This window comes from Equus caballus, chromosome 8 (assembly GCF_041296265.1).
Source record: "Equus caballus isolate H_3958 breed thoroughbred chromosome 8, TB-T2T, whole genome shotgun sequence".
NCBI classification, from domain to species: domain Eukaryota; kingdom Metazoa; phylum Chordata; class Mammalia; order Perissodactyla; family Equidae; genus Equus; species Equus caballus.
The window spans coordinates 34,233,670-34,302,560 of record NC_091691.1 but is presented as its reverse complement, the minus strand read 5'-3'; positions in this window follow the sequence as shown (position 1 = coordinate 34,302,560).

Here is a 68,891-nt window from a genome sequence, read left to right as displayed (position 1 = left end):
GGTGTGCTACTTTGCCCTAGAGCTGAAAGGCACAACGTGCAGGCTTCTTTCCAAAGGGCGAGTTGGGCCCCACAGCATCTTGCTTCCAGCTCTTTGGGAAGCTAAGAAACAACTCGCTCTGCACAGTGCTCTTACGGCATACCAAGAGCATCTCTTCCAAAGGCCTGTGAAACGCAGTTTCTTTGCAGGCCTGATCTGGCTGAAGTAGGACTTCTGCTCTGGGTGTGCTTCTTTGCCCTAGAGCTGAAAGGCACAACGTGCAGGCTTCTTTCCAAAGGGCGAGCTGGTCCCCACAGCATCTTGCTTCCAGCTCTTTGGGAAGCTAAGAAACAACTCGCTCTGCACAGTGCTCTTACAGCCTACCTGGAGCATCTCTTCCAAAGGCCTGTGAAACGCAGTTTCTTTGCAGGCCTGATCTGGCTGAAGCAGGACTTCTGCTCTGGGTGTGCTACTTTGCCCTAGAGCTGAAAGGCACAACGTGCAGGCTTCTTTCCAAAGGGCGAGTTGGGCCCCACAGCATCTTGCTTCCAGCTCTTTGGGAAGCTAAGAAACAACTCGCTCTGCACAGTGCTCTTACAGCCTACCTGGAGCATCTCTTCCAAAGGCCTGTGAAACGCAGTTTCTTTGCAGGCCTGATCTGGCTGAAGTAGGACTTCTGCTCTGGGTGTGCTACTTTGCCCTAGAGCTGAAAGGCACAACGTGCAGGCTTCTTTCCAAAGGGCGAGTTGGGCCCCACAGCATCTTGCTTCCAGCTCTTTGGGAAGCTAAGAAACAACTCGCTGCACAGTGCTCTTGCAGCCTAGTGGGAACATCTCTTCCAAAGGCCTGTGAAACGCAGTTTCTTTGCAGGCCTGATCTGGCTGAAGTAGGACTTCTGCTCTGGGTGTGCTTCTTTGCCCTAGAGCTGAAAGGCACAACGTGCAGGCTTCTTTCCAAAGGGCGAGCTGGTCCCCACAGCATCTTGCTTCCAGCTCTTTGGGAAGCTAAGAAACAACTCGCTCTGCACAGTGCTCTTACAGCCTACCGGGAACATCTCTTCCAAAGGCCTGTGAAACGCAGTTTCTTTGCAGGCCTGATCTGGCTGAAGTAGGACTTCTGCTCTGGGTGTGCTACTTTGCCCTAGAGCCGAAAGGCACAACGTGCAGGCTTCTTTCCAAAGGGCGAGTTGGGCCCCACAGCATCTTGCTTCCAGCTCTTTGGGAAGCTAAGAAACAACTCGCTCTGCACAGTGCTCTTACAGCCTAGTGGGAACACCTCTTCCAAAGGCCTGTGAAACGCAGTTTCTTTGCAGGCCTGATCTGGCTGAAGTAGGACTTCTGCTCTGGGTGTGCTACTTTGCCCTAGAGCTGAAAGGCACAACGTGCAGGCTTCTTTCCAAAGGGCGAGTTGGGTCCCACAGCATCTTGCTTCCAGCTCTTTGGGAAGCTAAGAAACAACTCGCTCTGCACAGTGCTCTTACAGCCTACCGGGAGCATCTCTTCCAAAAGCCTGTGAAACGCAGTTTCTTTGCAGGCCTGATCTGGCTGAAGTAGGACTTCAGCTCTGGGTGTGCTACTTTGCCCTAGAGCTGAAAGGCACAACGTGCAGGCTTCTTTCCAAAGGGCGAGTTGGGCCCCACAGCATCTTGCTTCCAGCTCTTTGGGAAGCTAAGAAACAACTCGCTCTGCACAGTGCTCTTACAGCCTACCGGGAACATCTCTTCCAAAGGCCTGTGAAACGCAGTTTCTTTGCAGGCCTGATCTGGCTGTAGTAGGACTTCTGCTCTGGGTGTGCTACTTTGCCCTAGAGTTGAAAGGCACAACGTGCAGGCTTCTTTAAAAGGGGCGAGTTGGGTCCCACAGCATCTTGCTTCCAGCTCTTTGGGAAGCTAAGAAACAACTCGCTCTGCACAGTGCTCTTACTGCCTACCGGGAACATCTCTTCCAAAGGAGTGTGAAACGCAGTTTCTTTGCAGGCCTGATCTGGATGAAGTAGGACTTCTGCTCTGGGTGTGCTACTTTGCCCTAGAGCTGAAAGGCACAACGTGCAGGCTTCTTTCCAAAGGGCGAGTTGGGCCCCACAGCATCTTGCTTCCAGCTCTTTGGGAAGCTAAGAAACAACTCGCTCTGCACAGTGCTCTTATAGCCTACCGGGAACATCTCTTCCAAAGGCCTGTGAAACGCAGTTTCTTTGCAGGCCTGATCTGGCTGAAGTAGGACTTCTGCTCTGGGTGTGCTACTTTGCCCTAGAGCTGAAAGGCACAACGTGCAGGCTTCTTTCCAAAGGGCGAGTTGGGCCCCACGGCATCTTGCTTCCAGCTCTTTGGGAAGCTAAGAAACAACTCGCTCTGCACAGTGCTCTTATAGCCTACCGGGAACATCTCTTCCAAAGGCCTGTGAAACGCAGTTTCTTTGCAGGCCTGATCTGGCTGAAGTAGGACTTCTGCTCTGGGTGTGCTACTTTGCCCTAGAGCCGAAAGGCACAACGTGCAGGCTTCTTTCCAAAGGGCGAGTTGGGCCCCACGGCATCTTGCTTCCAGCTCTTTGGGAAGCTAAGAAACAACTCGCTCTGCACAGTGCTCTTACAGCCTTGTGGGAACACCTCTTCCAATGGCCTGTGAAACGCAGTTTCTTTGCAGGCCTGATCTGGCTGAAGTAGGACTTCTGCTCTGGGTGTGCTACTTTGCCCTAGAGCTGAAAGGCACAACGTGCAGGCTTCTTTCCAAAGGGCGAGTTGGGCCCCACAGCATCTTGCTTCCAGCTCTTTGGGAAGCTAAGAAACAACTCGCTCTGCACAGTGCTCTTACAGCCTCCCGGGAGCATCTCTTCCAAAAGCCTGTGAAACGCAGTTTCTTTGCAGGCCTGATCTGGCTGAAGTAGGACTTCAGCTCTGGGTGTGCTACTTTGCCCTAGAGCTGAAAGGCACAACGTGCAGGCTTCTTTCCAAAGGGCGAGTTGGGCCCCACAGCATCTTGCTTCCAGCTCTTTTGGAAGCTAAGAAACAACTCGCTCTGCACAGTGGTCTTACAGCCTACCGGGAACATCTCTTCCAAAGGCCTGTGAAACGCAGTTTCTTTGCAGGCCTGATCTGGCTGAAGTAGGACTTCTGCTCTGGGTGTGCTACTTTGCCCTAGAGCTGAAAGGCACAACGTGCAGGCTTCATTCCAAAGGGCGAGTTGGGCCCCACAGCATCTTGCTTCCAGCTCTTTGGGAAGCTAAGAAACAACTCGCTCTGCACAGTGCTCTTACAGCATACCAAGAGCATCTCTTCCAAAGGCCTGTGAAACGCAGTTTCTTTGCAGGCCTGATCTGGCTGAAGTAGGACTTCTGCTCTGGGTGTGCTACTTTGCCCTAGAGCTGAAAGGCACAACGTGCAGGCTTCTTTCCAAAGGGCGAGTTGGGTCCCACGGCATCTTGCTTCCAGCTCTTTGGGAAGCTAAGAAACAACTCGCTCTGCACAGTGCTCTTACAGCCTAGTGGGAACATCTCTTCCAAAGGCCTGTGAAACGCAGTTTCTTTGCAGGCCTGATCTGGCTGAAGTAGGACTTCTGCTCTGGGTGTGCTTCTTTGCCCTAGAGCTGAAAGGCACAACGTGCAGGCTTCTTTCCAAAGGGCGAGCTGGGCCCCACAGCATCTTGCTTCCAGCTCTTTGGGAAGCTAAGAAACAACTCGCTCTGCACAGTGCTCTTACAGCCTACCGGGAACATCTCTTCCAAAGGCCTGTGAAAGGCAGTTTCTTTGCAGGCCTGATCTGGCTGAAGTAGGACTTCTGCTTTGGGTGTGCTACTTTGCCCTAGAGCTGAAAGGCACAACGTGCAGGCTTCTTTCCAAAGGGCGAGCTGGGCCCCACAGCATCTTGCTTCCAGCTCTTTGGGAAGCTAAGAAACAACTCGCTCTGCACAGTGCTCTTACAGCCTACCTGGAGCATCTCTTCCAAAGGCCTGTGAAACGCAGTTTCTTTGCAGGCCTGATCTGGCTGAAGCAGGACTTCTGCTCTGGGTGTGCTACTTTGCCCTAGAGCTGAAAGGCACAACGTGCAGGCTTCTTTCCAAAGGGCGAGTTGGGCCCCACAGCATCTTGCTTCCAGCTCTTTAGGAAGCTAAGAAACAACTCGCTCTGCACAGTGCTCTTACAGCCTACCTGGAGCATCTCTTCCAAAGGCCTGGGAAACGCAGTTTCTTTGCAGGCCTGATCTGGCTGAAGTAGGACTTCTGCTCTGGGTGTGCTACTTTGCCCTAGAGCTGAAAGGCACAACGTGCAGGCTTCTTTCCAAAGGGCGAGTTGGGCCCCACAGCATCTTGCTTCCAGCTCTTTGGGAAGCTAAGAAACAACTCGCTCTGCACAGTGCTCTTACAGCCTAGTGGTAACATCTCTTCCAAAGGCCTGTGAAACGCAGTTTCTTTGCAGGCCTGATCTGGCTGAAGTAGGACTTCTGCTCTGGGTGTGCTTCTTTGCCCTAGAGCTGAAAGGCACAACGTGCAGGCTTCTTTCCAAAGGGCGAGCTGGTCCCCACAGCATCTTGCTTCCAGCTCTTTGGGAAGCTAAGAAACAACTCGCTCTGCACAGTGCTCTTACAGCCTACCTGGAGCATCTCTTCCAAAGGCCTGTGAAACGCAGTTTCTTTGCAGGCCTGATCTGGCTGAAGCAGGACTTCTGCTCTGGGTGTGCTACTTTGCCCTAGAGCTGAAAGGCACAACGTGCAGGCTTCTTTCCAAAGGGCGAGTTGGGCCCCACAGCATCTTGCTTCCAGCTCTTTGGGAAGCTAAGAAACAACTCGCTCTGCACAGTGCTCTTACAGCCTACCTGGAGCATCTCTTCCAAAGGCCTGTGAAACGCAGTTTCTTTGCAGGCCTGATCTGGCTGAAGTAGGACTTCTGCTCTGGGTGTGCTACTTTGCCCTAGAGCTGAAAGGCACAACGTGCAGGCTTCTTTCCAAAGGGCGAGTTGGGCCCCACAGCATCTTGCTTCCAGCTCTTTGGGAAGCTAAGAAACAACTCGCTCTGCACAGTGCTCTTACAGCCTAGTGGTAACATCTCTTCCAAAGGCCTGTGAAACGCAGTTTCTTTGCAGGCCTGATCTGGCTGAAGTAGGACTTCTGCTCTGGGTGTGCTTCTTTGCCCTAGAGCTGAAAGGCACAACGTGCAGGCTTCTTTCCAAAGGGCGAGCTGGTCCCCACAGCATCTTGCTTCCAGCTCTTTGGGAAGCTAAGAAACAACTCGCTCTGCACAGTGCTCTTACAGCCTACCGGGAACATCTCTTCCAAAGGCCTGTGAAACGCAGTTTCTTTGCAGGCCTGATCTGGCTGAAGTAGGACTTCTGCTCTGGGTGTGCTACTTTGCCCTAGAGCCGAAAGGCACAACGTGCAGGCTTCTTTCCAAAGGGCGAGTTGGGCCCCACAGCATCTTGCTTCCAGCACTTTGGGAAGCTAAGAAACAACTCGCTCTGCACAGTGCTCTTACAGCCTAGTGGGAACACCTCTTCCAAAGGCCTGTGAAACGCAGTTTCTTTGCAGGCCTGATCTGGCTGAAGTAGGACTTCTGCTCTGGGTGTGCTACTTTGCCCTAGAGCTGAAAGGCACAACGTGCAGGCTTCTTTCCAAAGGGCGAGTTGGGTCCCACAGCATCTTGCTTCCAGCTCTTTGTTAAGCTAAGAAACAACTCGCTCTGCACAGTGCTCTTACAGCCTACCGGGAGCATCTCTTCCAAAAGCCTGTGAAACGCAGTTTCTTTGCAGGCCTGATCTGGCTGAAGTAGGACTTCAGCTCTGGGTGTGCTACTTTGCCCTAGAGCTGAAAGGCACAACGTGCAGGCTTCTTTCCAAAGGGCGAGTTGGGCCCCACAGCATCTTGCTTCCAGCTCTTTGGGAAGCTAAGAAACAACTCGCTCTGCACAGTGCTCTTACAGCCTACCGGGAACATCTCTTCCAAAGGCCTGTGAAACGCAGTTTCTTTGCAGGCCTGATCTGGCTGAAGTAGGACTTCTGCTCTGGGTGTGCTACTTTGCCCTAGAGTTGAAAGGCACAACGTGCAGGCTTCTTTAAAAGGGGCGAGTTGGGTCCCACAGCATCTTGCTTCCAGCTCTTTGGGAAGCTAAGAAACAACTCGCTCTGCACAGTGCTCTTACAGCCTACCTGGAGCAGCTCTTCCAAAGGCCTGTGAAACGCAGTTTCTTTGCAGGCCTGATCTGGCTGAAGCAGGACTTCTGCTCTGGGTGTGCTACTTTGCCCTAGAGCTGAAAGGCACAACGTGCAGGCTTCTTTCCAAAGGGCGAGATGGGCCCCACAGCATCTTGCTTCCAGCTCTTTGGGAAGCTAAGAAACAACTCGCTCTGCACAGTGCTCTTACAGCCTACCGGGAACATCTCTTCCAAAGGCCTGTGAAACGCAGTTTCTTTGCAGGCCTGATCTGGCTGAAGTAGGACTTCTGCTCTGGGTGTGCTACTTTGCCCTAGAGCTGAAAGGCACAACGTGCAGGCTTCTTTCCAAAGGGCGAGTTGGGCCCCACAGCATCTTGCTTCCAGCTCTTTGGGAAGCTAAGAAACAACTCGCTCTGCACAGTGCTCTTACAGCCTACCGGGAACATCTCTTCCAAAGGCCTGTGAAATGCAGTTTCTTTGCAGGCCTGATCTGGCTGAAGTAGGACTTCTGCTCTGGGTGTGCTACTTTGCCCTAGAGCTGAAAGGCACAACGTGCAGGCTTCTTTCCAAAGGGCGAGTTGGGCCCCACAGCATCTTGCTTTCAGCTCTTTGGGAAGCTAAGAAACAACTCGCTCTGCACAGTGCTCTTACAGCCTACCTGGAGCATCTCTTCCAAAGGCCTGTGAAACGCAGTTTCTTTGCAGGCCTGATCTGGCTGAAGCAGGACTTCTGCTCTGGGTGTGCTACTTTGCCCTAGAGCTGAAAGGCACAACGTGCAGGCTTCTTTCCAAAGGGCGAGTTGGGCCCCACAGCATCTTGCTTCCAGCTCTTTAGGAAGCTAAGAAACAACTCGCTCTGCACAGTGCTCTTACAGCCTACCTGGAGCATCTCTTCCAAAGGCCTGGGAAACGCAGTTTCTTTGCAGGCCTGATCTGGCTGAAGTAGGACTTCTGCTCTGGGTGTGCTACTTTGCCCTAGAGCTGAAAGGCACAACGTGCAGGCTTCTTTCCAAAGGGCGAGTTGGGCCCCACAGCATCTTGCTTCCAGCTCTTTGGGAAGCTAAGAAACAACTCGCTCTGCACAGTCCTCTTACAGCCTAGTGGTAACATCTCTTCCAAAGGCCTGTGAAACGCAGTTTCTTTGCAGGCCTGATCTGGCTGAAGTAGGACTTCTGCTCTGGGTGTGCTTCTTTGCCCTAGAGCTGAAAGGCACAACGTGCAGGCTTCTTTCCAAAGGGCGAGCTGGTCCCCACAGCATCTTGCTTCCAGCTCTTTGGGAAGCTAAGAAACAACTCGCTCTGCACAGTGCTCTTACAGCCTACCTGGAGCATCTCTTCCAAAGGCCTGTGAAACGCAGTTTCTTTGCAGGCCTGATCTGGCTGAAGCAGGACTTCTGCTCTGGGTGTGCTACTTTGCCCTAGAGCTGAAAGGCACAACGTGCAGGCTTCTTTCCAAAGGGCGAGTTGGGCCCCACAGCATCTTGCTTCCAGCTCTTTGGGAAGCTAAGAAACAACTCGCTCTGCACAGTGCTCTTACAGCCTACCTGGAGCATCTCTTCCAAAGGCCTGTGAAACGCAGTTTCTTTGCAGGCCTGATCTGGCTGAAGTAGGACTTCTGCTCTGGGTGTGCTACTTTGCCCTAGAGCTGAAAGGCACAACGTGCAGGCTTCTTTCCAAAGGGCGAGTTGGGCCCCACAGCATCTTGCTTCCAGCCCTTTGGGAAGCTAAGAAACAACTCGCTCTGCACAGTGCTCTTACAGCCTAGTGGTAACATCTCTTCCAAAGGCCTGTGAAACGCAGTTTCTTTGCAGGCCTGATCTGGCTGAAGTAGGACTTCTGCTCTGGGTGTGCTTCTTTGCCCTAGAGCTGAAAGGCACAACGTGCAGGCTTCTTTCCAAAGGGCGAGCTGGTCCCCACAGCATCTTGCTTCCAGCTCTTTGGGAAGCTAAGAAACAACTCGCTCTGCACAGTGCTCTTACAGCCTACCGGGAACATCTCTTCCAAAGGCCTGTGAAACGCAGTTTCTTTGCAGGCCTGATCTGGCTGAAGTAGGACTTCTGCTCTGGGTGTGCTACTTTGCCCTAGAGCCGAAAGGCACAACGTGCAGGCTTCTTTCCAAAGGGCGAGTTGGGCCCCACAGCATCTTGCTTCCAGCTCTTTGGGAAGCTAAGAAACAACTCGCTCTGCACAGTGCTCTTACAGCCTAGTGGGAACACCTCTTCCAAAGGCCTGTGAAACGCAGTTTCTTTGCAGGCCTGATCTGGCTGAAGTAGGACTTCTGCTCTGGGTGTGCTACTTTGCCCTAGAGCTGAAAGGCACAACGTGCAGGCTTCTTTCCAAAGGGCGAGTTGGGTCCCACAGCATCTTGCTTCCAGCTCTTTGGGAAGCTAAGAAACAACTCGCTCTGCACAGTGCTCTTACAGCCTACCGGGAGCATCTCTTCCAAAAGCCTGTGAAACGCAGTTTCTTTGCAGGCCTGATCTGGCTGAAGTAGGACTTCAGCTCTGGGTGTGCTACTTTGCCCTAGAGCTGAAAGGCACAACGTGCAGGCTTCTTTCCAAAGGGCGAGTTGGGCCCCACAGCATCTTGCTTCCAGCTCTTTGGGAAGCTAAGAAACAACTCGCTCTGCACAGTGCTCTTACAGCCTACCGGGAACATCTCTTCCAAAGGCCTGTGAAACGCAGTTTCTTTGCAGGCCTGATCTGGCTGAAGTAGGACTTCTGCTCTGGGTGTGCTACTTTGCCCTAGAGTTGAAAGGCACAACGTGCAGGCTTCTTTAAAAGGGGCGAGTTGGGTCCCACAGCATCTTGCTTCCAGCTCTTTGGGAAGCTAAGAAACAACTCGCTCTGCACAGTGCTCTTACAGCCTACCGGGAACATCTCTTCCAAAGGCCTGTGAAATGCAGTTTCTTTGCAGGCCTGATCTGGCTGAAGTAGGACTTCTGCTCTGGGTGTGCTACTTTGCCCTAGAGCTGAAAGGCACAACGTGCAGGCTTCTTTCCAAAGGGCGAGTTGGGCCCCACAGCATCTTGCTTTCAGCTCTTTGGGAAGCTAAGAAACAACTCGCTCTGCACAGTGCTCTTACAGCCTAGTGGGAACATCTCTTCCAAAGGCCTGTGAAACGCAGTTTCTTTGCAGGCCTGATCTGGCTGAAGTAGGACTTCTGCTCTGGGTGTGCTTCTTTGCCCTAGAGCTGAAAGGCACAACGTGCAGGGTTCTTTCCAAAGGGCGAGCTGGGCCCCACAGCATCTTGCTTCCAGCTCTTTGGGAAGCTAAGAAACAACTCGCTCTGCACAGTGCTCTTACAGCCTACCGGGAACATCTCTTCAAAAGGCCTGTGAAACGCAGTTTCTTTGCAGGCCTGATCTGGCTGAAGTAGGACTTCTGCTCTGGGTGTGCTACTTTGCCCTAGAGCTGAAAGGCACAACGTGCAGGCTTCTTTCCAAAGGGCGAGTTGGGCCCCACAGCATCTTGCTTCCAGCTCTTTGGGAAGCTAAGAAACAACTCGCTCTGCACAGTGCTCTTACAGCCTACCTGGAGCATCTCTTCCAAAGGCCTGTGAAACGCAGTTTCTTTGCAGGCCTGATCTGGCTGAAGTAGGACTTCTGCTCTGGGTGTGCTTCTTTGCCCTAGAGCTGAAAGGCACAACGTGCAGGCTTCTTTCCAAAGGGCGAGCTGGTCCCCACAGCATCTTGCTTCCAGCTCTTTGGGAAGCTAAGAAACAACTCGCTCTGCACAGTGCTCTTACAGCCTACCGGGAACATCTCTTCCAAAGGCCTGGGAAACGCAGTTTCTTTGCAGGCCTGATCTGGCTGAAGTAGGACTTCTGCTCTGGGTGTGCTACTTTGCCCTAGAGCCGAAAGGCACAACGTGCAGGCTTCTTTCCAAAGGGCGAGTTGGGCCCCACAGCATCTTGCTTCCAGCTCTTTGGGAAGCTAAGAAACAACTCGCTCTGCACAGTGCTCTTACAGCCTAGTGGGAACATCTCTTCAAAAGGCCTGTGAAACGCAGTTTCTTTGCAGGCCTGATCTGGCTGAAGTAGGACTTCTGCTCTGGGTGTGCTACTTTGCCCTAGAGCTGAAAGGCACAACGTGCAGGCTTCTTTCCAAAGGGCGAGTTGGGCCCCACAGCATCTTGCTTCCAGCTCTTTGGGAAGCTAAGAAACAACTCGCTCTGCACAGTCCTCTTACAGCCTAGTGGTAACATCTCTTCCAAAGGCCTGTGAAACGCAGTTTCTTTGCAGGCCTGATCTGGCTGAAGTAGGACTTCTGCTCTGGGTGTGCTTCTTTGCCCTAGAGCTGAAAGGCACAACGTGCAGGCTTCTTTCCAAAGGGCGAGCTGGTCCCCACAGCATCTTGCTTCCAGCTCTTTGGGAAGCTAAGAAACAACTCGCTCTGCACAGTGCTCTTACAGCCTACCTGGAGCATCTCTTCCAAAGGCCTGTGAAACGCAGTTTCTTTGCAGGCCTGATCTGGCTGAAGCAGGACTTCTGCTCTGGGTGTGCTACTTTGCCCTAGAGCTGAAAGGCACAACGTGCAGGCTTCTTTCCAAAGGGCGAGTTGGGCCCCACAGCATCTTGCTTCCAGCTCTTTGGGAAGCTAAGAAACAACTCGCTCTGCACAGTGCTCTTACAGCCTACCTGGAGCATCTCTTCCAAAGGCCTGTGAAACGCAGTTTCTTTGCAGGCCTGATCTGGCTGAAGTAGGACTTCTGCTCTGGGTGTGCTACTTTGCCCTAGAGCTGAAAGGCACAACGTGCAGGCTTCTTTCCAAAGGGCGAGTTGGGCCCCACAGCATCTTGCTTCCAGCCCTTTGGGAAGCTAAGAAACAACTCGCTCTGCACAGTGCTCTTACAGCCTAGTGGTAACATCTCTTCCAAAGGCCTGTGAAACGCAGTTTCTTTGCAGGCCTGATCTGGCTGAAGTAGGACTTCTGCTCTGGGTGTGCTTCTTTGCCCTAGAGCTGAAAGGCACAACGTGCAGGCTTCTTTCCAAAGGGCGAGCTGGTCCCCACAGCATCTTGCTTCCAGCTCTTTGGGAAGCTAAGAAACAACTCGCTCTGCACAGTGCTCTTACAGCCTACCGGGAACATCTCTTCCAAAGGCCTGTGAAACGCAGTTTCTTTGCAGGCCTGATCTGGCTGAAGTAGGACTTCTGCTCTGGGTGTGCTACTTTGCCCTAGAGCCGAAAGGCACAACGTGCAGGCTTCTTTCCAAAGGGCGAGTTGGGCCCCACAGCATCTTGCTTCCAGCTCTTTGGGAAGCTAAGAAACAACTCGCTCTGCACAGTGCTCTTACAGCCTAGTGGGAACACCTCTTCCAAAGGCCTGTGAAACGCAGTTTCTTTGCAGGCCTGATCTGGCTGAAGTAGGACTTCTGCTCTGGGTGTGCTACTTTGCCCTAGAGCTGAAAGGCACAACGTGCAGGCTTCTTTCCAAAGGGCGAGTTGGGTCCCACAGCATCTTGCTTCCAGCTCTTTGGGAAGCTAAGAAACAACTCGCTCTGCACAGTGCTCTTACAGCCTACCGGGAGCATCTCTTCCAAAAGCCTGTGAAACGCAGTTTCTTTGCAGGCCTGATCTGGCTGAAGTAGGACTTCAGCTCTGGGTGTGCTACTTTGCCCTAGAGCTGAAAGGCACAACGTGCAGGCTTCTTTCCAAAGGGCGAGTTGGGCCCCACAGCATCTTGCTTCCAGCTCTTTGGGAAGCTAAGAAACAACTCGCTCTGCACAGTGCTCTTACAGCCTACCGGGAACATCTCTTCCAAAGGCCTGTGAAACGCAGTTTCTTTGCAGGCCTGATCTGGCTGAAGTAGGACTTCTGCTCTGGGTGTGCTACTTTGCCCTAGAGTTGAAAGGCACAACGTGCAGGCTTCTTTAAAAGGGGCGAGTTGGGTCCCACAGCATCTTGCTTCCAGCTCTTTGGGAAGCTAAGAAACAACTCGCTCTGCACAGTGCTCTTACAGCCTACCGGGAACATCTCTTCCAAAGGCCTGTGAAATGCAGTTTCTTTGCAGGCCTGATCTGGCTGAAGTAGGACTTCTGCTCTGGGTGTGCTACTTTGCCCTAGAGCTGAAAGGCACAACGTGCAGGCTTCTTTCCAAAGGGCGAGTTGGGCCCCACAGCATCTTGCTTTCAGCTCTTTGGGAAGCTAAGAAACAACTCGCTCTGCACAGTGCTCTTACAGCCTAGTGGGAACATCTCTTCCAAAGGCCTGTGAAACGCAGTTTCTTTGCAGGCCTGATCTGGCTGAAGTAGGACTTCTGCTCTGGGTGTGCTTCTTTGCCCTAGAGCTGAAAGGCACAACGTGCAGGGTTCTTTCCAAAGGGCGAGCTGGGCCCCACAGCATCTTGCTTCCAGCTCTTTGGGAAGCTAAGAAACAACTCGCTCTGCACAGTGCTCTTACAGCCTACCGGGAACATCTCTTCAAAAGGCCTGTGAAACGCAGTTTCTTTGCAGGCCTGATCTGGCTGAAGTAGGACTTCTGCTCTGGGTGTGCTACTTTGCCCTAGAGCTGAAAGGCACAACGTGCAGGCTTCTTTCCAAAGGGCGAGTTGGGCCCCACAGCATCTTGCTTCCAGCTCTTTGGGAAGCTAAGAAACAACTCGCTCTGCACAGTGCTCTTACAGCCTACCTGGAGCATCTCTTCCAAAGGCCTGTGAAACGCAGTTTCTTTGCAGGCCTGATCTGGCTGAAGTAGGACTTCTGCTCTGGGTGTGCTACTTTGCCCTAGAGCTGAAAGGCACAACGTGCAGGCTTCTTTCCAAAGGGCGAGCTGGTCCCCACAGCATCTTGCTTCCAGCTCTTTGGGAAGCTAAGAAACAACTCGCTCTGCACAGTGCTCTTACAGCCTACCGGGAACATCTCTTCCAAAGGCCTGTGAAACGCAGTTTCTTTGCAGGCCTGATCTGGCTGAAGTAGGACTTCTGCTCTGGGTGTGCTACTTTGCCCTAGAGCCGAAAGGCACAACGTGCAGGCTTCTTTCCAAAGGGCGAGTTGGGCCCCACAGCATCTTGCTTCCAGCTCTTTGGGAAGCTAAGAAACAACTCGCTCTGCACAGTGCTCTTACAGCCTAGTGGGAACACCTCTTCCAAAGGCCTGTGAAACGCAGTTTCTTTGCAGGCCTGATCTGGCTGAAGTAGGACTTCTGCTCTGGGTGTGCTACTTTGCCCTAGAGCTGAAAGGCACAACGTGCAGGCTTCTTTCCAAAGGGCGAGTTGGGTCCCACAGCATCTTGCTTCCAGCTCTTTGGGAAGCTAAGAAACAACTCGCTCTGCACAGTGCTCTTACAGCCTCCCGGGAGCATCTCTTCCAAAAGCCTGTGAAACGCAGTTTCTTTGCAGGCCTGATCTGGCTGAAGTAGGACTTCAGCTCTGGGTGTGCTACTTTGCCCTAGAGCTGAAAGGCACAACGTGCAGGCTTCTTTCCAAAGGGCGAGTTGGGCCCCACAGCATCTTGCTTCCAGCTCTTTGGGAAGCTAAGAAACAACTCGCTCTGCACAGTGCTCTTACAGCCTACCGGGAACATCTCTTCCAAAGGCCTGTGAAACGCAGTTTCTTTGCAGGCCTGATCTGGCTGAAGTAGGACTTCTGCTCTGGGTGTGCTACTTTGCCCTAGAGTTGAAAGGCACAACGTGCAGGCTTCTTTAAAAGGGGCGAGTTGGGTCCCACAGCATCTTGCTTCCAGCTCTTTGGGAAGCTAAGAAACAACTCGCTCTGCACAGTGCTCTTACAGCCTACCGGGAACATCTCTTCCAAAGGCCTGTGAAATGCAGTTTCTTTGCAGGCCTGATCTGGCTGAAGTAGGACTTCTGCTCTGGGCGTGCTACTTTGCCCTAGAGCTGAAAGGCACAACGTGCAGGCTTCTTTCCAAAGGGCGAGTTGGGCCCCACAGCATCTTGCTTCCAGCTCTTTGGGAAGCTAAGAAACAACTCGCTCTGCACAGTGCTCTTACAGCCTACCGGGAACATCTCTTCAAAAGGCCTGTGAAACGCAGTTTCTTTGCAGGCCTGATCTGGCTGAAGTAGGACTTCTGCTCTGGGTGTGCTACTTTGCCCTAGAGCTGAAAGGCACAACGTGCAGGCTTCTTTCCAAAGGGCGAGTTGGGCCCCACAGCATCTTGCTTCCAGCTCTTTGGGAAGCTAAGAAACAACTCGCTCTGCACAGTGCTCTTACAGCCTACCTGGAGCATCTCTTCCAAAGGCCTGTGAAACGCAGTTTCTTTGCAGGCCTGATCTGGCTGAAGTAGGACTTCTGCTCTGGGTGTGCTACTTTGCCCTAGAGCTGAAAGGCACAACGTGCAGGCTTCTTTCCAAAGGGCGAGCTGGTCCCCACAGCATCTTGCTTCCAGCTCTTTGGGAAGCTAAGAAACAACTCGCTCTGCACAGTGCTCTTACAGCCTACCGGGAACATCTCTTCCAAAGGCCTGTGAAACGCAGTTTCTTTGCAGGCCTGATCTGGCTGAAGTAGGACTTCTGCTCTGGGTGTGCTACTTTGCCCTAGAGCCGAAAGGCACAACGTGCAGGCTTCTTTCCAAAGGGCGAGTTGGGCCCCACAGCATCTTGCTTCCAGCTCTTTGGGAAGCTAAGAAACAACTCGCTCTGCACAGTGCTCTTACAGCCTAGTGGGAACACCTCTTCCAAAGGCCTGTGAAACGCAGTTTCTTTGCAGGCCTGATCTGGCTGAAGTAGGACTTCTGCTCTGGGTGTGCTACTTTGCCCTAGAGCTGAAAGGCACAACGTGCAGGCTTCTTTCCAAAGGGCGAGTTGGGTCCCACAGCATCTTGCTTCCAGCTCTTTGGGAAGCTAAGAAACAACTCGCTCTGCACAGTGCTCTTACAGCCTACCGGGAGCATCTCTTCCAAAAGCCTGTGAAACGCAGTTTCTTTGCAGGCCTGATCTGGCTGAAGTAGGACTTCAGCTCTGGGTGTGCTACTTTGCCCTAGAGCTGAAAGGCACAACGTGCAGGCTTCTTTCCAAAGGGCGAGTTGGGCCCCACAGCATCTTGCTTCCAGCTCTTTGGGAAGCTAAGAAACAACTCGCTCTGCACAGTGCTCTTACAGCCTACCGGGAACATCTCTTCCAAAGGCCTGTGAAACGCAGTTTCTTTGCAGGCCTGATCTGGCTGAAGTAGGACTTCTGCTCTGGGTGTGCTACTTTGCCCTAGAGTTGAAAGGCACAACGTGCAGGCTTCTTTAAAAGGGGCGAGTTGGGTCCCACAGCATCTTGCTTCCAGCTCTTTGGGAAGCTAAGAAACAACTCGCTCTGCACAGTGCTCTTACAGCCTACCGGGAACATCTCTTCCAAAGGCCTGTGAAATGCAGTTTCTTTGCAGGCCTGATCTGGCTGAAGTAGGACTTCTGCTCTGGGCGTGCTACTTTGCCCTAGAGCTGAAAGGCACAACGTGCAGGCTTCTTTCCAAAGGGCGAGTTGGGCCCCACAGCATCTTGCTTTCAGCTCTTTGGGAAGCTAAGAAACAACTCGCTCTGCACAGTGCTCTTACAGCCTAGTGGGAACATCTCTTCCAAAGGCCTGTGAAACGCAGTTTCTTTGCAGGCCTGATCTGGCTGAAGTAGGACTTCTGCTCTGGGTGTGCTTCTTTGCCCTAGAGCTGAAAGGCACAACGTGCAGGGTTCTTTCCAAAGGGCGAGCTGGGCCCCACAGCATCTTGCTTCCAGCTCTTTGGGAAGCTAAGAAACAACTCGCTCTGCACAGTGCTCTTACAGCCTACCGGGAACATCTCTTCAAAAGGCCTGTGAAACGCAGTTTCTTTGCAGGCCTGATCTGGCTGAAGTAGGACTTCTGCTCTGGGTGTGCTACTTTGCCCTAGAGCTGAAAGGCACAACGTGCAGGCTTCTTTCCAAAGGGCGAGTTGGGCCCCACAGCATCTTGCTTCCAGCTCTTTGGGAAGCTAAGAAACAACTCGCTCTGCACAGTGCTCTTACAGCCTACCTGGAGCATCTCTTCCAAAGGCCTGTGAAACGCAGTTTCTTTGCAGGCCTGATCTGGCTGAAGTAGGACTTCTGCTCTGGGTGTGCTACTTTGCCCTAGAGCTGAAAGGCACAACGTGCAGGCTTCTTTCCAAAGGGCGAGTTGGGCCCCACAGCATCTTGCTTCCAGCTCTTTGGGAAGCTAAGAAACCACTCGCTCTGCACAGTGCTCTTACAGCCTAGTGGGAACATCTCTTCCAAAGGCCTGTGAAACGCAGTTTCTTTGCAGGCCTGATCTGCCTGAAGTAGGACTTCTGCTCTGGGTGTGCTTCTTTGCCCTAGAGCTGAAAGGCACAACGTGCAGGCTTCTTTCCAAAGGGCGAGTTGGGCCCCACGGCATCTTGCTTCCAGCTCTTTGGGAAGCTAAGAAACAACTCGCTCTGCACAGTGCTCTTACAGCCTTGTGGGAACACCTCTTCCAAAGGCCTGTGAAACGCAGTTTCTTTGCAGGCCTGATCTGGCTGAAGTAGGACTTCTGCTCTGGGTGTGCTACTTTGCCCTAGAGCTGAAAGGCACAACGTGCAGGCTTCTTTCCAAAGGGCGAGTTGGGCCCCACAGCATCTTGCTTCCAGCTCTTTGGGAAGCTAAGAAACAACTCGCTCTGCACAGTGCTCTTACAGCCTCCCGGGAGCATCTCTTCCAAAGGCCTGTGAAACGCAGTTTCTTTGCAGGCCTGATCTGGCTGAAGCAGGACTTCTGCTCTGGGTGTGCTACTTTGCCCTAGAGCTGAAAGGCACAACGTGCAGGCTTCTTTCCAAAGGGCGAGTTGGGCCCCACAGCATCTTGCTTCCAGCTCTTTGGGAAGCTAAGAAACAACTCGCTCTGCACAGTGCTCTTACAGCCTACCTGGAGCATCTCTTCCAAAGGCCTGGGAAACGCAGTTTCTTTGCAGGCCTGATCTGGCTGAAGTAGGACTTCTGCTCTGGGTGTGCTACTTTGCCCTAGAGCTGAAAGGCACAACGTGCAGGCTTCTTTCCAAAGGGCGAGTTGGGCCCCACAGCATCTTGCTTCCAGCTCTTTGGGAAGCTAAGAAACAACTCGCTCTGCACAGTGCTCTTACAGCCTAGTGGTAACATCTCTTCCAAAGGCCTGTGAAACGCAGTTTCTTTGCAGGCCTGATCTGGCTGAAGTAGGACTTCTGCTCTGGGTGTGCTTCTTTGCCCTAGAGCTGAAAGGCACAACGTGCAGGCTTCTTTCCAAAGGGCGAGCTGGTCCCCACAGCATCTTGCTTCCAGCTCTTTGGGAAGCTAAGAAACAACTCGCTCTGCACAGTGCTCTTACAGCCTACCTGGAGCATCTCTTCCAAAGGCCTGTGAAACGCAGTTTCTTTGCAGGCCTGATCTGGCTGAAGCAGGACTTCTGCTCTGGGTGTGCTACTTTGCCCTAGAGCTGAAAGGCACAACGTGCAGGCTTCTTTCCAAAGGGCGAGTTGGGCCCCACAGCATCTTGCTTCCAGCTCTTTGGGAAGCTAAGAAACAACTCGCTCTGCACAGTGCTCTTACAGCCTACCTGGAGCATCTCTTCCAAAGGCCTGTGAAACGCAGTTTCTTTGCAGGCCTGATCTGGCTGAAGTAGGACTTCTGCTCTGGGTGTGCTACTTTGCCCTAGAGCTGAAAGGCACAACGTGCAGGCTTCTTTCCAAAGGGCGAGTTGGGCCCCACAGCATCTTGCTTCCAGCTCTTTGGGAAGCTAAGAAACAACTCGCTCTGCACAGTGCTCTTACAGCCTAGTGGTAACATCTCTTCCAAAGGCCTGTGAAACGCAGTTTCTTTGCAGGCCTGATCTGGCTGAAGTAGGACTTCTGCTCTGGGTGTGCTTCTTTGCCCTAGAGCTGAAAGGCACAACGTGCAGGCTTCTTTCCAAAGGGCGAGCTGGTCCCCACAGCATCTTGCTTCCAGCTCTTTGGGAAGCTAAGAAACAACTCGCTCTGCACAGTGCTCTTACAGCCTACCGGGAACATCTCTTCCAAAGGCCTGTGAAACGCAGTTTCTTTGCAGGCCTGATCTGGCTGAAGTAGGACTTCTGCTCTGGGTGTGCTACTTTGCCCTAGAGCCGAAAGGCACAACGTGCAGGCTTCTTTCCAAAGGGCGAGTTGGGCCCCACAGCATCTTGCTTCCAGCTCTTTGGGAAGCTAAGAAACAACTCGCTCTGCACAGTGCTCTTACAGCCTACCGGGAGCATCTCTTCCAAAAGCCTGTGAAACGCAGTTTCTTTGCAGGCCTGATCTGGCTGAAGTAGGACTTCAGCTCTGGGTGTGCTACTTTGCCCTAGAGCTGAAAGGCACAACGTGCAGGCTTCTTTCCAAAGGGCGAGTTGGGCCCCACAGCATCTTGCTTCCAGCTCTTTGGGAAGCTAAGAAACAACTCGCTCTGCACAGTGCTCTTACAGCCTACCGGGAACATCTCTTCCAAAGGCCTGTGAAACGCAGTTTCTTTGCAGGCCTGATCTGGCTGAAGTAGGACTTCTGCTCTGGGTGTGCTACTTTGCCCTAGAGTTGAAAGGCACAACGTGCAGGCTTCTTTAAAAGGGGCGAGTTGGGTCCCACAGCATCTTGCTTCCAGCTCTTTGGGAAGCTAAGAAACAACTCGCTCTGCACAGTGCTCTTACAGCCTACCTGGAGCAGCTCTTCCAAAGGCCTGTGAAACGCAGTTTCTTTGCAGGCCTGATCTGGCTGAAGCAGGACTTCTGCTCTGGGTGTGCTACTTTGCCCTAGAGCTGAAAGGCACAACGTGCAGGCTTCTTTCCAAAGGGCGAGATGGGCCCCACAGCATCTTGCTTCCAGCTCTTTGGGAAGCTAAGAAACCACTCGCTCTGCACAGTGCTCTTACAGCCTACCGGAAACATCTCTTCCAAAGGCCTGGGAAACGCAGCTTCTTTGCAGGCCTGATCTGGCTGAAGTAGGACTTCTGCTCTGGGTGTGCTACTTTGCCGTAGAGCTGTAAGCCAACACGGGCAGGCTTCATTCCAAAGGGCGAGTTGGGCCCCACAGCATCTTGCTTCCAGCTCTTTGGGAAGCTAAGAAACAACTCGCTCTGCACAGTGCTCTTACAGCCTCCCGGGAACATCTCTTCCAAAGGCCTGTGAAAGGCAGTTTCTTTGCAGGCCTGATCTGGCTGAAGTAGTACTTCTGCTCTGGGTGTGCTACTTTGCCCTAGAGCTGAAAGGCACAACGTGCAGGCTTCTTTCCAAAGGGCGAGTTGGGCCCAACAGCATCTTGCTTCCAGCTCTTTGGGAAGCTAAGAAACAACTCGCTCTGCACAGTGCTCTTACAGCCTACCGGGAACATCTCTTCCAAAGGCCTGTGAAAGGCAGTTTCTTTGCAGGCCTGATCTGGCTGAACTAGGACTTCTGCTCTGGGTTCGCTACTTTGCCCTAGAGCTGAAATGCACAACGTGCAGGCTTCTTTCCAAATGGCGATTTGGGCCCCACAGCATCTTGCTTCCAGCTCTTTGGGAAGCTAAGAAACAACTCGCTCTGCACAGTGCTCTTACAGCCTACCGGGAGCATCTCTTCCAAAGGCCTGTGAAACGCAGTTGTCTTTGCAGGCCTGATCTGGCTGAAGTAGGACTTCTGCTCTGGGCGTGCTACTTTGCCCTAGAGCTGAAAGGCACAACGTGCAGGCTTCTTTCCAAAGGGCGAGTTTGGCCCCACAGAATCTTACTTCCAGCTCTTTGGGAAGCTAAGAAACAACTCGCTCTGCACAGTGCTCTTACAGCCTCCGGGGAGCATGTCTTCCAAAGGCCTGTGAAACGCAGTTTCTTTGCAGGCCTGATCTGGCTGAAGTAGGACTTCTGCTCTGGGTGTTCTACTTTGCCCTAGAGCCGAAAGGCACAACGTGCAGGCTTCTTTCCAAAGGGCGAGTTGGGCCCCACAGCATCTTGCTTCCAGCTCTTTGGGAAGCTAAGAAACAACTCGCTCTGCACAGTGCTCTTACAGCCTACCGGGAACATCTCTTCCAAAGGCCTGTGAAAGGCAGTTTCTTTGCAGTCCTGATCTGGCTGAAGTAGGACTTCTGCTCTGTGTTCGCTACTTTGCCCTAGAGCTGAAAGGCACAACGTGCAGGCTTCTTTCCAAATGGCGATTTGGGCCCCACAGCATCTTGCTTCCAGCTCTTTGGGAAGCTAAGAAACAACTCGCTCTGCAAACTGCTCTTACAGCCTACCGGGAGCATCTCTTCCAAAGGCCTGTGAAACGCACTTTCTTTGCAGGCCTGATCTGGCTGAAGTAGGACTTCAGCTCTGGGTGTGCTACTTTGCCCTAGAGGTGAAAGGCACAACGTGTAGGCTTCTTTCCAAAGGGCGAGTTGGGCTCCACAGCATCTTGCTTCCAGCTCTTTGGGAAGCTAAGAAACAACTCGCTCTGCACAGTGCTCTTACAGCCTAGTGGGAACATCTCTTCCAAAGGCCTGTGAAACGCAGTTTCTTTGCAGGCCTGATCTTGCTGAAGTAGGACTTCTGCTCTTGGTGTGCTACTTTGCCCTAGAGCTGAAAGGCACAACGTGCAGGCTTCTTTCCAAAGGGCGAGTTGGGCCCCTCAGCATCTTGCTTCCAGCTCTTTGGGAAGCTAAGAAACCACTCGCTCTGCACAGTGTACTTACAGCCTACCGGAAACATCTCTTCCAAAGGCCTGTGAAACGCAGTTTCTTTGCAGGCCTGATCTGGCTGAAGTAGGACTTCTGCTCTGGGTGTGCTAATTGGCCCTAGAGCTGAAAGGCACAACGTGCAGGCTTCATTCCAAAGGGCGAGTTGGGCCCCACAGCATCTTGCTTCCAGCTCTTTGGGAAGCTAAGAAACAACTCGCTCTGCACAGTGCTCTTACAGCATACCAAGAGCATCTCTTCCAAAGGCCTGTGAAACGCAGTTTCTTTGCAGGCCTGATCTGGCTGAAGTAGGACTTCTGCTCTGGGTGTGCTTCTTTGCCCTAGAGCTGAAAGGCACAACGTGCAGGCTTCTTTCCAAAGGGCGAGCTGGTCCCCACAGCATCTTGCTTCCAGCTCTTTGGGAAGCTAAGAAACAACTCGCTCTGCACAGTGCTCTTACAGCCTACCGGGAACATCTCTTCCAAAGGCCTGGGAAACGCAGTTTCTTTGCAGGCCTGATCTGGCTGAAGTAGGACTTCTGCTCTGGGTGTGCTACTTTGCCCTAGAGCCGAAAGGCACAACGTGCAGGCTTCTTTCCAAAGGGCGAGTTGGGCCCCACAGCATCTTGCTTCCAGCTCTTTGGGAAGCTAAGAAACAACTCGCTCTGCACAGTGCTCTTACAGCCTAGTGGGAACATCTCTTCAAAAGGCCTGTGAAACGCAGTTTCTTTGCAGGCCTGATCTGGCTGAAGTAGGACTTCTGCTCTGGGTGTGCTACTTTGCCCTAGAGCTGAAAGGCACAACGTGCAGGCTTCTTTCCAAAGGGCGAGTTGGGCCCCACAGCATCTTGCTTCCAGCTCTTTGGGAAGCTAAGAAACAACTCGCTCTGCACAGTGCTCTTACAGCCTACCTGGAGCATCTCTTCCAAAGGCCTGTGAAACGCAGTTTCTTTGCAGGCCTGATCTGGCTGAAGTAGGACTTCTGCTCTGGGTGTGCTACTTTGCCCTAGAGCTGAAAGGCACAACGTGCAGGCTTCTTTCCAAAGGGCGAGTTGGGCCCCACAGCATCTTGCTTCCAGCTCTTTGGGAAGCTAAGAAACCACTCGCTCTGCACAGTGCTCTTACAGCCTAGTGGGAACATCTCTTCCAAAGGCCTGTGAAACGCAGTTTCTTTGCAGGCCTGATCTGCCTGAAGTAGGACTTCTGCTCTGGGTGTGCTTCTTTGCCCTAGAGCTGAAAGGCACAACGTGCAGGCTTCTTTCCAAAGGGCGAGTTGGGCCCCACGGCATCTTGCTTCCAGCTCTTTGGGAAGCTAAGAAACAACTCGCTCTGCACAGTGCTCTTACAGCCTTGTGGGAACACCTCTTCCAAAGGCCTGTGAAACGCAGTTTCTTTGCAGGCCTGATCTGGCTGAAGTAGGACTTCTGCTCTGGGTGTGCTACTTTGCCCTAGAGCTGAAAGGCACAACGTGCAGGCTTCTTTCCAAAGGGCGAGTTGGGCCCCACAGCATCTTGCTTCCAGCTCTTTGGGAAGCTAAGAAACAACTCGCTCTGCACAGTGCTCTTACAGCCTACCGGGAGCATCTCTTCCAAAAGCCTGTGAAACGCAGTTTCTTTGCAGGCCTGATCTGGCTGAAGTAGGACTTCAGCTCTGGGTGTGCTACTTTGCCCTAGAGCTGAAAGGCACAACGTGCAGGCTTCTTTCCAAAGGGCGAGTTGGGCCCCACAGCATCTTGCTTCCAGCTCTTTGGGAAGCTAAGAAACAACTCGCTCTGCACAGTGCTCTTACAGCCTACCGGGAACATCTCTTCCAAAGGCCTGTGAAACGCAGTTTCTTTGCAGGCCTGATCTGGCTGAAGTAGGACTTCTGCTCTGGGTGTGCTACTTTGCCCTAGAGTTGAAAGGCACAACGTGCAGGCTTCTTTAAAAGGGGCGAGTTGGGTCCCACAGCATCTTGCTTCCAGCTCTTTGGGAAGCTAAGAAACAACTCGCTCTGCACAGTGCTCTTACAGCCTACCGGGAACATCTCTTCCAAAGGCCTGTGAAATGCAGTTTCTTTGCAGGCCTGATCTGGCTGAAGTAGGACTTCTGCTCTGGGTGTGCTACTTTGCCCTAGAGCTGAAAGGCACAACGTGCAGGCTTCTTTCCAAAGGGCGAGTTGGGCCCCACAGCATCTTGCTTTCAGCTCTTTGGGAAGCTAAGAAACAACTCGCTCTGCACAGTGCTCTTACAGCCTAGTGGGAACATCTCTTCCAAAGGCCTGTGAAACGCAGTTTCTTTGCAGGCCTGATCTGGCTGAAGTAGGACTTCTGCTCTGGGTGTGCTTCTTTGCCCTAGAGCTGAAAGGCACAACGTGCAGGGTTCTTTCCAAAGGGCGAGCTGGGCCCCACAGCATCTTGCTTCCAGCTCTTTGGGAAGCTAAGAAACAACTCGCTCTGCACAGTGCTCTTACAGCCTACCGGGAACATCTCTTCAAAAGGCCTGTGAAACGCAGTTTCTTTGCAGGCCTGATCTGGCTGAAGTAGGACTTCTGCTCTGGGTGTGCTACTTTGCCCTAGAGCTGAAAGGCACAACGTGCAGGCTTCTTTCCAAAGGGCGAGTTGGGCCCCACAGCATCTTGCTTCCAGCTCTTTGGGAAGCTAAGAAACAACTCGCTCTGCACAGTGCTCTTACAGCCTACCTGGAGCATCTCTTCCAAAGGCCTGTGAAACGCAGTTTCTTTGCAGGCCTGATCTGGCTGAAGTAGGACTTCTGCTCTGGGTGTGCTACTTTGCCCTAGAGCTGAAAGGCACAACGTGCAGGCTTCTTTCCAAAGGGCGAGTTGGGCCCCACAGCATCTTGCTTCCAGCTCTTTGGGAAGCTAAGAAACCACTCGCTCTGCACAGTGCTCTTACAGCCTAGTGGGAACATCTCTTCCAAAGGCCTGTGAAACGCAGTTTCTTTGCAGGCCTGATCTGCCTGAAGTAGGACTTCTGCTCTGGGTGTGCTTCTTTGCCCTAGAGCTGAAAGGCACAACGTGCAGGCTTCTTTCCAAAGGGCGAGTTGGGCCCCACGGCATCTTGCTTCCAGCTCTTTGGGAAGCTAAGAAACAACTCGCTCTGCACAGTGCTCTTACAGCCTTGTGGGAACACCTCTTCCAAAGGCCTGTGAAACGCAGTTTCTTTGCAGGCCTGATCTGGCTGAAGTAGGACTTCTGCTCTGGGTGTGCTACTTTGCCCTAGAGCTGAAAGGCACAACGTGCAGGCTTCTTTCCAAAGGGCGAGTTGGGCCCCACAGCATCTTGCTTCCAGCTCTTTGGGAAGCTAAGAAACAACTCGCTCTGCACAGTGCTCTTACAGCCTCCCGGGAGCATCTCTTCCAAAGGCCTGTGAAACGCAGTTTCTTTGCAGGCCTGATCTGGCTGAAGCAGGACTTCTGCTCTGGGTGTGCTACTTTGCCCTAGAGCTGAAAGGCACAACGTGCAGGCTTCTTTCCAAAGGGCGAGTTGGGCCCCACAGCATCTTGCTTCCAGCTCTTTGGGAAGCTAAGAAACAACTCGCTCTGCACAGTGCTCTTACAGCCTACCTGGAGCATCTCTTCCAAAGGCCTGGGAAACGCAGTTTCTTTGCAGGCCTGATCTGGCTGAAGTAGGACTTCTGCTCTGGGTGTGCTACTTTGCCCTAGAGCTGAAAGGCACAACGTGCAGGCTTCTTTCCAAAGGGCGAGTTGGGCCCCACAGCATCTTGCTTCCAGCTCTTTGGGAAGCTAAGAAACAACTCGCTCTGCACAGTGCTCTTACAGCCTAGTGGTAACATCTCTTCCAAAGGCCTGTGAAACGCAGTTTCTTTGCAGGCCTGATCTGGCTGAAGTAGGACTTCTGCTCTGGGTGTGCTTCTTTGCCCTAGAGCTGAAAGGCACAACGTGCAGGCTTCTTTCCAAAGGGCGAGCTGGTCCCCACAGCATCTTGCTTCCAGCTCTTTGGGAAGCTAAGAAACAACTCGCTCTGCACAGTGCTCTTACAGCCTACCTGGAGCATCTCTTCCAAAGGCCTGTGAAACGCAGTTTCTTTGCAGGCCTGATCTGGCTGAAGCAGGACTTCTGCTCTGGGTGTGCTACTTTGCCCTAGAGCTGAAAGGCACAACGTGCAGGCTTCTTTCCAAAGGGCGAGTTGGGCCCCACAGCATCTTGCTTCCAGCTCTTTGGGAAGCTAAGAAACAACTCGCTCTGCACAGTGCTCTTACAGCCTACCTGGAGCATCTCTTCCAAAGGCCTGTGAAACGCAGTTTCTTTGCAGGCCTGATCTGGCTGAAGTAGGACTTCTGCTCTGGGTGTGCTACTTTGCCCTAGAGCTGAAAGGCACAACGTGCAGGCTTCTTTCCAAAGGGCGAGTTGGGCCCCACAGCATCTTGCTTCCAGCTCTTTGGGAAGCTAAGAAACAACTCGCTCTGCACAGTGCTCTTACAGCCTAGTGGTAACATCTCTTCCAAAGGCCTGTGAAACGCAGTTTCTTTGCAGGCCTGATCTGGCTGAAGTAGGACTTCTGCTCTGGGTGTGCTTCTTTGCCCTAGAGCTGAAAGGCACAACGTGCAGGCTTCTTTCCAAAGGGCGAGCTGGTCCCCACAGCATCTTGCTTCCAGCTCTTTGGGAAGCTAAGAAACAACTCGCTCTGCACAGTGCTCTTACAGCCTACCGGGAACATCTCTTCCAAAGGCCTGTGAAACGCAGTTTCTTTGCAGGCCTGATCTGGCTGAAGTAGGACTTCTGCTCTGGGTGTGCTACTTTGCCCTAGAGCCGAAAGGCACAACGTGCAGGCTTCTTTCCAAAGGGCGAGTTGGGCCCCACAGCATCTTGCTTCCAGCTCTTTGGGAAGCTAAGAAACAACTCGCTCTGCACAGTGCTCTTACAGCCTACCGGGAGCATCTCTTCCAAAAGCCTGTGAAACGCAGTTTCTTTGCAGGCCTGATCTGGCTGAAGTAGGACTTCAGCTCTGGGTGTGCTACTTTGCCCTAGAGCTGAAAGGCACAACGTGCAGGCTTCTTTCCAAAGGGCGAGTTGGGCCCCACAGCATCTTGCTTCCAGCTCTTTGGGAAGCTAAGAAACAACTCGCTCTGCACAGTGCTCTTACAGCCTACCGGGAACATCTCTTCCAAAGGCCTGTGAAACGCAGTTTCTTTGCAGGCCTGATCTGGCTGAAGTAGGACTTCTGCTCTGGGTGTGCTACTTTGCCCTAGAGTTGAAAGGCACAACGTGCAGGCTTCTTTAAAAGGGGCGAGTTGGGTCCCACAGCATCTTGCTTCCAGCTCTTTGGGAAGCTAAGAAACAACTCGCTCTGCACAGTGCTCTTACAGCCTACCTGGAGCAGCTCTTCCAAAGGCCTGTGAAACGCAGTTTCTTTGCAGGCCTGATCTGGCTGAAGCAGGACTTCTGCTCTGGGTGTGCTACTTTGCCCTAGAGCTGAAAGGCACAACGTGCAGGCTTCTTTCCAAAGGGCGAGATGGGCCCCACAGCATCTTGCTTCCAGCTCTTTGGGAAGCTAAGAAACCACTCGCTCTGCACAGTGCTCTTACAGCCTACCGGAAACATCTCTTCCAAAGGCCTGGGAAACGCAGCATCTTTGCAGGCCTGATCTGGCTGAAGTAGGACTTCTGCTCTGGGTGTGCTACTTTGCCGTAGAGCTGTAAGCCAACACGGGCAGGCTTCATTCCAAAGGGCGAGTTGGGCCCCACAGCATCTTGCTTCCAGCTCTTTGGGAAGCTAAGAAACAACTCGCTCTGCACAGTGCTCTTACAGCCTCCCGGGAACATCTCTTCCAAAGGCCTGTGAAAGGCAGTTTCTTTGCAGGCCTGATCTGGCTGAAGTAGTACTTCTGCTCTGGGTGTGCTACTTTGCCCTAGAGCTGAAAGGCACAACGTGCAGGCTTCTTTCCAAAGGGCGAGTTGGGCCCAACAGCATCTTGCTTCCAGCTCTTTGGGAAGCTAAGAAACAACTCGCTCTGCACAGTGCTCTTACAGCCTACCGGGAACATCTCTTCCAAAGGCCTGTGAAAGGCAGTTTCTTTGCAGGCCTGATCTGGCTGAACTAGGACTTCTGCTCTGGGTTCGCTACTTTGCCCTAGAGCTGAAATGCACAACGTGCAGGCTTCTTTCCAAATGGCGATTTGGGCCCCACAGCATCTTGCTTCCAGCTCTTTGGGAAGCTAAGAAACAACTCGCTCTGCACAGTGCTCTTACAGCCTACCGGGAGCATCTCTTCCAAAGGCCTGTGAAACGCAGTTGTCTTTGAAGGCCTGATATGGCTGAAGTAGGACTTCTGCTCTGGGCGTGCTACTTTGCCCTAGAGCTGAAAGGCACAACGTGCAGGCTTCTTTCCAAAGGGCGAGTTTGGCCCCACAGAATCTTACTTCCAGCTCTTTGGGAAGCTAAGAAACAACTCGCTCTGCACAGTGCTCTTACAGCCTCCGGGGAGCATGTCTTCCAAAGGCCTGTGAAACGCAGTTTCTTTGCAGGCCTGATCTGGCTGAAGTAGGACTTCTGCTCTGGGTGTGCTACTTTGCCCTAGAGCCGAAAGGCACAACGTGCAGGCTTCTTTCCAAAGGGCGAGTTGGGCCCCACAGCATCTTGCTTCCAGCTCTTTGGGAAGCTAAGAAACAACTCGCTCTGCACAGTGCTCTTACAGCCTACCGGGAACATCTCTTCCAAAGGCCTGTGAAAGGCAGTTTCTTTGCAGTCCTGATCTGGCTGAAGTAGGACTTCTGCTCTGGGTTCGCTACTTTGCCCTAGAGCTGAAAGGCACAACGTGCAGGCTTCTTTCCAAATGGCGATTTGGGCCCCACAGCATCTTGCTTCCAGCTCTTTGGGAAGCTAAGAAACAACTCGCTCTGCAAACTGCTCTTACAGCCTACCGGGAGCATCTCTTCCAAAGGCCTGTGAAACGCACTTTCTTTGCAGGCCTGATCTGGCTGAAGTAGGACTTCAGCTCTGGGTGTGCTACTTTGCCCTAGAGGTGAAAGGCACAACGTGTAGGCTTCTTTCCAAAGGGCGAGTTGGGCTCCACAGCATCTTGCTTCCAGCTCTTTGGGAAGCTAAGAAACAACTCGCTCTGCACAGTGCTCTTACAGCCTAGTGGGAACATCTCTTCCAAAGGCCTGTGAAACGCAGTTTCTTTGCAGGCCTGATCTTGCTGAAGTAGGACTTCTGCTCTGGGTGTGCTACTTTGCCCTAGAGCTGAAAGGCACAACGTGCAGGCTTCTTTCCAAAGGGCGAGTTGGGCCCCTCAGCATCTTGCTTCCAGCTCTTTGGGAAGCTAAGAAACCACTCGCTCTGCACAGTGTACTTACAGCCTACCGGAAACATCTCTTCCAAAGGCCTGTGAAACGCAGTTTCTTTGCAGGCCTGATCTGGCTGAAGTAGGACTTCTGCTCTGGGTGTGCTAATTGGCCCTAGAGCTGAAAGGCACAACGTGCAGGCTTCATTCCAAAGGGCGAGTTGGGCCCCACAGCATCTTGCTTCCAGCTCTTTGGGAAGCTAAGAAACAACTCGCTCTGCACAGTGCTCTTACAGCATACCAAGAGCATCTCTTCCAAAGGCCTGTGAAACGCAGTTTCTTTGCAGGCCTGATCTGGCTGAAGTAGGACTTCTGCTCTGGGTGTGCTTCTTTGCCCTAGAGCTGAAAGGCACAACGTGCAGGCTTCTTTCCAAAGGGCGAGCTGGTCCCCACAGCATCTTGCTTCCAGCTCTTTGGGAAGCTAAGAAACAACTCGCTCTGCACAGTGCTCTTACAGCCTACCGGGAACATCTCTTCCAAAGGCCTGGGAAACGCAGTTTCTTTGCAGGCCTGATCTGGCTGAAGTAGGACTTCTGCTCTGGGTGTGCTACTTTGCCCTAGAGCCGAAAGGCACAACGTGCAGGCTTCTTTCCAAAGGGCGAGTTGGGCCCCACAGCATCTTGCTTCCAGCTCTTTGGGAAGCTAAGAAACAACTCGCTCTGCACAGTGCTCTTACAGCCTAGTGGGAACATCTCTTCAAAAGGCCTGTGAAACGCAGTTTCTTTGCAGGCCTGATCTGGCTGAAGTAGGACTTCTGCTCTGGGTGTGCTACTTTGCCCTAGAGCTGAAAGGCACAACGTGCAGGCTTCTTTCCAAAGGGCGAGTTGGGCCCCACAGCATCTTGCTTCCAGCTCTTTGGGAAGCTAAGAAACAACTCGCTCTGCACAGTGCTCTTACAGCCTACCTGGAGCATCTCTTCCAAAGGCCTGTGAAACGCAGTTTCTTTGCAGGCCTGATCTGGCTGAAGTAGGACTTCTGCTCTGGGTGTGCTACTTTGCCCTAGAGCTGAAAGGCACAACGTGCAGGCTTCTTTCCAAAGGGCGAGTTGGGCCCCACAGCATCTTGCTTCCAGCTCTTTGGGAAGCTAAGAAACCACTCGCTCTGCACAGTGCTCTTACAGCCTAGTGGGAACATCTCTTCCAAAGGCCTGTGAAACGCAGTTTCTTTGCAGGCCTGATCTGCCTGAAGTAGGACTTCTGCTCTGGGTGTGCTTCTTTGCCCTAGAGCTGAAAGGCACAACGTGCAGGCTTCTTTCCAAAGGGCGAGTTGGGCCCCACGGCATCTTGCTTCCAGCTCTTTGGGAAGCTAAGAAACAACTCGCTCTGCACAGTGCTCTTACAGCCTTGTGGGAACACCTCTTCCAAAGGCCTGTGAAACGCAGTTTCTTTGCAGGCCTGATCTGGCTGAAGTAGGACTTCTGCTCTGGGTGTGCTACTTTGCCCTAGAGCTGAAAGGCACAACGTGCAGGCTTCTTTCCAAAGGGCGAGTTGGGCCCCACAGCATCTTGCTTCCAGCTCTTTGGGAAGCTAAGAAACAACTCGCTCTGCACAGTGCTCTTACAGCCTCCCGGGAGCATCTCTTCCAAAAGCCTGTGAAACGCAGTTTCTTTGCAGGCCTGATCTGGCTGAAGTAGGACTTCAGCTCTGGGTGTGATACTTTCCCCTACAGCTGAAAGGCACAACGTGCAGGCTTCTTTCCAAAGGGCGAGTTGGGCCCCACAGCATCTTGCTTCCAGCTCTTTGGGAAGCTAAGAAACAACTCGCTCTGCACAGTGGTCTTACAGCCTACCGGGAACATCTCTTCCAAAGGCCTGTGAAACGCAGTTTCTTTGCAGGCCTGATCTGGCTGAAGTAGGACTTCTGCTCTGGGTGTGCTACTTTGCCCTAGAGCTGAAAGGCACAACGTGCAGGCTTCTTTAAAAGGGGCGAGTTGGGCCCCACAGCATCTTGCTTCCAGCTCTTTGGGAAGCTAAGAAACAACTCGCTCTGCACAGTGCTCTTACAGCCTACCTGGAGCAGCTCTTCCAAAGGCCTGTGAAACGCAGTTTCTTTGCAGGCCTGATCTGGCTGAAGCAGGACTTCTGCTCTGGGTGTGCTACTTTGCCCTAGAGCTGAAAGGCACAACGTGCAGGCTTCTTTCCAAAGGGCGAGTTGGGTCCCACAGCATCTTGCATCCAGCTCTTTGGGAAGCTAAGAAACAACTCGCTCTGCACAGTGCTCTTACAGCCTACCGGGAGCATCTCTTCCAAAAGCCTGTGAAACGCAGTTTCTTTGCAGGCCTGATCTGGCTGAAGTAGGACTTCAGCTCTGGGTGTGCTACTTTGCCCTAGAGCTGAAAGGCACAACGTGCAGGCTTCTTTCCAAAGGGCGAGATGGGCCCCACAGCATCTTGCTTCCAGCTCTTTGGGAAGCTAAGAAACAACTCGCTCTGCACAGCGCTCTTACAGCCTACCTGGAGCAGCTCTTCCAAAGGCCTGTGAAACGCAGTTTCTTTGCAGGCCTGATCTGGCTGAAGCAGGACTTCTGCTCTGGGTGTGCTACTTTGCCCTAGAGCTGAAAGGCACAACGTGCAGGCTTCTTTCCAAAGGGCGAGATGGGCCCCACAGCATCTTGCTTCCAGCTCTTTGGGAAGCTAAGAAACAACTCGCTCTGCACAGTGCTCTTACAGCCTACCGGGAACATCTCTTCCAAAGGCCTGTGAAACGCAGTTTCTTTGCAGGCCTGATCTGGCTGAAGTAGGACTTCTGCTCTGGGTGTGCTACTTTGCCCTAGAGCTGAAAGGCACAATGTGCAGGCTTCTTTCCAAAGGGCGAGTTGGGCCCCACAGCATCTTGCTTCCAGCTCTTTGGGAAGCTAAGAAACAACTCGCTCTGCACAGTGCTCTTACAGCCTACCTGGAGCATCTCTTCCAAAGGCCTGTGAAACGCAGTTTCTTTGCAGGCCTGATCTGGCTGAAGTAGGACTTCTGCTCTGGGTGTGCTACTTTGCCCTAGAGCTGAAAGGCACAACGTGCAGGCTTCTTTCCAAAGGGCGAGTTGGGCCCCACAGCATCTTGCTTCCAGCTCTTTGGGAAGCTAAGAAACCACTCGCTCTGCACAGTGCTCTTACAGCCTAGTGGGAACATCTCTTCCAAAGGCCTGTGAAACGCAGTTTCTTTGCAGGCCTGATCTGCCTGAAGTAGGACTTCTGCTCTGGGTGTGCTTCTTTGCCATAGAGCTGAAAGGCACAACGTGCAGGCTTCTTTCCAAAGGGCGAGTTGGGCCCCACGGCATCTTGCTTCCAGCTCTTTGGGAAGCTAAGAAACAACTCGCTCTGCACAGTGCTCTTACAGCCTTGTGGGAACACCTCTTCCAAAGGCCTGTGAAACGCAGTTTCTTTGCAGGCCTGATCTGGCTGAAGTAGGACTTCTGCTCTGGGTGTGCTACTTTGCCCTAGAGCTGAAAGGCACAACGTGCAGGCTTCTTTCCAAAGGGCGAGTTGGGCCCCACAGCATCTTGCTTCCAGCTCTTTGGGAAGCTAAGAAACAACTCGCTCTGCACAGTGCTCTTACAGCCTCCCGGGAGCATCTCTTCCAAAGGCCTGTGAAACGCAGTTTCTTTGCAGGCCTGATCTGGCTGAAGCAGGACTTCTGCTCTGGGTGTGCTACTTTGCCCTAGAGCTGAAAGGCACAACGTGCAGGCTTCTTTCCAAAGGGCGAGATGGGCCCCACAGCATCTTGCTTCCAGCTCTTTGGGAAGCTAAGAATCCACTCGCTCTGCACAGTGCTCTTACAGCCTACCGGAAACATCTCTTCCAAAGGCCTGGGAAACGCAGCATCTTTGCAGGCCTGATCTGGCTGAAGTAGGACTTCTGCTCTGGGTGTGCTACTTTGCCGTAGAGCTGTAAGCCAACACGGGCAGGCTTCATTCCAAAGGGCGAGTTGGGCCCCACAGCATCTTGCTTCCAGCTCTTTGGGAAGCTAAGAAACAACTCGCTCTGCACAGTGCTCTTACAGCCTCCCGGGAACATCTCTTCCAAAGGCCTGTGAAAGGCAGTTTCTTTGCAGGCCTGATCTGGCTGAAGTAGTACTTCTGCTCTGGGTGTGCTACTTTGCCCTAGAGCTGAAAGGCACAACGTGCAGGCTTCTTTCCAAAGGGCGAGTTGGGCCCCACAGCATCTTGCTTCCAGCTCTTTGGGAAGCTAAGAAACAACTCGCTCTGCACAGTGCTCTTACAGCCTACCGGAAACATCTCTTCCAAAGGCCTGTGAAAGGCAGTTTCTTTGCAGGCCTGATCTGGCTGAACTAGGACTTCTGCTCTGGGTTCGCTACTTTGCCATGGAGCTGAAATGCACAACGTGCAGGCTTCTTTCCAAATGGCGATTTGGGCCCCACAGCATCTTGCTTCCAGCTCTTTGGGAAGCTAAGAAACAACTCGCTCTGCACAGTGCTCTTACAGCCTAGTGGGAACATCTCTTCCAAAGGCCTGTGAAACGCAGTTTCTTTGCAGGCCTGATCTGGCTGAAGTAGGACTTTGCTCTGGGTGTGCTTCTTTGCCCTAGAGCTGAAAGGCACAACGTGCAGGCTTCTTTCCAAAGGGCGAGCTGGGCCCCTCAGCATCTTGCTTCCAGCTCTTTGGGAAGCTAAGAAACAACTCGCTCTGCACACTGCTCTTACAGCCTACCGGGAACATCTCTTCCAAAGGCCTGTGAAACGCAGTTTCTTTGCAGGCCTGATCTGGCTGAAGTAGGACTTCAGCTCTGGGTGTGCTACTTTGCCCTAGAGCTGAAAGGCACAACGTGCAGGCTTCTTTAAAAGGGGCGAGTTGGGTCCCACAGCATCTTGCTTCCAGCTCTTTGGGAAGCTAAGAAACAACTCGCTCTGCACAGTGCTCTTACAGCCTACCTGGAGCATCTCTTCCAAAGGCCTGTGAAACGCAGTTTCTTTGCAGGCCTGATCTGGCTGAAGCAGGACTTCTGCTCTGGGTGTGCTACTTTGCCCTAGAGCTGAAAGGAACAACGTGCAGGCTTCTTTCCAAAGGGCGAGATGGGCCCCACAGCATCTTGCTTCCAGCTCTTTGGGAAGCTAAGAAACAACTCGCTCTGCACAGTGCTCTTACAGCCTACCGGGAACATCTCTTCCAAAGGCCTGTGAAACGCAGTTTCTTTGCAGGCCTGATCTGGCTGAAGTAGGACTTCTGCTCTGGGTGTGCTACTTTGCCCTAGAGCTGAAAGGCACAACGTGCAGGCTTCTTTCCAAAGGGCGAGTTGGGCCCCACAGCATCTTGCTTCCAGCTCTTTGGGAAGCTAAGAAACAACTCGCTCTGCACAGTGGTCTTACAGCCTACCGGGAACATCTCTTCCAAAGGCCTGTGAAATGCAGTTTCTTTGCAGGCCTGATCTGGCTGAAGCAGGACTTCTGCTCTGGGTGTGCTACTTTGCCCTAGAGCTGAAAGGCACAACGTGCAGGCTTCTTTCCAAAGGGCGAGATGGGCCCCACAGCATCTTGCTTCCAGCTCTTTGGGAAGCTAAGAAACAACTCGCTCTGCACAGTGCTCTTACAGCCTCCGGGGAGCATGTCTTCCAAAGGCCTGTGAAACGCAGTTTCTTTGCAGGCCTGATCTGGCTGAAGTAGGACTTCTGCTCTGGGTGTGCTACTTTGCCCTAGAGCCGAAAGGCACAACGTGCAGGCTTCTTTCCAAAGGGCGAGTTGGGCCCCACAGCATCTTGCTTCCAGCTCTTTGGGAAGCTAAGAAACAACTCGCTCTGCACAGTGCTCTTACAGCCTACCGGGAACATCTCTTCCAAAGGCCTGTGAAAGGCAGTTTCTTTGCAGGCCTGATCTGGCTGAAGTAGGACTTCTGCTCTGGGTTCGCTACTTTGCCCTAGAGCTGAAAGGCACAACGTGCAGGCTTCTTTCCAAATGGCGATTTGGGCCCCACAGCATCTTGCTTCCAGCTCTTTGGGAAGCTAAGAAACAACTCGCTCTGCAAACTCCTCTTACAGCCTACCGGGAGCATCTCTTCCAAAGGCCTGTGAAACGCACTTTCTTTGCAGGCCTGATCTGGCTGAAGTAGGACTTCAGCTCTGGGTGTGCTACTTTGCCCTAGAGGTGAAAGGCACAACGTGTAGGCTTCTTTCCAAAGGGCGAGTTGGGCTCCACAGCATCTTGCTTCCAGCTCTTTGGGAAGCTAAGAAACAACTCGCTCTGCACAGTGCTCTTACAGCCTAGTGGGAACATCTCTTCCAAAGGCCTGTGAAACGCAGTTTCTTTGCAGGCCTGATCTTGCTGAAGTAGGACTTCTGCTCTGGGTGTGCTACTTTGCCCTAGAGCTGAAAGGCACAACGTGCAGGCTTCTTTCCAAAGGGCGAGTTGGGCCCCTCAGCATCTTGCTTCCAGCTCTTTGGGAAGCTAAGAAACCACTCGCTCTGCACAGTGTACTTACAGCCTACCGGAAACATCTCTTCCAAAGGCCTGTGAAACGCAGTTTCTTTGCAGGCCTGATCTGGCTGAAGTAGGACTTCTGCTCTGGGTGTGCTAATTGGCCCTAGAGCTGAAAGGCACAACGTGCAGGCTTCATTCCAAAGGGCGAGTTGGGCCCCACAGCATCTTGCTTCCAGCTCTTTGGGAAGCTAAGAAACAACTCGCTCTGCACAGTGCTCTTACAGCATACCAAGAGCATCTCTTCCAAAGGCCTGTGAAACGCAGTTTCTTTGCAGGCCTGATCTGGCTGAAGTAGGACTTCTGCTCTGGGTGTGCTTCTTTGCCCTAGAGCTGAAAGGCACAACGTGCAGGCTTCTTTCCAAAGGGCGAGCTGGTCCCCACAGCATCTTGCTTCCAGCTCTTTGGGAAGCTAAGAAACAACTCGCTCTGCACAGTGCTCTTACAGCCTACCGGGAACATCTCTTCCAAAGGCCTGGGAAACGCAGTTTCTTTGCAGGCCTGATCTGGCTGAAGTAGGACTTCTGCTCTGGGTGTGCTACTTTGCCCTAGAGCCGAAAGGCACAACGTGCAGGCTTCTTTCCAAAGGGCGAGTTGGGCCCCACAGCATCTTGCTTCCAGCTCTTTGGGAAGCTAAGAAACAACTCGCTCTGCACAGTGCTCTTACAGCCTAGTGGGAACATCTCTTCCAAAGGGCTGTGAAACGCAGTTTCTTTGCAGGCCTGATCTGGCTGAAGTAGGACTTCTGCTCTGGGTGTGCTTCTTTGCCCTAGAGCTGAAAGGCACAACGTGCAGGCTTCTTTCCAAAGGGCGAGCTGGGCCCCACAGCATCTTGCTTCCAGCTCTTTGGGAAGCTAAGAAACAACTCGCTCTGCACAGTGCTCTTACAGCCTACCTGGAGCATCTCTTCCAAAGGCCTGTGAAACGCAGTTTCTTTGCAGGCCTGATCTGGCTGAAGCAGGACTTCTGCTCTGGGTGTGCTACTTTGCCCTAGAGCTGAAAGGCACAACGTGCACGCTTCTTTCCAAAGGGCGAGTTGGGCCCCACAGCATCTTGCTTCCAGCTCTTTGGGAAGCTAAGAAACAACTCGCTCTGCACAGTGCTCTTACAGCCTACCTGGAGCATCTCTTCCAAAGGCCTGGGAAACGCAGTTTCTTTGCAGGCCTGATCTGGCTGAAGTAGGACTTCTGCTCTGGGTGTGCTACTTTGCCCTAGAGCTGAAAGGCACAACGTGCAGGCTTCTTTCCAAAGGGCGAGTTGGGCCCCACAGCATCTTGCTTCCAGCTCTTTGGGAAGCTAAGAAACAACTCGCTCTGCACAGTGCTCTTACAGCCTAGTGGTAACATCTCTTCCAAAGGCCTGTGAAACGCAGTTTCTTTGCAGGCCTGATCTGGCTGAAGTAGGACTTCTGCTCTGGGTGTGCTTCTTTGCCCTAGAGCTGAAAGGCACAACGTGCAGGCTTCTTTCCAAAGGGCGAGCTGGTCCCCACAGCATCTTGCTTCCAGCTCTTTGGGAAGCTAAGAAACAACTCGCTCTGCACAGTGCTCTTACAGCCTACCTGGAGCATCTCTTCCAAAGGCCTGTGAAACGCAGTTTCTTTGCAGGCCTGATCTGGCTGAAGCAGGACTTCTGCTCTGGGTGTGCTACTTTGCCCTAGAGCTGAAAGGCACAACGTGCAGGCTTCTTTCCAAAGGGCGAGTTGGGCCCCACAGCATCTTGCTTCCAGCTCTTTGGGAAGCTAAGAAACAACTCGCTCTGCACAGTGCTCTTACAGCCTACCTGGAGCATCTCTTCCAAAGGCCTGTGAAAGGCAGTTTCTTTGCAGGCCTGATCTGGCTGAAGTAGGACTTCTGCTCTGGGTGTGCTACTTTGCCCTAGAGCTGAAAGGCACAACGTGCAGGCTTCTTTCCAAAGGGCGAGTTGGGCCCCACAGCATCTTGCTTCCAGCTCTTTGGGAAGCTAAGAAACAACTCGCTCTGCACAGTGCTCTTACAGCCTAGTGGTAACATCTCTTCCAAAGGCCTGTGAAACGCAGTTTCTTTGCAGGCCTGATCTGGCTGAAGTAGGACTTCTGCTCTGGGTGTGCTTCTTTGCCCTAGAGCTGAAAGGCACAACGTGCAGGCTTCTTTCCAAAGGGCGAGCTGGTCCCCACAGCATCTTGCTTCCAGCTCTTTGGGAAGCTAAGAAACAACTCGCTCTGCACAGTGCTCTTACAGCCTACCGGGAACATCTCTTCCAAAGGCCTGTGAAACGCAGTTTCTTTGCAGGCCTGATCTGGCTGAAGTAGGACTTCTGCTCTGGGTGTGCTACTTTGCCCTAGAGCCGAAAGGCACAACGTGCAGGCTTCTTTCCAAAGGGCGAGTTGGGCCCCACAGCATCTTGCTTCCAGCTCTTTGGGAAGCTAAGAAACAACTCGCTCTGCACAGTGCTCTTACAGCCTACCGGGAGCATCTCTTCCAAAAGCCTGTGAAACGCAGTTTCTTTGCAGGCCTGATCTGGCTGAAGTAGGACTTCAGCTCTGGGTGTGCTACTTTGCCCTAGAGCTGAAAGGCACAACGTGCAGGCTTCTTTCCAAAGGGCGAGTTGGGCCCCACAGCATCTTGCTTCCAGCTCTTTGGGAAGCTAAGAAACAACTCGCTCTGCACAGTGCTCTTACAGCCTACCGGGAACATCTCTTCCAAAGGCCTGTGAAACGCAGTTTCTTTGCAGGCCTGATCTGGCTGAAGTAGGACTTCTGCTCTGGGTGTGCTACTTTGCCCTAGAGTTGAAAGGCACAACGTGCAGGCTTCTTTAAAAGGGGCGAGTTGGGTCCCACAGCATCTTGCTTCCAGCTCTTTGGGAAGCTAAGAAACAACTCGCTCTGCACAGTGCTCTTACAGCCTACCTGGAGCATCTCTTCCAAAGGCCTGTGAAACGCAGTTTCTTTGCAGGCCTGATCTGGCTGAAGCAGGACTTCTGCTCTGAGTGTGCTACTTTGCCCTAGAGCTGAAAGGCACAACGTGCAGGCTTCTTTCCAAAGGGCGAGATGGGCCCCACAGCATCTTGCTTCCAGCTCTTTGGGAAGCTAAGAATCCACTCGCTCTGCACAGTGCTCTTACAGCCTACCGGAAACATCTCTTCCAAAGGCCTGGGAAACGCAGCATCTTTGCAGGCCTGATCTGGCTGAAGTAGGACTTCTGCTCTGGGTGTGCTACTTTGCCGTAGAGCTGTAAGCCAACACGGGCAGGCTTCATTCCAAAGGGCGAGTTGGGCCCCACAGCATCTTGCTTCCAGCTCTTTGGGAAGCTAAGAAACAACTCGCTCTGCACAGTGCTCTTACAGCCTCCCGGGAACATCTCTTCCAAAGGCCTGTGAAAGGCAGTTTCTTTGCAGGCCTGATCTGGCTGAAGTAGTACTTCTGCTCTGGGTGTGCTACTTTGCCCTAGAGCTGAAAGGCACAACGTGCAGGCTTCTTTCCAAAGGGCGAGTTGGGCCCCACAGCATCTTGCTTCCAGCTCTTTGGGAAGCTAAGAAACAACTCGCTCTGCACAGTTCTCTTACAGCCTACCGGGAACATCTCTTCCAAAGGCCTGTGAAAGGCAGTTTCTTTGCAGGCCTGATCTGGCTGAACTAGGACTTCTGCTCTGGGTTCGCTACTTTGCCCTAGAGCTGAAATGCACAACGTGCAGGCTTCTTTCCAAATGGCGATTTGGGCCCCACAGCATCTTGCTTCCAGCTCTTTGGGAAGCTAAGAAACAACTCGCTCTGCACAGTGCTCTTACAGCCTACCGGGAGCATCTCTTCCAAAGGCCTGTGAAACGCAGTTGTCTTTGCAGGCCTGATCTGGCTGAAGTAGGACTTCTGCTCTGGGCGTGCTACTTTGCCCTAGAGCTGAAAGGCACAACGTGCAGGCTTCTTTCCAAAGGGCGAGTTTGGCCCCACAGAATCTTGCTTCCAGCTCTTTGGGAAGCTAAGAAACAACTCGCTCTGCACAGTGCTCTTACAGCCTCCGGGGAGCATGTCTTCCAAAGGCCTGTGAAACGCAGTTTCTTTGCAGGCCTGATCTGGCTGAAGTAGGACTTCTGCTCTGGGTGTGCTACTTTGCCCTAGAGCCGAAAGGCACAACGTGCAGGCTTCTTTCCAAAGGGCGAGTTGGGCCCCACAGCATCTTGCTTCCAGCTCTTTGGGAAGCTAAGAAACAACTCGCTCTGCACAGTGCTCTTACAGCCTACCGGGAACATCTCTTCCAAAGGCCTGTGAAAGGCAGTTTCTTTGCAGTCCTGATCTGGCTGAAGTAGGACTTCTGCTCTGGGTTCGCTACTTTGCCCTAGAGCTGAAAGGCACAACGTGCAGGCTTCTTTCCAAATGGCGATTTGGGCCCCACAGCATCTTGCTTCCAGCTCTTTGGGAAGCTAAGAAACAACTCGCTCTGCAAACTGCTCTTACAGCCTACCGGGAGCATCTCTTCCAAAGGCCTGTGAAACGCACTTTCTTTGCAGGCCTGATCTGGCTGAAGTAGGACTTCAGCTCTGGGTGTGCTACTTTGCCCTAGAGGTGAAAGGCACAACGTGTAGGCTTCTTTCCAAAGGGCGAGTTGGGCTCCACAGCATCTTGCTTCCAGCTCTTTGGGAAGCTAAGAAACAACTCGCTCTGCACAGTGCTCTTACAGCCTAGTGGGAACATCTCTTCCAAAGGCCTGTGAAACGCAGTTTCTTTGCAGGCCTGATCTGGCTGAAGTAGGACTTCTGCTCTGGGTGTGCTACTTTGCCCTAGAGCTGAAAGGCACAACGTGCAGGCTTCTTTCCAAAGGGCGAGTTGGGCCCCTCAGCATCTTGCTTCCAGCTCTTTGGGAAGCTAAGAAACCACTCGCTCTGCACAGTGTACTTACAGCCTACCGGAAACATCTCTTCCAAAGGCCTGTGAAACGCAGTTTCTTTGCAGGCCTGATCTGGCTGAAGTAGGACTTCTGCTCTGGGTGTGCTAATTGGCCCTAGAGCTGAAAGGCACAACGTGCAGGCTTCATTCCAAAGGGCGAGTTGGGCCCCACAGCATCTTGCTTCCAGCTCTTTGGGAAGCTAAGAAACAACTCGCTCTGCACAGTGCTCTTACAGCATACCAAGAGCATCTCTTCCAAAGGCCTGTGAAACGCAGTTTCTTTGCAGGCCTGATCTGGCTGAAGTAGGACTTCTGCTCTGGGTGTGCTTCTTTGCCCTAGAGCTGAAAGGCACAACGTGCAGGCTTCTTTCCAAAGGGCGAGCTGGTCCCCACAGCATCTTGCTTCCAGCTCTTTGGGAAGCTAAGAAACAACTCGCTCTGCACAGTGCTCTTACAGCCTACCGGGAACATCTCTTCCAAAGGCCTGGGAAACGCAGTTTCTTTGCAGGCCTGATCTGGCTGAAGTAGGACTTCTGCTCTGGGTGTGCTACTTTGCCCTAGAGCCGAAAGGCACAACGTGCAGGCTTCTTTCCAAAGGGCGAGTTGGGCCCCACAGCATCTTGCTTCCAGCTCTTTGGGAAGCTAAGAAACAACTCGCTCTGCACAGTGCTCTTACAGCCTAGTGGGAACATCTCTTCAAAAGGCCTGTGAAACGCAGTTTCTTTGCAGGCCTGATCTGGCTGAAGTAGGACTTCTGCTCTGGGTGTGCTACTTTGCCCTAGAGCTGAAAGGCACAACGTGCAGGCTTCTTTCCAAAGGGCGAGTTGGGCCCCACAGCATCTTGCTTCCAGCTCTTTGGGAAGCTAAGAAACAACTCGCTCTGCACAGTGCTCTTACAGCCTACCTGGAGCATCTCTTCCAAAGGCCTGTGAAACGCAGTTTCTTTGCAGGCCTGATCTGGCTGAAGTAGGACTTCTGCTCTGGGTGTGCTACTTTGCCCTAGAGCTGAAAGGCACAACGTGCAGGCTTCTTTCCAAAGGGCGAGTTGGGCCCCACAGCATCTTGCTTCCAGCTCTTTGGGAAGCTAAGAAACCACTCGCTCTGCACAGTGCTCTTACAGCCTAGTGGGAACATCTCTTCCAAAGGCCTGTGAAACGCAGTTTCTTTGCAGGCCTGATCTGCCTGAAGTAGGACTTCTGCTCTGGGTGTGCTTCTTTGCCCTAGAGCTGAAAGGCACAACGTGCAGGCTTCTTTCCAAAGGGCGAGTTGGGCCCCACGGCATCTTGCTTCCAGCTCTTTGGGAAGCTAAGAAACAACTCGCTCTGCACAGTGCTCTTACAGCCTTGTGGGAACACCTCTTCCAAAGGCCTGTGAAACGCAGTTTCTTTGCAGGCCTGATCTGGCTGAAGTAGGACTTCTGCTCTGGGTGTGCTACTTTGCCCTAGAGCTGAAAGGCACAACGTGCAGGCTTCTTTCCAAAGGGCGAGTTGGGCCCCACAGCATCTTGCTTCCAGCTCTTTGGGAAGCTAAGAAACAACTCGCTCTGCACAGTGCTCTTACAGCCTCCCGGGAGCATCTCTTCCAAAAGCCTGTGAAACGCAGTTTCTTTGCAGGCCTGATCTGGCTGAAGTAGGACTTCAGCTCTGGGTGTGCTACTTTGCCCTACAGCTGAAAGGCACAACGTGCAGGCTTCTTTCCAAAGGGCGAGTTGGGCCCCACAGCATCTTGCTTCCAGCTCTTTGGGAAGCTAAGAAACAACTCGCTCTGCACAGTGGTCTTACAGCCTACCGGGAACATCTCTTCCAAAGGCCTGTGAAACGCAGTTTCTTTGCAGGCCTGATCTGGCTGAAGTAGGACTTCTGCTCTGGGTGTGCTACTTTGCCCTAGAGCTGAAAGGCACAACGTGCAGGCTTCTTTAAAAGGGGCGAGTTGGGTCCCACAGCATCTTGCTTCCAGCTCTTTGGGAAGCTAAGAAACAACTCGCTCTGCACAGTGCTCTTACAGCCTACCTGGAGCAGCTCTTCCAAAGGCCTGTGAAACGCAGTTTCTTTGCAGGCCTGATCTGGCTGAAGCAGGACTTCTGCTCTGGGTGTGCTACTTTGCCCTAGAGCTGAAAGGCACAACGTGCAGGCTTCTTTCCAAAGGGCGAGTTGGGTCCCACAGCATCTTGCATCCAGCTCTTTGGGAAGCTAAGAAACAACTCGCTCTGCACAGTGCTCTTACAGCCTACCGGGAGCATCTCTTCCAAAAGCCTGTGAAACGCAGTTTCTTTGCAGGCCTGATCTGGCTGAAGTAGGACTTCAGCTCTGGGTGTGCTACTTTGCCCTAGAGCTGAAAGGCACAACGTGCAGGCTTCTTTCCAAAGGGCGAGTTGGGCCCCACAGCATCTTGCTTCCAGCTCTTTGGGAAGCTAAGAAACAACTCGCTCTGCACAGTGCTCTTACAGCCTACCGGGAACATCTCTTCCAAAGGCCTGTGAAACGCAGTTTCTTTGCAGGCCTGATCTGGCTGAAGTAGGACTTCTGCTCTGGGTGTGCTACTTTGCCCTAGAGTTGAAAGGCACAACGTGCAGGCTTCTTTAAAAGGGGCGAGTGGGTCCCACAGCATCTTGCTTCCAGCTCTTTGGGAAGCTAAGAAACAACTCGCTCTGCACAGTGCTCTTACAGCCTACCTGGAGCATCTCTTCCAAAGGCCTGTGAAACGCAGTTTCTTTGCAGGCCTGATCTGGCTGAAGCAGGACTTCTGCTCTGGGTGTGCTACTTTGCCCTAGAGCTGAAAGGCACAACGTGCAGGCTTCTTTCCAAAGGGCGAGATGGGCCCCACAGCATCTTGCTTCCAGCTCTTTGGGAAGCTAAGAAACAACTCGCTCTGCACAGTGCTCTTACAGCCTACCGGGAACATCTCTTCCAAAGGCCTGTGAAACGCAGTTTCTTTGCAGGCCTGATCTGGCTGAAGTAGGACTTCTGCTCTGGGTGTGCTACTTTGCCCTAGAGCTGAAAGGCACAACGTGCAGGCTTCTTTCCAAAGGGCGAGTTGGGCCCCACAGCATCTTGCTTCCAGCTCTTTGGGAAGCTAAGAAACAACTCGCTCTGCACAGTGCTCTTACAGCCTACCTGGAGCATCTCTTCCAAAGGCCTGTGAAACGCAGTTTCTTTGCAGGCCTGATCTGGCTGAAGTAGGACTTCTGCTCTGGGTGTGCTACTTTGCCCTAGAGCTGAAAGGCACAACGTGCAGGCTTCTTTCCAAAGGGCGAGTTGGGCCCCACAGCATCTTGCTTCCAGCTCTTTGGGAAGCTAAGAAACCACTCGCTCTGCACAGTGCTCTTACAGCCTAGTGGGAACATCTCTTCCAAAGGCCTGTGAAACGCAGTTTCTTTGCAGGCCTGATCTGCCTGAAGTAGGACTTCTGCTCTGGGTGTGCTTCTTTGCCATAGAGCTGAAAGGCACAACGTGCAGGCTTCTTTCCAAAGGGCGAGTTGGGCCCCACGGCATCTTGCTTCCAGCTCTTTGGGAAGCTAAGAAACAACTCGCTCTGCACAGTGCTCTTACAGCCTTGTGGGAACACCTCTTCCAAAGGCCTGTGAAACGCAGTTTCTTTGCAGGCCTGATCTGGCTGAAGTAGGACTTCTGCTCTGGGTGTGCTACTTTGCCCTAGAGCTGAAAGGCACAACGTGCAGGCTTCTTTCCAAAGGGCGAGTTGGGCCCCACAGCATCTTGCTTCCAGCTCTTTGGGAAGCTAAGAAACAACTCGCTCTGCACAGTGCTCTTACAGCCTCCCGGGAGCATCTCTTCCAAAGGCCTGTGAAACGCAGTTTCTTTGCAGGCCTGATCTGGCTGAAGTAGGACTTCTGCTCTGGGTGTGCTACTTTGCCCTAGAGCTGAAAGGCACAACGTGCAGGCTTCTTTAAAAGGGGCGAGTTGGGTCCCACAGCATCTTGCTTCCAGCTCTTTGGGAAGCTAAGAAACAACTCGCTCTGCACAGTGCTCTTACAGCCTACCTGGAGCATCTCTTCCAAAGGCCTGTGAAACGCAGTTTCTTTGCAGGCCTGATCTGGCTGAAGCAGGACTTCTGCTCTGGGTGTGCTACTTTGCCCTAGAGCTGAAAGGCACAACGTGCAGGCTTCTTTCCAAAGGGCGAGATGGGCCCCACAGCATCTTGCTTCCAGCTCTTTGGGAAGCTAAGAAACCACTCGCTCTGCACAGTGCTCTTACAGCCTACCGGAAACATCTCTTCCAAAGGCCTGGGAAACGCAGCTTCTTTGCAGGCCTGATCTGGCTGAAGTAGGACTTCTGCTCTGGGTGTGCTACTTTGCCGTAGAGCTGTAAGCCAACACGGGCAGGCTTCATTCCAAAGGGCGAGTTGGGCCCCACAGCATCTTGCTTCCAGCTCTTTGGGAAGCTAAGAAACAACTCGCTCTGCACAGTGCTCTTACAGCCTCCCGGGAACATCTCTTCCAAAGGCCTGTGAAAGGCAGTTTCTTTGCAGGCCTGATCTGGCTGAAGTAGTACTTCTGCTCTGGGTGTGCTACTTTGCCCTAGAGCTGAAAGGCACAACGTGCAGGCTTCTTTCCAAAGGGCGAGTTGGGCCCCACAGCATCTTGCTTCCAGCTCTTTGGGAAGCTAAGAAACAACTCGCTCTGCACAGTGCTCTTACAGCCTACCGGAAACATCTCTTCCAAAGGCCTGTGAAAGGCAGTTTCTTTGCAGGCCTGATCTGGCTGAACTAGGACTTCTGCTCTGGGTTCGCTACTTTGCCATGGAGCTGAAATGCACAACGTGCAGGCTTCTTTCCAAATGGCGATTTGGGCCCCACAGCATCTTGCTTCCAGCTCTTTGGGAAGCTAAGAAACAACTCGCTCTGCACAGTGCTCTTACAGCCTAGTGGGAACATCTCTTCCAAAGGCCTGTGAAACGCAGTTTCTTTGCAGGCCTGATCTGGCTGAAGTAGGACTTTGCTCTGGGTGAGCTTCTTTGCCCTAGAGCTGAAAGGCACAACGTGCAGGCTTCTTTCCAAAGGGCGAGCTGGGCCCCTCAGCATCTTGCTTCCAGCTCTTTGGGAAGCTAAGAAACAACTCGCTCTGCACACTGCTCTTACAGCCTACCGGGAACATCTCTTCCAAAGGCCTGTGAAACGCAGTTTCTTTGCAGGCCTGATCTGGCTGAAGTAGGACTTCAGCTCTGGGTGTGCTACTTTGCCCTAGAGCTGAAAGGCACAACGTGCAGGCTTCTTTCCAAAGGGCGAGTTGGGCCCCACAGCATCTTGCTTCCAGCTCTTTGGGAAGCTAAGAAACAACTCGCTCTGCACAGTGCTCTTACAGCCTAGTGGGAACATCTCTTCCAAAGGCCTGTGAAACGCAGTTTCTTTGCAGGCCTGATCTGGCTGAAGTAGGACTTCTGCTCTGGGTGTGCTACTTTGCCCTAGAGCTGAAAGGCACAACGTGCAGGCTTCTTTAAAAGGGGCGAGTTGGGCCCCACAGCATCTTGCTTCCAGCTCTTTGGGAAGCTAAGAAACAACTCGCTCTGCACAGTGCTCTTACAGCCTACCTGGAGCAGCTCTTCCAAAGGCCTGTGAAACGCAGTTTCTTTGCAGGCCTGATCTGGCTGAAGCAGGACTTCTGCTCTGGGTGTGCTACTTTGCCCTAGAGCTGAAAGGAACAACGTGCAGGCTTCTTTCCAAAGGGCGAGATGGGCCCCACAGCATCTTGCTTCCAGCTCTTTGGGAAGCTAAGAAACAACTCGCTCTGCACAGTGCTCTTACAGCCTACCGGGAACATCTCTTCCAAAGGCCTGTGAAACGCAGTTTCTTTGCAGGCCTGATCTGGCTGAAGTAGGACTTCTGCTCTGGGTGTGCTACTTTGCCCTAGAGCTGAAAGGCACAACGTGCAGGCTTCTTTCCAAAGGGCGAGTTGGGCCCCACAGCATCTTGCTTCCAGCTCTTTGGGAAGCTAAGAAACAACTCGCTCTGCACAGTGCTCTTACAGCCTACCGGGAACATCTCTTCCAAAGGCCTGTGAAATGCAGTTTCTTTGCAGGCCTGATCTGGCTGAAGTAGGACTTCTGCTCTGGGTGTGCTACTTTGCCCTAGAGCTGAAAGGCACAACGTGCAGGCTTCTTTCCAAAGGGCGAGTTGGGCCCCACAGCATCTTGCTTTCAGCTCTTTGGGAAGCTAAGAAACAACTCGCTCTGCACAGTGCTCTTACAGCCTAGTGGGAACATCTCTTCCAAAGGCCTGTGAAACGCAGTTTCTTTGCAGGCCTGATCTGGCTGAAGTAGGACTTCTGCTCTGGGTGTGCTTCTTTGCCCTAGAGCTGAAAGGCACAACGTGCAGGGTTCTTTCTAAAGGGCGATCTGGGCCCCACAGCATCTTGCTTCCAGCTCTTTGGGAAGCTAAGAAACAACTCGCTCTGCACAGTGCTCTTACAGCCTACCGGGAACATCTCTTCCAAAGGCCTGTGAAACGCAGTTTCTTTGCAGGCCTGATCTGGCTGAAGTAGGACTTCTGCTCTGGGTGTGCTACTTTGCCCTAGAGCTGAAAGGCACAACGTGCAGGCTTCTTTCCAAAGGGCGAGTTGGGCCCCACAGCATCTTGCTTCCAGCTCTTTGGGAAGCTAAGAAACAACTCGCTCTGCACAGTGCTCTTACAGCCTAGTGGGAACACCTCTTCCAAAGGCCTGTGAAACGCAGTTTCTTTGCAGGCCTGATCTGGCTGAAGTAGGACTTCTGCTCTGGGTGTGCTACTTTGCCCTAGAGCTGAAAGGCACAACGTGCAGGCTTCTTTCCAAAGGGCGAGTTGGGCCCCACAGCATCTTGCTTCCAGCTCTTTGGGAAGCTAAGAAACAACTCGCTCTGCACAGTGCTCTTACAGCCTACCGGGAACATCTCTTCCAAAGGCCTGTGAAACGCAGTTTCTTTGCAGGCCTGATCTGGCTGAAGTAGTACTTCTGCTCTGGGTGTGCTACTTTGCCCTAGAGCTGAAAGGCACAACGTGCAGGCTTCTTTCCAAAGGGCGAGTTGGGCCCCACAGCATCTTGCTTCCAGCTCTTTGGGAAGCTAAGAAACCACTCGCTCTGCACAGTGTACTTACAGCCTACCGGAAACATCTCTTCCAAAGGCCTGGGAAGCGCAGCTTCTTTGCAGGCCTGATCTGGCTGAAGTAGGACTTCTGCTCTGGGTGTGCTAATTGGCCCTAGAGCTGAAAGGCACAACGTGCAGGCTTCATTCCAAAGGGCGAGTTGGGCCCCACAGCATCTTGCTTCCAGCTCTTTGGGAAGCTAAGAAACAACTCGCTCTGCACAGTGCTCTTACAGCCTACCTGGAGCATCTCTTCCAAAGGCCTGTGAAACGCAGTTTCTTTGCAGGCCTGATCTGGCTGAAGCAGGACTTCTGCTCTGGGTGTGCTACTTTGCCCTAGAGCTGAAAGGCACAACGTGCAGGCTTCTTTCCAAAGGGCGAGATGGGCCCCACAGCATCTTGCTTCCAGCTCTTTGGGAAGCTAAGAAACAACTCGCTCTGCACAGTGCTCTTACAGCCTCCCGGGAGCATCTCTTCCAAAAGCCTGTGAAACGCAGTTTCTTTGCAGGCCTGATCTGGCTGAAGTAGGACTTCAGCTCTGGGTGTGCTACTTTGCCCTAGAGCTGAAAGGCACAACGTGCAGGCTTCTTTCCAAAGGGCGAGTTGGGCCCCACAGCATCTTGCTTCCAGCTCTTTGGGAAGCTAAGAAACAACTCGCTCTGCACAGTGGTCTTACAGCCTACCGGGAACATCTCTTCCAAAGGCCTGTGAAACGCAGTTTCTTTGCAGGCCTGATCTGGCTGAAGTAGGACTTCTGCTCTGGGTGTGCTACTTTGCCCTAGAGCTGAAAGGCACAACGTGCAGGCTTCATTCCAAAGGGCGAGTTGGGCCCCACAGCATCTTGCTTCCAGCTCTTTGGGAAGCTAAGAAACAACTCGCTCTGCACAGTGCTCTTACAGCATACCAAGAGCATCTCTTCCAAAGGCCTGTGAAACGCAGTTTCTTTGCAGGCCTGATCTGGCTGAAGCAGGACTTCTGCTCTGGGTGTGCTACTTTGCCCTAGAGCTGAAAGGCACAACGTGCAGGCTTCTTTCCAAAGGGCGAGATGGGCCCCACAGCATCTTGCTTCCAGCTCTTTGGGAAGCTAAGAAACAACTCGCTCTGCACAGTGCTCTTACAGCCTACCGGGAACATCTCTTCCAAAGGCCTGTGAAACGCAGTTTCTTTGCAGGCCTGATCTGGCTGAAGTAGGACTTCTGCTCTGGGTGTGCTACTTTGCCCTAGAGCTGAAAGGCACAACGTGCAGGCTTCTTTCCAAAGGGCGAGTTGGGCCCCACAGCATCTTGCTTCCAGCTCTTTGGGAAGCTAAGAAACAACTCGCTCTGCACAGTGCTCTTACAGCCTACCGGGAACATCTCTTCCAAAGGCCTGTGAAATGCAGTTTCTTTGCAGGCCTGATCTGGCTGAAGTAGGACTTCTGCTCTGGGTGTGCTACTTTGCCCTAGAGCTGAAAGGCACAACGTGCAGGCTTCTTTCCAAAGGGCGAGTTGGGCCCCACAGCATCTTGCTTTCAGCTCTTTGGGAAGCTAAGAAACAACTCGCTCTGCACAGTGCTCTTACAGCCTAGTGGGAACATCTCTTCCAAGGGCCTGTGAAACGCAGTTTCTTTGCAGGCCTGATCTGGCTGAAGTAGGACTTCTGCTCTGGGTGTGCTTCTTTGCCCTAGAGCTGAAAGGCACAACGTGCAGGGTTCTTTCCAAAGGGCGAGCTGGGCCCCACAGCATCTTGCTTCCAGCTCTTTGGGAAGCTAAGAAACAACTCGCTCTGCACAGTGCTCTTACAGCCTACCTGGAGCATCTCTTCCAAAGGCCTGTGAAACGCAGTTTCTTTGCAGGCCTGATCTGGCTGAAGCAGGACTTCTGCTCTGGGTGTGCTACTTTGCCCTAGAGCTGAAAGGCACAACGTGCAGGCTTCTTTCCAAAGGGCGAGATGGGCCCCACAGCATCTTGCTTCCAGCTCTTTGGGAAGCTAAGAATCCACTCGCTCTGCACAGTGCTCTTACAGCCTACCGGAAACATCTCTTCCAAAGGCCTGGGAAACGCAGCATCTTTGCAGGCCTGATCTGGCTGAAGTAGGACTTCTTCTCTGGGTGTGCTACTTTGCTGTAGAGCTGTAAGCCAACACGGGCAGGCTTCATTCCAAAGGGCGAGTTGGGCCCCACAGCATCTTGCTTCCAGCTCTTTGGGAAGCTAAGAAACAACTCGCTCTGCACAGTGCTCTTACAGCCTTGTGGGAACACCTCTTCCAAAGGCCTGTGAAACGCAGTTTCTTTGCAGGCCTGATCTGGCTGAAGTAGGACTTCTGCTCTGGGTGTGCTACTTTGCCCTAGAGCTGAAAGGCACAACGTGCAGGCTTCTTTCCAAAGGGCGAGTTGGGCCCCACAGCATCTTGCTTCCAGCTCTTTGGGAAGCTAAGAAACAACTCGCTCTGCACAGTGCTCTTACAGCCTCCCGGGAGCATCTCTTCCAAAAGCCTGTGAAACGCAGTTTCTTTGCAGGCCTGATCTGGCTGAAGTAGGACTTCTGCTCTGGGTGTGCTACTTTGCCCTAGAGCTGAAAGGCACAACGTGCAGGCTTCTTTCCAAAGGGCGAGTTGGGCCCCACAGCATCTTGCTTCCAGCTCTTTGGGAAGCTAAGAAACAACTCGCTCTGCACAGTGGTCTTACAGCCTACCGGGAACATCTCTTCCAAAGGCCTGTGAAACGCAGTTTCTTTGCAGGCCTGATCTGGCTGAAGTAGGACTTCTGCTCTGGGTGTGCTACTTTGCCCTAGAGCTGAAAGGCACAACGTGCAGGCTTCTTTAAAAGGGGCGAGTTGGGCCCCACAGCATCTTGCTTCCAGCTCTTTGGGAAGCTAAGAAACAACTCGCTCTGCACAGTGCTCTTACAGCCTACCTGGAGCAGCTCTTCCAAAGGCCTGTGAAACGCAGTTTCTTTGCAGGCCTGATCTGGCTGAAGCAGGACTTCTGCTCTGGGTGTGCTACTTTGCCCTAGAGCTGAAAGGCACAACGTGCAGGCTTCTTTCCAAAGGGCGAGTTGGGCCCCACAGCATCTTGCTTCCAGCTCTTTGGGAAGCTAAGAATCCACTCGCTCTGCACAGTGCTCTTACAGCCTACCGGAAACATCTCTTCCAAAGGCCTGGGAAACGCAGCATCTTTGCAGGTCTGATCTGGCTGAAGTAGGACTTCTGCTCTGGGTGTGCTACTTTGCTGTAGAGCTGTAAGCCAACACGGGCAGGCTTCATTCCAAAGGGCGAGTTGGGCCCCTCAGCATCTTGCTTCCAGCTCTTTGGGAAGCTAAGAAACAACTCGCTCTGCACAGTGCTCTTACAGCCTCCCGGGAACATCTCTTCCAAAGGCCTGTGAAAGGCAGTTTCTTTGCAGGCCTGATCTGGCTGAAGTAGGACTTTTGCTCTGGGTTCGCTACTTTGCCCTAGAGCTGAAAGGCACAACGTGCAGGCTTCTTTCCAAAGGGCGATTTGGGCCCCACAGCATCTTGCTTCCAGCTCTTTGGGAAGCTAAGAAACAACTCGCTCTGCACACTGCTCTTACAGCCTACCGGGAGCATCTCTTCCAAAGGCCTGTGAAACGCACTTTCTTTGCAGGCCTGATCTGGCTGAAGTAGGACTTCAGCTCTGGGTGTGCTACTTTGCCCTAGAGCTGAAAGGCACAACGTGCAGGCTTCTTTAAAAGGGGCGAGTTGGGTCCCGCAGCATCTTGCTTCCAGCTCTTTGGGAAGCTAAGAAACAGCTCGCTCTGCACAGTGCTCTTACAGCCTAGTGGGAACATCTCTTCCAAAGGCCTGTGAAACGCAGTTTCTTTGCAGGCCTGATCTGGCTGGAGTAGGACTTCTGCTCTGGGTGTGCTACTTTGCCCTAGAGCTGAAAGGCACAACGTGCAGGCTTCTTTCCAAAGGGCGAGTTGGGCCCCACAGCATCTTGCTTCCAGCTCTTTGGGAAGCTAAGAAACAACTCGCTCTGCACAGTGCTCTTACAGCCTCCGGTGAGCATGTCTTCCAAAGGCCTGTGAAACGCAGTTTCTTTGCAGGCCTGATCTGGCTGAAGTAGGACTTCTGCTCTGGGTGTGCTACTTTGCCGTAGATCTGTAAGCCACAACGTGCAGGCTTCATTCCAAAGGGCGAGTTGGGCCCCACAGCATCTTGCTTCCAGCTCTTTGGGAAGCTAAGAAACAACTCGCTCTGCACAGTGGTCTTACAGCCTACCGGGAACATCTCTTCCAAAGGCCTGTGAAACGCAGTTTCTTTGCAGGCCTGATCTGGCTGAAGTAGGACTTCTGCTCTGGGTGTGCTACTTTGCCCTAGAGCTGAAAGGCACAACGTGCAGGCTTCTTTCCAAAGGGCGAGTTGGGCCCCACAGCATCTTGCTTCCAGCTCTTTGGGAAGCTAAGAAACCACTCGCTCTGCACAGTGTACTTACAGCCTACCGGAAACATCTCTTCCAAAGGCCTGGGAAGCGCAGCTTCTTTGCAGGCCTGATCTGGCTGAAGTAGGACTTCTGCTCTGGGTGTGCTAATTGGCCCTAGAGCTGAAAGGCACAACGTGCAGGCTTCATTCCAAAGGGCGAGTTGGGCCCCACAGCATCTTGCTTCCAGCTCTTTGGGAAGCTAAGAAACAACTCGCTCTGCACAGTGCTCTTACAGCATACCAAGAGCATCTCTTCCAAAGGCCTGTGAAACGCAGTTTCTTTGCAGGCCTGATCTGGCTGAAGTAGGACTTCTGCTCTGGGTGTGCTACTTTGCCCTAGAGCTGAAAGGCACAACGTGCAGGCTTCTTTCCAAAGGGCGAGTTGGGTCCCACAGCATCTTGCTTCCAGCTCTTTGGGAAGCTAAGAAACAACTCGCTCTGCACAGTGCTCTTACAGCCTAGTGGGAACATCTCTTCCAAAGGCCTGTGAAACGCAGTTTCTTTGCAGGCCTGATCTGGCTGAAGTAGGACTTCTGCTCTGGGTGTGCTTCTTTGCCCTAGAGCTGAAAGGCACAACGTGCAGGCTTCTTTCCAAAGGGCGAGCTGGGCCCCTCAGCATCTTGCTTCCAGCTCTTTGGGAAGCTAAGAAACAACTCGCTCTGCACACTGCTCTTACAGCCTACCGGGAACATCTCTTCCAAAGGCCTGTGAAACGCAGTTTCTTTGCAGGCCTGATCTGGCTGAAGTAGGACTTCAGCTCTGGGTGTGCTACTTTGCCCTAGAGCTGAAAGGCACAACGTGCAGGCTTCTTTCCAAAGGGCGAGTTGGGCCCCACAGCATCTTGCTTCCAGCTCTTTGGGAAGCTAAGAAACAACTCGCTCTGCACAGTGCTCTTACAGCCTACCGGGAACATCTCTTCCAAAGGCCTGTGAAACGCAGTTTCTTTGCAGGCCTGATCTGGCTGAAGTAGGACTTCTGCTCTGGGTGTGCTACTTTGCCCTAGAGCTGAAAGGCACAACGTGCAGGCTTCTTTAAAAGGGGCGAGTTGGGCCCCACAGCATCTTGCTTCCAGCTCTTTGGGAAGCTAAGAAACAACTCGCTCTGCACAGTGCTCTTACAGCCTACCTGGAGCAGCTCTTCCAAAGGCCTGTGAAACGCAGTTTCTTTGCAGGCCTGATCTGGCTGAAGCAGGACTTCTGCTCTGGGTGTGCTACTTTGCCCTAGAGCTGAAAGGCACAACGTGCAGGCTTCTTTCCAAAGGGCGAGATGGGCCCCACAGCATCTTGCTTCCAGCTCTTTGGGAAGCTAAGAAACAACTCGCTCTGCACAGTGCTCTTACAGCCTACCGGGAACATCTCTTCCAAAGGCCTGTGAAACGCAGTTTCTTTGCAGGCCTGATCTGGCTGAAGTAGGACTTCTGCTCTGGGTGTGCTACTTTGCCCTAGAGCTGAAAGGCACAACGTGCAGGCTTCTTTCCAAAGGGCGAGTTGGGCCCCACAGCATCTTGCTTCCAGCTCTTTGGGAAGCTAAGAAACAACTCGCTCTGCACAGTGGTCTTACAGCCTACCGGGAACATCTCTTCCAAAGGCCTGTGAAATGCAGTTTCTTTGCAGGCCTGATCTGGCTGAAGTAGGACTTCTGCTCTGGGTGTGCTACTTTGCCCTAGAGCTGAAAGGCACAACGTGCAGGCTTCTTTCCAAAGGGCGAGTTGGGCCCCTCAGCATCTTGCTTTCAGCTCTTTGGGAAGCTAAGAAACAACTCGCTCTGCACAGTGCTCTTACAGCCTAGTGGGAACATCTCTTCCAAAGGGCTGTGAAACGCAGTTTCTTTGCAGGCCTGATCTGGCTGAAGTAGGACTTCTGCTCTGGGTGTGCTTCTTTGCCCTAGAGCTGAAAGGCACAACGTGCAGGGTTCTTTCCAAAGGGCGATCTGGGCCCCACAGCATCTTGCTTCCAGCTCTTTGGGAAGCTAAGAAACAACTCGCTCTGCACAGTGCTCTTACAGCCTACCGGGAACATCTCTTCCAAAGGCCTGTGAAACGCAGTTTCTTTGCAGGCCTGATCTGGCTGAAGTAGGACTTCTGCTCTGGGTGTGCTACTTTGCCCTAGAGCTGAAAGGCACAACGTGCAGGCTTCTTTCCAAAGGGCGAGTTGGGCCCCACAGCATCTTGCTTCCAGCTCTTTGGGAAGCTAAGAAACAACTCGCTCTGCACAGTGCTCTTACAGCCTAGTGGGAACACCTCTTCCAAAGGCCTGTGAAACGCAGTTTCTTTGCAGGCCTGATCTGGCTGAAGTAGGACTTCTGCTCTGGGTGTGCTACTTTGCCCTAGAGCTGAAAGGCACAACGTGCAGGCTTCTTTCCAAAGGGCGAGTTGGGTCCCACAGCATCTTGCTTCCAGCTCTTTGGGAAGCTAAGAAACAACTCGCTCTGCACAGTGCTCTTACAGCCTACCGGGAGCATCTCTTCCAAAAGCCTGTGAAACGCAGTTTCTTTGCAGGCCTGATCTGGCTGAAGTAGGACTTCAGCTCTGGGTGTGCTACTTTGCCCTAGAGCTGAAAGGCACAACGTGCAGGCTTCTTTCCAAAGGGCGAGTTGGGCCCCACAGCATCTTGCTTCCAGCTCTTTGGGAAGCTAAGAAACAACTCGCTCTTCACAGTGCTCTTACAGCCTACCGGGAACATCTCTTCCAAAGGCCTGTGAAACGCAGTTTCTTTGCAGGCCTGATCTGGCTGAAGTAGTACTTCTGCTCTGGGTGTGCTACTTTGCCCTAGAGCTGAAAGGCACAACGTGCAGGCTTCTTTCCAAAGGGCGAGTTGGGCCCCACAGCATCTTGCTTCCAGCTCTTTGGGAAGTTAAGAAACCACTCGCTCTGCACAGTGTACTTACAGCCTACCGGAAACATCTCTTCCAAAGGCCTGGGAAGCGCAGCTTCTTTGCAGGCCTGATCTGGCTGAAGTAGGACTTCTGCTCTGGGTGTGCTAATTGGCCCTAGAGCTGAAAGGCACAACGTGCAGGCTTCATTCCAAAGGGCGAGTTGGGCCCCACAGCATCTTGCTTCCAGCTCTTTGGGAAGCTAAGAAACAACTCGCTCTGCACAGTGCTCTTACAGCCTACCTGGAGCATCTCTTCCAAAGGCCTGTGAAACGCAGTTTCTTTGCAGGCCTGATCTGGCTGAAGCAGGACTTCTGCTCTGGGTGTGCTACTTTGCCCTAGAGCTGAAAGGCACAACGTGCAGGCTTCTTTCCAAAGGGCGAGATGGGCCCCACAGCATCTTGCTTCCAGCTCTTTGGGAAGCTAAGAAACAACTCGCTCTGCACAGTGCTCTTACAGCCTACCGGGAACATCTCTTCCAAAGGCCTGTGAAACGCAGTTTCTTTGCAGGCCTGATCTGGCTGAAGTAGGACTTCTGCTCTGGGTGTGCTACTTTGCCCTAGAGCTGAAAGGCACAACGTGCAGGCTTCCTTCCAAAGGGCGAGTTGGGCCCCACAGCATCTTGCTTCCAGCTCTTTGGGAAGCTAAGAAACAACTCGCTCTGCACAGTGGTCTTACAGCCTACCGGGAACATCTCTTCCAAAGGCCTGTGAAACGCAGTTTCTTTGCAGGCCTGATCTGGCTGAAGTAGGACTTCTGCTCTGGGTGTGCTACTTTGCCCTAGAGCTGAAAGGCACAACGTGCAGTCTTCTTTCCAAAGGGCGAGTTGGGCCCCACAGCATCTTGCTTCCAGCTCTTTGGGAAGCTAAGAAACAACTCGCTCTGCACAGTGCTCTTACAGCCTACCTGGAGTATCTCTTCCAAAGGCCTGTAAAACGCAGTTTCTTTGCAGGCCTGATCTGGCTGAAGTAGGACTTCTGCTCTGGGTGTGATACTTTGCCCTAGAGCTGAAAGGCACTACGTGCAGGCTTCTTTCCAAAGGGCGAGTTGGGCCCCACAGCATCTTGCTTCCAGCTCTTTGGGAAGCTAAGAAACAACTCGCTCTGCACAGTGCTCTTACAGCCTACCTGGAGCATCTCTTCCAAAGGCCTGTGAAACGCACTTTCTTTGCAGGCCTGATCTGGCTGAAGTAGGACTTCTGCTCTGGGTGTGCTACTTTGCCCTAGAGCTGAAAGGCACAACGTGCAGGCTTCTTTCCAAAGGGCGAGTTGGGCCCCACAGCATCTTGCTTCCAGCTCTTTGGGAAGCTAAGAAACAACTCGCTCTGCACAGTGCTCTTACAGCCTACCTGGAGCATCTCTTCCAAAGGCCTGTGAAACGCAGTTTCTTTGCAGGCCTGATCTGGCTGAAGCAGGACTTCTGCTCTGGGTGTGCTACTTTGCCCTAGAGCTGAAAGGCACAACGTGCAGGCTTCTTTCCAAAGGGCGAGATGGGCCCCACAGCATCTTGCTTCCAGCTCTTTGGGAAGCTAAGAAACAACTCGCTCTGCACAGTGCTCTTACAGCCTACCGGAAACATCTCTTCCAAAGGCCTGTGAAACGCAGTTTCTTTGCAGGCCTGATCTGGCTGGAGTAGGACTTCTGCTCTGGGTGTGCTACTTTGCCCTAGAGCTGAAAGGCACAACGTGCAGGCTTCTTTCCAAAGGGCGAGTTGGGCCCCACAGCATCTTGCTTCCAGCTCTTTGGGAAGCTAAGAAAAAACTCGCTCTGCACAGTGCTCTTACAGCCTAGTGGGAACATCTCTTCCAAAGGCCTGTGAAACGCAGTTTCTTTGCAGGCCTGATCTGGCTGAAGTAGGACTTCTGCTCTGGGTGTGCTTCTTTGCCCTAGAGCTGAAAGGCACAACGTGCAGGCTTCTTTCCAAAGGGCGAGCTGGTCCCCACAGCATCTTGCTTCCAGCTCTTTGGGAAGCTAAGAAACAACTCGCTCTGCACAGTGCTCTTACAGCCTACCGGGAACATCTCTTCCAAAGGCCTGTGAAACGCAGTTTCTTTGCAGGCCTGATCTGGCTGAAGTAGGACTTCTGCTCTGGGTGTGCTACTTTGCCCTAGAGCCGAAAGGCACAACGTGCAGGCTTCTTTCCAAAGGGCGAGTTGGACCCACAGCATCTTGCTTCCAGCTCTTTGGGAAGCTAAGAAACAACTCGCTCTGCACAGTGCTCTTACAGCCTACCGGGAACATCTCTTCCAAAGGCCTGTGAAACGCAGTTTCTTTGCAGGCCTGATCTGGCTGAAGTAGGACTTCTGCTCTGGGTGTGCTACTTTGCCCTAGAGCTGAAAGGCACAACGTGCAGGCTTCTTTAAAAGGGGCGAGTTGGGTCCCACAGCATCTTGCTTCCAGCTCTTTGGGAAGCTAAGAAACAACTCGCTCTGCACAGTGCTCTTACAGCCTACCTGGAGCATCTCTTCCAAAGGCCTGTGAAACGCAGTTTCTTTGCAGGCCTGATCTGGCTGAAGCAGGACTTCTGCTCTGGGTGTGCTACTTTGCCCTAGAGCTGAAAGGCACAACGTGCAGGCTTCTTTCCAAAGGGCGAGATGGGCCCCACAGCATCTTGCTTCCAGCTCTTTGGGAAGCTAAGAAACAACTCGCTCTGCACAGTGCTCTTACAGCCTACCGGAAACATCTCTTCCAAAGGCCTGTGAAACGCAGTTTCTTTGCAGGCCTGATCTGGCTGGAGTAGGACTTCTGCTCTGGGTGTGCTACTTTGCCCTAGAGCTGAAAGGCACAACGTGCAGGCTTCTTTCCAAAGGGCGAGTTGGGCCCCACAGCATCTTGCTTCCAGCTCTTTGGGAAGCTAAGAAACAACTCGCTCTGCACAGTGCTCTTACAGCCTAGTGGGAACATCTCTTCCAAAGGCCTGTGAAACGCACTTTCTTTGCAGGCCTGATCTGGCTGAAGTAGGACTTCTGCTCTGGGTGTGCTTCTTTGCCCTAGAGCTGAAAGGCACAACGTGCAGGCTTCTTTCCAAAGGGCGAGTTGGGCCCCACAGCATCTTGCTTCCAGCTCTTTGGGAAGCTAAGAAACAACTCGCTCTGCACAGTGCTCTTACAGCCTACCGGGAACATCTCTTCCAAAGGCCTGTGAAATGCAGTTTCTTTGCAGGCCTGATCTGGCTGAAGTAGGACTTCTGCTCTGGGTGTGCTACTTTGCCCTAGAGCTGAAAGGCACAACGTGCAGGCTTCTTTCCAAAGGGCGAGTTGGGCCCCACAGCATCTTGCTTTCAGCTCTTTGGGAAGCTAAGAAACAACTCGCTCTGCACAGTGCTCTTACAGCCTAGTGGGAACATCTCTTCCAAAGGGCTGTGAAACGCAGTTTCTTTGCAGGCCTGATCTGGCTGAAGTAGGACTTCTGCTCTGGGTGTGCTTCTTTGCCCTAGAGCTGAAAGGCACAACGTGCAGGGTTCTTTCCAAAGGGCGATCTGGGCCCCACAGCATCTTGCTTCCAGCTCTTTGGGAAGCTAAGAAACAACTCGCTCTGCACAGTGCTCTTACAGCCTACCGGGAACATCTCTTCCAAAGGCCTGTGAAACGCAGTTTCTTTGCAGGCCTGATCTGGCTGAAGTAGGACTTCTGCTCTGGGTGTGCTACTTTGCCCTAGAGCTGAAAGGCACAACGTGCAGGCTTCTTTCCAAAGGGCGAGTTGGGCCCCACAGCATCTTGCTTCCAGCTCTTTGGGAAGCTAAGAAACAACTCGCTCTGCACAGTGCTCTTACAGCCTAGTGGGAACACCTCTTCCAAAGGCCTGTGAAACGCAGTTTCTTTGCAGGCCTGATCTGGCTGAAGTAGGACTTCTGCTCTGGGTGTGCTACTTTGCCCTAGAGCTGAAAGGCACAACGTGCAGGCTTCTTTCCAAAGGGCGAGTTGGGTCCCACAGCATCTTGCTTCCAGCTCTTTGGGAAGCTAAGAAACAACTCGCTCTGCACAGTGCTCTTACAGCCTACCGGGAGCATCTCTTCCAAAAGCCTGTGAAACGCAGTTTCTTTGCAGGCCTGATCTGGCTGAAGTAGGACTTCAGCTCTGGGTGTGCTACTTTGCCCTAGAGCTGAAAGGCACAACGTGCAGGCTTCTTTCCAAAGGGCGAGTTGGGCCCCACAGCATCTTGCTTCCAGCTCTTTGGGAAGCTAAGAAACAACTCGCTCTGCACAGTGCTCTTACAGCCTACCGGGAACATCTCTTCCAAAGGCCTGTGAAACGCAGTTTCTTTGCAGGCCTGATCTGGCTGAAGTAGTACTTCTGCTCTGGGTGTGCTACTTTGCCCTAGAGCTGAAAGGCACAACGTGCAGGCTTCTTTCCAAAGGGCGAGTTGGGCCCCACAGCATCTTGCTTCCAGCTCTTTGGGAAGCTAAGAAACCACTCGCTCTGCACAGTGTACTTACAGCCTACCGGAAACATCTCTTCCAAAGGCCTGGGAAACGCAGCTTCTTTGCAGGCCTGATCTGGCTGAAGTAGGACTTCTGCTCTGGGTGTGCTAATTGGCCCTAGAGCTGAAAGGCACAACGTGCAGGCTTCATTCCAAAGGGCGAGTTGGGCCCCACAGCATCTTGCTTCCAGCTCTTTGGGAAGCTAAGAAACAACTCGCTCTGCACAGTGCTCTTACAGCCTACCTGGAGCAGCTCTTCCAAAGGCCTGTGAAACGCAGTTTCTTTGCAGGCCTGATCTGGCTGAAGCAGGACTTCTGCTCTGGGTGTGCTACTTTGCCCTAGAGCTGAAAGGCACAACGTGCAGGCTTCTTTCCAAAGGGCGAGATGGGCCCCACAGCATCTTGCTTCCAGCTCTTTGGGAAGCTAAGAAACAACTCGCTCTGCACAGTGCTCTTACAGCCTACCGGGAACATCTCTTCCAAAGGCCTGTGAAACGCAGTTTCTTTGCAGGCCTGATCTGGCTGAAGTAGGACTTCTGCTCTGGGTGTGCTACTTTGCCCTAGAGCTGAAAGGCACAACGTGCAGGCTTCCTTCCAAAGGGCGAGTTGGGCCCCACAGCATCTTGCTTCCAGCTCTTTGGGAAGCTAAGAAACAACTCGCTCTGCACAGTGGTCTTACAGCCTACCGGGAACATCTCTTCCAAAGGCCTGTGAAACGCAGTTTCTTTGCAGGCCTGATCTGGCTGAAGTAGGACTTCTGCTCTGGGTGTGCTACTTTGCCCTAGAGCTGAAAGGCACAACGTGCAGTCTTCTTTCCAAAGGGCGAGTTGGGCCCCACAGCATCTTGCTTCCAGCTCTTTGGGAAGCTAAGAAACAACTCGCTCTGCACAGTGCTCTTACAGCCTACCTGGAGTATCTCTTCCAAAGGCCTGTAAAACGCAGTTTCTTTGCAGGCCTGATCTGGCTGAAGTAGGACTTCTGCTCTGGGTGTGCTACTTTGCCCTAGAGCTGAAAGGCACTACGTGCAGGCTTCTTTCCAAAGGGCGAGTTGGGCCCCACAGCATCTTGCTTCCAGCTCTTTGGGAAGCTAAGAAACAACTCGCTCTGCACAGTGCTCTTACAGCCTACCTGGAGCATCTCTTCCAAAGGCCTGTGAAACGCACTTTCTTTGCAGGCCTGATCTGGCTGAAGTAGGACTTCTGCTCTGGGTGTGCTACTTTGCCCTAGAGCTGAAAGGCACAACGTGCAGGCTTCTTTCCAAAGGGCGAGTTGGGCCCCACAGCATCTTGCTTCCAGCTCTTTGGGAAGCTAAGAAACAACTCGCTCTGCACAGTGCTCTTACAGCCTACCTGGAGCATCTCTTCCAAAGGCCTGTGAAACGCAGTTTCTTTGCAGGCCTGATCTGGCTGAAGTAGGACTTCTGCTCTGGGTGTGCTACTTTGCCCTAGAGCTGAAAGGCACAACGTGCAGGCTTCTTTCCAAAGGGCGAGTTGGGCCCCACAGCATCTTGCTTCCAGCTCTTTGGGAAGCTAAGAAACCACTCGCTCTGCACAGTGCTCTTACAGCCTAGTGGGAACATCTCTTCCAAAGGCCTGTGAAACGCAGTTTCTTTGCAGGCCTGATCTGGCTGAAGTAGGACTTCTGCTCTGGGTGTGCTACTTTGCCCTAGAGCCGAAAGGCACAACGTGCAGGCTTCTTTCCAAAGGGCGAGTTGGGCCCCACGGCATCTTGCTTCCAGCTCTTTGGGAATCTAAGAAACAACTCGCTCTGCACAGTGCTCTTACAGCCTTGTGGGAACACCTCTTCCAAAGGCCTGTGAAACGCAGTTTCTTTGCAGGCCTGATCTGGCTGAAGTAGGACTTCTGCTCTGGGTGTGCTACTTTGCCCTAGAGCTGAAAGGCACAACGTGCAGGCCTCTTTAAAAGGGGCGAGTTGGGTCCCACAGCATCTTGCTTCCAGCTCTTTGGGAAGCTAAGAAACAACTCGCTCTGCACAGTGCTCTTACAGCCTACCGGGAACATCTCTTCCAAAGGCCTGTGAAACGCAGTTTCTTTGCAGGCCTGATCTGGCTGAAGTAGGACTTCTGCTCTGGGTGTGCTTCTTTGCCCTAGAGCTGAAAGGCACAACGTGCAGGCTTCTTTCCAAAGGGCGAGCTGGTCCCCACAGCATCTTGCTTCCAGCTCTTTGGGAAGCTAAGAAACAACTCGCTCTGCACAGTGCTCTTACAGCCTACCGGGAACATCTCTTCCAAAGGCCTGTGAAACGCAGTTTCTTTGCAGGCCTGATCTGGCTGAAGTAGGACTTCTGCTCTGGGTGTGCTACTTTGCCCTAGAGCCGAAAGGCACAACGTGCAGGCTTCTTTCCAAATGGCGAGTTGGGCCCCACAGCATCTTGCTTCCAGCTCTTTGGGAAGCTAAGAAACAACTCGCTCTGCACAGTGCTCTTACAGCCTAGTGGGAACACCTCTTCCAAAGGCCTGTGAAACGCAGTTTCTTTGCAGGCCTGATCTGGCTGAAGTAGGACTTCTGCTTTGGGTGTGCTACTTTGCCCTAGAGCTGAAGGGACAACGTGCAGGCTTCTTTAAAAGGGCGAGTTGGGTCCCACAGCATCTTGCTTCCAGCTCTTTGGGAAGCTAAGAAACAACTCGCTCTGCACAGTGCTCTTACAGCCTACCTGGAGCATCTCTTCCAAAGGCCTGTGAAACGCAGTTTCTTTGCAGGCCTGATCTGGCTGAAGCAGGACTTCTGCTCTGGGTGTGCTACTTTGCCCTAGAGCTGAAAGGCACAACGTGCAGGCTTCTTTCCAAAGGGCGAGATGGGCCCCACAGCATCTTGCTTCCAGCTCTTTGGGAAGCTAAGAAACAACTCGCTCTGCACAGTGCTCTTACAGCCTACCGGGAACATCTCTTCCAAAGGCCTGTGAAACGCAGTTTCTTTGCAGGCCTGATCTGGCTGAAGTAGGACTTCTGCTCTGGGTGTGCTACTTTGCCCTAGAGCTGAAAGGCACAACGTGCAGGCTTCTTTCCAAAGGGCGAGTTGGGCCCCACAGCATCTTGCTTCCAGCTCTTTGGGAAGCTAAGAAACAACTCGCTCTGCACAGTGCTCTTATAGCCTACCGGGAACATCTCTTCCAAAGGCCTGTGAAACGCAGTTTCTTTGCAGGCCTGATCTGGCTGAAGTAGGACTTCTGCTCTGGGTGTGCTACTTTGCCCTAGAGCTGAAAGGCACAACGTGCAGGCTTCTTTCCAAAGGGCGAGTTGGGCCCCACAGCATCTTGCTTCCAGCTCTTTGGGAAGCTAAGAAACAACTCGCTCTGCACAGTGCTCTTACAGCCTACCTGGAGCATCTCTTCCAAAGGCCTGTGAAACACAGTTTCTTTGCAGGCCTGATCTGGCTGAAGTAGGACTTCTGCTCTGGGTGTGCTACTTTGCCCTAGAGCTGAAAGGCACAACGTGCAGGCTTCTTTCCAAAGGGCGAGTTGGGCCCCACAGCATCTTGCTTCCAGCTCTTTGGGAAGCTAAGAAACCACTCGCTCTGCACAGTGCTCTTACAGCCTAGTGGGAACATCTCTTCCAAAGGCCTGTGAAACGCAGTTTCTTTGCAGGCCTGATCTGGCTGAAGTAGGACTTCTGCTCTGGGTGTGCTACTTTGCCCTAGAGCCGAAAGGCACAACGTGCAGGCTTCTTTCCAAAGGGCGAGTTGGGCCCCACGGCATCTTGCTTCCAGCTCTTTGGGAATCTAAGAAACAACTCGCTCTGCACAGTGCTCTTACAGCCTTGTGGGAACACCTCTTCCAAAGGCCTGTGAAACGCAGTTTCTTTGCAGGCCTGATCTGGCTGAAGTAGGACTTCTGCTCTGGGTGTGCTACTTTGCCCTAGAGCTGAAAGGCACAACGTGCAGGCCTCTTTAAAAGGGGCGAGTTGGGTCCCACAGCATCTTGCTTCCAGCTCTTTGGGAAGCTAAGAAACAACTCGCTCTGCACAGTGCTCTTACAGCCTACCGGGAACATCTCTTCCAAAGGCCTGTGAAACGCAGTTTCTTTGCAGGCCTGATCTGGCTGAAGTAGGACTTCTGCTCTGGGTGTGCTACTTTGCCCTAGAGCTGAAAGGCACAACGTGCAGGCTTCTTTCCAAAGGGCGAGTTGGGCCCCACAGCATCTTGCTTCCAGCTCTTTGGGAAGCTAAGAAACAACTCGCTCTGCACAGTGCTCTTATAGCCTACCGGGAACATCTCTTCCAAAGGCCTGTGAAACGCAGTTTCTTTGCAGGCCTGATCTGGCTGAAGTAGGACTTCTGCTCTGGGTGTGCTACTTTGCCCTAGAGCTGAAAGGCACAACGTGCAGGCTTCTTTCCAAAGGGCGAGTTGGGCCCCACAGCATCTTGCTTCCAGCTCTTTGGGAAGCTAAGAAACAACTCGCTCTGCACAGTGGTCTTACAGCCTACCGGGAACATCTCTTCCAAAGGCCTGTGAAATGCAGTTTCTTTGCAGGCCTGATCTGGCTGAAGTAGGACTTCTGCTCTGGGTGTGCTACTTTGCCCTAGAGCTGAAAGGCACAACGTGCAGGCTTCTTTCCAAAGGGCGAGTTGGGCCCCACAGCATCTTGCTTTCAGCTCTTTGGGAAGCTAAGAAACAACTCGCTCTGCACAGTGCTCTTACAGCCTAGTGGGAACATCTCTTCCAAAGGCCTGTGAAACGCAGTTTCTTTGCAGGCCTGATCTGGCTGAAGTAGGACTTCTGCTCTGGGTGTGCTTCTTTGCCCTAGAGCTGAAAGGCACAACGTGCAGGGTTCTTTCCAAAGGGCGAGCTGGGCCCCACAGCATCTTGCTTCCAGCTCTTTGGGAAGCTAAGAAACAACTCGCTCTGCACAGTGCTCTTACAGCCTACCGGGAACATCTCTTCCAAAGGCCTGTGAAACGCAGTTTCTTTGCAGGCCTGATCTGGCTGAAGTAGGACTTCTGCTCTGGGTGTGCTACTTTGCCCTAGAGCTGAAAGGCACAACGTGCAGGCTTCTTTCCAAAGGGCGAGTTGGGCCCCACAGCATCTTGCTTCCAGCTCTTTGGGAAGCTAAGAAACAACTCGCTCTGCACAGTGCTCTTACAGCCTACCTGGAGCATCTCTTCCAAAGGCCTGTGAAACGCAGTTTCTTTGCAGGCCTGATCTGGCTGAAGTAGGACTTCTGCTCTGGGTGTGCTACTTTGCCCTAGAGCTGAAAGGCACAACGTGCAGGCTTCTTTCCAAAGGGCGAGTTGGGCCCCACAGCATCTTGCTTCCAGCTCTTTGGGAAGCTAAGAAACAGTTCGCTCTGCACAGTGCTCTTACAGCCTACCGGGAACATCTCTTCCAAAGGCCTGTGAAACGCAGTTTCTTTGCAGTCCTGATCTGGCTGAAGTAGGACTTCTGCTCTGGGTGTGCTTCTTTGCCCTAGAGCTGAAAGGCACAACGTGCAGGCTTCTTTCCAAAGGGCGAGTTGGGCCCCACAGCATCTTGCTTCCAGCACTTTGGGAAGCTAAGAAACAACTCGCTCTGCACAGTGCTCTTACAGCCTAGTGGGAACATCTCTTCCAAAGGCCTGTGAAACGCAGTTTCTTTGCAGGCCTGATCTGGCTGAAGTAGGACTTCTGCTCTGGGTGTGCTACTTTGCCCTAGAGCTGAAAGGCACAACGTGCAGGCTTCTTTCCAAAGGGCGAGTTGGGCCCCACAGCATCTTGCTTCCAGCTCTTTGGGAAGCTAAGAAACAACTCGCTCTGCACACTGCTCTTACAGCCTCCGGGGAGCATGTCTTCCAAAGGACTGTGAAACGCAGTTTCTTTGCAGGCCTGATCTGGCTGAAGTAGGACTTCTGCTCTGGGTGTGCTACTTTGCCGTAGAGCCGAAAGGCACAACGTTCAGGCTTCATTCCAAAGGGCGAGTTGGGCCCCACAGCATCTTGCTTCCAGCTCTTTGGGAAGCTAAGAAACAACTCGCTCTGCACAGTGCTCTTACAGCCTACCGGGAACATCTCTTCCAAAGGCCTGTGAAACGCAGTTTCTTTGCAGGCCTGATCTGGCTGAAGTAGGACTTCTGCTCTGGGTGTGCTACTTTGCCCTAGAGCTGAAATGCACAACGTGCAGGCTTCTTTAAAAGGGGTGAGTTGGGTCCCACAGCATCTTGCTTCCAGCTCTTTGGGAAGGTAAGAAACAACTCGCTCTGCACAGTGCTCTTACAGCCTAATGGGAACATCTCTTCCAAAGGCCTGTGAAACGCAGTTTCTTTGCAGGCCTGATCTGGCTGGAGTAGGACTTCTGCTCTGGGTGTGATACTTTGCCCTAGAGCTGAAAGGCACAACGTGCAGGCTTCTTTCCAAAGGGCGAGTTGGGCCCCACAGCATCTTGCTTCCAGCTCTTTGGGAAGCTAAGAAACAACTTGCTCTGCACAGTGCTCTTACAGCCTACCGGGAACATCTCTTCCAAAGGCCTGTGAAACGCAGTTTCTTTGCAGGCCTGATCTGGCTGAAGTAGGACTTCTGCTCTGGGTGTGCTACTTTGCCCTAGAGCTGAAAGGCACAACGTGCAGGCTTCTTTCCAAAGGGCGAGTTGGGCCCCACAGCATCTTGCTTCCAGCTCTTTGGGAAGCTAAGAAACAACTCGCTCTGCACAGTGCTCTTACAGCCTACCTGGAGTATCTCTTCCAAAGGCCTGTAAAACGCAGTTTCTTTGCAGGCCTGATCTGGCTGAAGTAGGACTTCTGCTCTGGGTGTGCTACTTTCCCCTAGAGCCGAAAGGCACAACGTGCAGGCTTCTTTCCAAAGGGCGAGTTGGGCCCCACAGCATCTTGCTTCCAGCTCTTTGGGAAGCTAAGAAACAACTCGCTCTGCACAGTGCTCTTACAGCCTACCGGGAACATCTCTTCCAAAGGCCTGTGAAACGCAGTTTCTTTGCAGGCCTGATCTGGCTGAAGTAGGACTTCTGCTCTGGGTGTGCTAATTGGCCCTAGAGCTGAAAGGCACAACGTGCAGGCTTCTTTAAAAGGGGCGAGTTGGGTCCCACAGCATCTTGCTTCCAGCTCTTGGGGAAGCTAAGAAACAACTCGCTCTGCACAGTGCTCTTACAGCCTAGTGGGAACATCTCTTCCAAAGTCCTGTGAAACGCAGTTTCTTTGCAGGCCTGATCTGGCTGGAGTAGGACTTCTGCTCTGGGTGTGATACTTTGCCCTAGAGCTGAAAGGCACAACGTGCAGGCTTCTTTCCAAAGGGCGAGTTGGGCCCCACAGCATCTTGCTTCCAGCTCTTTGGGAAGCTAAGAAACAACTCGCTCTGCACAGTGCTCTTACAGCCTAGTGGGAACATCTCTTCCAAAGGCCTGTGAAACGCAGTTTCTTTGCAGGCCTGATCTGGCTGGAGTAGGACTTCTGCTCTGGGTGTGACACTTTGCCCTAGAGCTGAAAGGCACAACGTGCAGGCTTCTTTCCAAAGGGCGAGTTGGGCCCCACAGCATCTTGCTTCCAGCTCTTTGGGAAGCTAAGAAACAACTCGCTCTGCACACTGCTCTTACAGCCTCCGGGGAGCATGTCTTCCAAAGGACTGTGAAACGCAGTTTCTTTGCAGGCCTGATCTGGCTGAAGTAGGACTTCTGCTCTGGGTGTGCTACTTTGCCGTAGAGCCGAAAGGCACAACGTTCAGGCTTCATTCCAAAGGGCGAGTTGGGCCCCACAGCATCTTGCTTCCAGCTCTTTGGGAAGCTAAGAAACAACTCGCTCTGCACAGTGCTCTTACAGCCTAATGGGAACATCTTTTCCAAAGGCCTGTGAAACGCAGTTTCTTTGCAGGCCTGATCTGGCTGGAGTAGGACTTCTGCTCTGGGTGTGATACTTTGCCCTAGAGCTGAAAGGCACAACGTGCAGGCTTCTTGCCAAAGGGCTAGTTGGGCCCCACAGCATCTTGCTTCCAGCTCTTTGGGAAGCTAAGAAACAACTCGCTCTGCACAGTGCTCTTACAGCCTACCTGGAGTATCTCTTCCAAAGGCCTGTGAAACGCAGTTTCTTTGCAGGCCTGATCTTGCTGAAGTAGGACTTCTGCTCTGGGTGTGCTACTTTGCCCTAGAGCTGAAAGGCACAACGTGCAGGCTTCTTTAAAAGGGGCGAGTTGGGTCCCACAGCATCTTGCTTCCAGCTCTTTGGGAAGCTAAGAAACAACTCGCTCTGCACAGTGCTCTTACAGCCTAGTGGGAACATCTCTTCCAAAGGCCTGTGAAACGCAGTTTCTTTGCAGGCCTGATCTGGCTGGAGTAGGACTTCTGCTCTGGGTGTGATACTTTGCCCTAGAGCTGAAAGGCACAACGTGCAGGCTTCTTTCCAAAGGGCGAGTTGGGCCCCACAGCATCTTGCTTCCAGCTCTTTGGGAAGCTAAGAAACAACTCGCTCTGCACAGTGCTCTTACAGCCTAGTGGGAACATCTCTTCCAAAGGCCTGTGAAACGCAGTTTCTTTGCAGGCCTGATCTGGCTGGAGTAGGACTTCTGCTCTGGGTGTGATACTTTGCCCTAGAGCTGAAAGGCACAACGTGCAGGCTTCTTTCCAAAGGGCGAGTTGGGCCCCACAGCTTCTTGCTTCCAGCTCTTTGGGAAGCTAAGAAACAACTCGCTCTTCACAGTGCTCTTACAGCCTACCGGGAACATCTCTTCCAAAGGCCTGTGAAACGCAGTTTCTTTGCAGGCCTGATCTGGCTGAAGTAGGACTTCTGCTCTGGGTGTGCTACTTTGCCCTAGAGCTGAAAGGCACAACGCGCAGGCTTCTTTCCAAAGGGCGAGTTGGGCCCCACAGCATCTTGCTTCCAGCTCTTTGGGAAGCTAAGAAACAACTCGCTCTGCACAGTGCTCTTACAGCCTACCTGGAGTATCTCTTCCAAAGGCCTGTAAAACGCAGTTTCTTTGCAGGCCTGATCTGGCTGAAGTAGGACTTCTGCTCTGGGTGTGCTACTTTGCCCTAGAGCCGAAAGGCTAAACGTGCAGGCTTCTTTCCAAAGGGCGAGTTGGGCCCCATAGCATCTTGCTTCCAGCTCTTTGGGAAGCTAAGAAACAACTCGCTCTGCACAGTGCTCTTACAGCCTACCGGGAACATCTCTTCCAAAGGCCTGTGAAACGCAGTTTCTTTGCAGGCCTGATCTGGCTGAAGTAGGACTTCTGCTCTGGGTGTGCTACTTTGCCCTACAGCTGAAAGGCACAACGTGCAGGCTACTTTCGAAAGTGCGAGTTGGGCCCCACAGCATCTTGCTTCCAGCTCTTTGGGAAGCTAAGAAACAACTCGCTCTGCACAGTGCTCTTAAAGCCTCCGGGGAGCATGTCTTCCAAAGACCTGTGAAACGCAGTTTCTTTGCAGGCCTGATCTGGCTGAAGTAGGACTTCTGCTCTGGGTGTGCTACTTTGCCCTAGAGCCGAAAGGCACAACGTGCAGGCTTCTTTCCAAAGGGCGAGTTGGGCCCCACAGCATCTTGCTTCCAGCTCTTTGGGAAGCTAAGAAACAACTCGCTCTGCACAGTGCTCTTACAGCCTACCGGGAGCATCTCTTCCAAAGGCCTGTGAAAGGCAGTTTCTTTCCAGGCCTGATCTGGCTGAAGTAGGACTTCTGCTCTGGGTGTGCTAATTGGCCCTAGAGCTGAAAGGCACAAGGTGCAGGCTTCTTTAAAAGGGGCGAGTTGGGTCCCACAGCATCTTGCTTCCAGCTCTTTGGGAAGCTAAGAAACAACTCGCTCTGCACAGTGCTCTTACAGCCTAGTGGGAACATCTCTTCCAAAGGCCTGTGAAACGCAGTTTCTTTGCAGGCCTGATCTGGCTGGAGTAGGACTTCTGCTCTGGGTGTGATACTTGCCCTAGAGCTGAAAGGCACAACGTGCAGGCTTCTTTCCAAAGGGCGAGTTGGGCCCCACAGCATCTTGCTTCCAGCTCTTTGGGAAGCTAAGAAACAACTCGCTCTGCACAGTGCTCTTACAGCCTACCTGCAGTATCTCTTCCAAAGGCCTGTAAAACGCAGTTTCTTTGCAGGCGTGATCTGGCTGAAGTAGGACTTCTGCTCTGGGTGTGCTACTTTCCCCTAGAGCCGAAAGGCACAACGTGCAGGCTTCTTTCCAAAGGGCGAGTTGGGCCCCACAGCATCTTGCTTCCAGCTCTTTGGGAAGCTAAGAAACAACTCGCTCTGCACAGTGCTCTTACAGCCTACCGGGAACATCTCTTCCAAAGGCCTGTGAAACGCAGTTTCTTTGCAGGCCTGATCTTGCTGAAGTAGGACTTCTGCTCTGGGTGTGCTTCTTTGCCCTAGAGCTGAAAGGCACAACGTTCAGGCTTCTTTAAAAGGGGCGAGTTGGGTCCCACAGCATCTTGCTTCCAGCTCTTTGGGAAGCTAAGAAACAACTCGCTCTGCACAGTGCTCTTACAGCCTAGTGGGAACATCTCTTCCAAAGGCCTGTGAAACGCAGTTTCTTTGCAGGCCTGATCTGGCTGGAGTAGGACTTCTGCTCTGGGTGTGATACTTTGCCCTAGAGCTGAAAGGCACAACGTGCAGGCTTCTTTCCAAAGGGCGAGTTGGGCCCCACAGCTTCTTGCTTCCAGCTCTTTGGGAAGCTAAGAACCAACTCGCTCTGCACAGTGCTCTTACAGCCTACCGGGAACATCTCTTCCAAAGGCCTGTGAAACGCAGTTTCTTTGCAGGCCTGATCTGGCTGAAGTAGGACTTCTGCTCTTGGTGTGCTACTATGCCCTAGAGCTGAAAGGCACAACGTGCAAGCTTCTTTCCAAAGGGCGAGTTGGGCCCCACAGAATCTTGCTTCCAGCTCTTTGGGAAGCTAAGAAACAACTCGCTCTGCACAGTGCTCTTACAGCCTACCAGGAACATCTCTTCCAAAGGCCT